At 38.7% G+C, this 72089-nt stretch overlaps 1 long non-coding RNA gene across 1 annotated transcript; it reads left to right on the top strand.

The window, feature by feature from the left end:
* Positions 1-20778: 20778 nt before the first annotated feature.
* On the top strand, positions 20779-54641 carry LOC123334566. The gene is made up of 4 exons (XR_006552590.2): positions 20779-21229; positions 23616-23698; positions 53431-53467; positions 53872-54641. It is a non-coding gene; the product is annotated as an uncharacterized LOC123334566 (long non-coding RNA).
* The last annotated feature ends 17448 nt before the right edge of the window (positions 54642-72089 follow it).

Raw genomic sequence — 72089 nt, 5'->3', positions numbered from 1 at the left:
CATGAAGAGATAACTGGAGAAGGCAATGGCACCCCACTCCAGTACTCTTGCCTGGAAAATCACATGGACGGAGGAGCCTGGTGGGCTGCAGTCCATGGGGTCGCTAGGAGTCGGACACGACTGGGCAACTTCACTTTGGAGGAGGAAATGGCAACCCACTCCAGTGTTCTTGCATTGGAGGAGGAAATGGCAACCCACTCCAGTGTTCTTGCCTGGAGAATCCCATGGACAGAGGAGCATGGTGGGCTGCTGTCTATGGGGTCGCACAGAGTCGGACACGACTGAAGCGACTTAGCAGCAGCAGCAGTAGCAGAAGAGATAATGGGAGAAAAACTAGCTCCTTTGGCATAAGCACAATTACAGAAGCACTTATAATGTGTTCCAGAATATAGAAGCAAATAGTTAAAAGAGGGCATTTTATAATTGTTAGGCTGAGTTTGGCGACTGTTATTATGTGTAATTATCAAAAGGAAGTTACATCTGATTCTGAAGCTTAACTTGCATCCCTGAGTTTTTGTATGGATGTCTTCAATAAGAAGTTTATTTTGGTCTCTGGGAGGCATATATATTGTCTTTAGAAAACACATTACTTGTCTCTAAAATTATTCCTCCCCCCCCTCAGGAAAGCCATGATTTTAAAAGGGATCTAATAACTTGGTTCAGGGTGTCAATCAATATAGCACATGAATAACCAGTGGAAAGTCACTATGCTGCCCAAAGTGAAGTTATCCAAGAATGAAATCAGGATGACAACAGCTGAATTGTATCTTTCATCAAACACATGTAAAACAGATCAGAAAGTCATAAATTCCCAGTGCTGGCATAGGTGTTCTTTCTATTGCATGTATAATCTCCAATTTAACAAAGATTAATATATTTTTGTAATTTGACACATCAAAGAGTTAAGTTTTATGTGGCTAAACTAGGTGATAGTTTTAAAATTTATAAGGAATGTCCACTTAGATAATAATGTCATTTTAATTATATTTGCCTAGATTTTCTGTTTTTAACTGGTGATATGTATTTAGCTAATAATTTTAATGGGTCAGGAATTAAATTAGGAATAAAATTTAAATTTTAAATTAGATTTAAAATATCTAATATCTGACACAGTTGTTCTTTAGGTCTGTATGGCCTCGTATGCCAGGAAGGAAGCAATGAGGTACTGTTAATTAAGTGATTCTGATTCTAGCTAGTATGTGCTTCCTTTTATTATCTTTTAATCATCTGCTGTTTCCATTCAGTTGTCTATTCCTTGGGATAACTTATGTTAGAGACTAGTTTGAATATTTAATCTGTTCTTGTTTTTATCTTAAATTTCCTTTTAAATTTTACTTCACAATATTATTAATATTTAATTTATTCATGAGATAAAATGTGTTTGTAATTTTGGCTGTCTGTAATTAATTTTTTTAGACCATTTTCTTTAATTAAAAAATTCCCTCATAGAAATAAGGCATGAAAAGCTTAAAAGGTTATATTTGTTTGTCTTCTATATCTGCAGGAAATTCACTTTGACAGGTATGCTTTCCAATATTGAAAATTTTCTTCATTTTTTAAAAAAAATTTCCAGATCTGCAGAATAGTTACCTTTCAGATTTCAATATTTTAGTACTGTTTTGGGGCAATGTATGTTCATTCATTTCAACAGCATGAATTGAAAGGCAGCTTGGTTCCAGGTGCTTTGTCAAGCTTGGAAAACTAGACTAAAATTTGCACCTCCTAATATCAACTGCTTTTAGAGAAACAAAATAGATCATCAATCATTCTGAGAGATCTAAATTAGGGACTTAAGGTATGAAATGGGTGATTAACCAAAATGGAAAGCATAGAAGTATGCTTTTGTTTTAAATGTCTATCCCTATACTGAACTTACATGTGACTTTTCCATCTGTCTATATCACTTATGTGCCAGAAAAGGCGTGGTATGATAGCAAAAATATCCCTTTATGCCAAATTCATTACAAAGACCTATTTGGATATAACTGGGGACCTGTGAAAATCTAGTTCTCTTTTCTTTACCCAAAATCTTTTCTATTTTACAGCATTTTGCCTAAAGAGCAGTATTAAAATTGGAAGAGGTATTCAAATTCCTTGGTTGGGGTAGTGGTGCATTTTCTTCCAAAGTTGAATTACAAAGAAAGTGCTCAATGATCCAGGATAGATATTAATCCTATATACCTCAACTTTGATTAGTCTATTATCTTTCAAAAATCAGTTGAGTAAAACTATTTCCTTAGGACTCTACTGCTTATGAAACATGGAACATCTGAGAAAAAGAGGCATCCAACCTTAATTATATTACAAAAGTAATTTATTGCAAATAATTAAGTTGTGTTGGTATAAATCTTTAGTAGACTTATGTAAGTAGGGATTTTTAATGTCACTTTAGTGCAAAATTAAGAATTATGTCATCTCAATACAAAATAAAAAGGTGCTTTTATATCAAAATAAAGGAGCTGAGAGTCACATGACACATGAATGTACATTGTCCTCCATGGCCGGCCTATTGATGAATTTCTTCCTCCTGTTTTTCTTCCTCTGCGGTCAGCCGTGCCATTTTTTTCCGTTCTTTGTCTCTCCCTTTCTTCTCCTTTGCTTCCTTCTCACTTCCTTGCTCCCTTTCCCTCACCTTTTTGAACATGTCATTTCGTACCCTACCTTACCTTTTCTTGCTGGGACTCCTCAGACCTCTGATGGTTCTGGTGGAAAACAGATTAGTGATTGCTGTAGACTTCACAGGGAAGAGTACATACGTGGGCTGTATGTACATAGTGACGTCAGTTTAGTTCAGTCACTCAGTCGTGTCCGACTCTTTGTGACCCCATGGACTGCAGCACTCCAAGCTTTTCTGTCCATCACCAACTCCAGGAGTTTGCTCAAACTCAGGTCCATTGGGTTGGTGATGCCCTCCAACTGTCTCATTCTTAGTGGCTTAGAGAATGACAAACGGATGATTTCCAACTTAGAGGGAAGTCTATAGTGATGAAATGGACTGGCTTCCTTGGGTGAAGAGTTATCATTCACTATGTGCATGTGATCTGAGGTCCTTTGCTTCCCTACTCTTGGGAAACTAATGCTCTCTTCCTGATGGCATGTCAGCGGTCCTAGGACTAGAAGCTCAGATTCTGGCTTTAAGTTTTAAATTATTGTTCCTTGATATATGTGGGTCCAGTTAGGACATTAATCTTTACTCCAGCTCATTTTTTGCACCAGTTACAGAGGCAGTAGGGATGCCCTGTCTGGTCCTTGTAAATTCTGAAGCACTGCCTGGACCTTTACCAGTTTTGCCCTAAGGACCTGAATCTGTTTCTTCACAACCATACCCTAGTTCTGATTCTCCTGATCGTGGTCATATTTGTATTACTCAGTAACACTGCTCCCTATTTTATTTGAACTTGGCCCTTCAGATCTCCCAGTGAGGCACTCATCATGTTCCACTGCTAGTACAGTAAGTGAGGTGGACATTGGGAGGGACATAGGCTCAGAAATCAGACAGACCAGGGTTTGCGTCTGAGCTCTGTACCTTTCTCAGTATATGACCCTGGGCTATTTTTAACTTTAGCTTCCTTGGCTGTAAAATGGGCATAATAGTTGCAATCCCATGGGAACTGTTGTGATAATTATAAGGAATACTCATGTAGATGCTTTCCCCTTGGTCTGACAATAGAGCTCAAGAGAGTGAATTCCCTTTCTCTTCTATGCATGGATGTGTGTGTGTGTACACGTGCAGCATGCATGTATGCTGCTGCTAAGTCACTTCAGTCATGTCCGACTCTATGTGACCCCGCAGATGGCAGCCCACCAGGCTCCCCCATCCATGGGATTCTCCAGGCAAGAACACTGGAGTGGGTTGCCATTTCCTTCTCCAATGCATGAAAGTGAAAAGGGAAAGTGAAGTTGCTCAGTCATGTCCAACTCTTCGCGACCCCATGGACTGCAGCCCACCAGGCTCCTCTGTCCATGGGATTTTCCAGGCAAGAGTACTGGAGTGGGGTGCCATTGCCTTCTCCGGCATGCATGTATATATGTTTGTATATATGCTGTCCTGATGCTGCTCTTATGTTCTTTTCTATTTCTTGTGCATTAGCTGCCAGTTTTCTGTCTATTCTGATTGCTTGTGTCTTAGATTTAAGAACATAGCCCATTGATTATCAAACTATCAGAAGAAATAGTTTGATTCATATTGGTATGCTTGTCTTATAAATTATCCCAGAATGGAAATATGTCCCCTTTTTCTATTTTGCAACTCTGTAGAAAAAGAAATACATGAAAAATGACCCCAATTTTCTTCCCCACAAGCAACCATTTTCAACTCTTTATCATTTCTTCTAGGATTCCCTCAATATTTCACAATGGTAATAATTTATGATTTTTTTTTGATATATCTGCATCAGTTCAGTCGCTCAGTTGTGTCTGACTCTTTGCGACCCCATGAATCGCAGCATGCCAGGCCTCCCTGTCCATCACCAACTCCCGGAGTTCACCAAGACTCACGTCCATCGAGTCAATAATGCCATCCAGCCATCTCATCCTCTGTCATCCCCTTCTTCTCCTGCCCCCAATCCCTCCCAGCATCAGAGTCTTTTCCAATGACTCAACTTTTCACATGAGGCGGCCAAAGTACTGGAGTTTCAGCTTTAGCATCATTCCTTCCAAAGAAATCCCAGGGCTGATCTCCTTCAGAATGGACTGGTTGGATCTCCTTGCAGTCCCAGGGACTCTCAAGAGTCTTCTCCAACACCACAGTTCAAAGGCATCAATTCTTCGGCACTCAGCCTTCTTCACAGTCCAACTCTCACATCCATACATGACCACAGGAAAAACCATAGCCTTGACTAGATGAACCTTTGTTGGCAAAGTAATGTCTCTGCTTTTGAATATGCTATCTAGGTTGGTCATAACTTTCCTTTCAAGGAGTAAGCGTCTTTTAATTTCATGGCTGCAGTCACCATCTGCAGTGATTTTGGAGTCCAGAAAAATAAAGTCTGACACTGTTTCCACTGTTTCCCCATCTATTCCCCATGAAGTGATGGGACCAGATGCCATGATCTTCTTTTTCTGAACGTTGAGCTTTAAGCCAACTTTTTCACTCTCCTCTTTCACTTTCATCAACAGGCTTTTGAGTTCCTCTTCACTTTCTGCCATAAGGGTGGTGTCATCTGCACATCTGAGGTTATTGATATTTCTCCTGGCAATCTTGATTCCAGCTTGTGTTTCTTCCAGTCTAGCATTTCTCATGATGTACTCTGCATAGAAGTTAAATAAGCAGGGTGACAATACACAGCCTTGACATACTCCTTTTCCTATTTGGAACCAGTCTGTTGTTCCATGTCCAGTTCTAACTGTTGCTTCCTGACCTGCATACAAGTTTCTCAAGAGGCAGATCAGGTGGTCTGGTATTCCTATCTCTTGAAGAATTTCCCACAGTTTATTGTGATCCACACAGTCAAAGGCTTTGGCATAGTCAATAAAGCAGAAATAGATGTTTTTCTGGAACTCTCTTGCTTTTTCTATGATCCAGCGGATGTTGGCAATTTGATCTCTGGTTCCTCTGCCTTTTCTAAAACCAGCTTGAACATCAGGAAATTCACGGTTCACATATTGCTGAAGCCTGGCTTGGAGAATTTTGAGCATTACTTTACTAGCGTGTGAGATGAGTGCAATTGTGCGGTAGTTTGAGCATTCTTTGGCATTGCCTTTCTTTGGGATTGGAATGAAAACTGCCCTTTTCCAGTCCTGTGGCCACTGCTGAGTTTTCCAAATTTTCTGGCATATTGAGTGCAGCACTTTCACAGCATCATCTTTCAGGATTTGGAATAGCTCAACTGGAATTCCATCACCTCCACTAGCTTTGTTCATAGTGATGCTTTCTAAGGCCCACTTGAAAGATCTTTTTTGTACAGTTCTTCTGTATATTCTTGCCACCTCTTCTTAATATCTTCTGCTTCTGTTAGGTCCATACCATTTCTGTCCTTTATTGTGCCCATCTTTGCATGAAATGTTCCCTTGGTATCTCTAATTTTCTTGAAGAGATCTCTAGTCTTTCCCATTCTGCATAGACATCATTTTTTGACTTTAATTTATAGTAGCTGAGGACTTAACTTTTTAAAACCAGCCCATGCTTCCTTTCCCAGTATTCATCACAGTTTTGGTTAAATCAATATTTGAAAGTGAAAGTGAAAGTTGCTCAGTCATGTCTGACTCTTTGTGAGCCCATGGACTGAATTCTCCAGGCCATAATACTGGAGTGCGTAGCCTTTCCCTTCTCCAGGGGATCTTCCCAACCCAGGGGTCAAACCCATGTCTCCTGAATTGCAGGTGGATTCTTTACCAGCTGAACAACCAGGGAAGCAAAAATTTGGTATTGTCATTAATTAGGACTTTGTAGATATCGTTCACCTAAGTGAATTAGTCATGTACTATGATTATGTATCCTGTCAAAAACAGTATTTTTCTCTGGAACTATTATTTCCTTAAATAAAAAAAAATGTTTAAAAATGTTTTTCGTTTGTTTAGTTTTCTATGTATCTACTGAGAGTTTTTTTTTCCAAGTACAGAGTTTTATCCGTCAGCCTCCTGATACCCCACAGTCACATGAATCAGCTGATATACCAATGGCCACTCCTCCATTTGCTTTCATTCTTCCAGATGTGTGTTAATTTTTTCATCCACTGTTTCTTCTGTCTTACTTTCTCATTCCTATGCCTGGCTGGAGCAGGCATGTCCTTCTGGCCCCTAGGGTTTGCCCCACCTCATGGAAACTTAGTGATGACGATTGAGATCCACGTACACAGTTCAATCTGTTCTACTTCCAGTGGTTGCTCTTAGATTGGGATTTCCCTGGTGGCTCAGGTGGTAAAGAATCTGCCTGAAACACAGGAAATCTGGGTTTGATCCCTGGGTCAGGAAGATCCCCTGGACAAGGACATGGCTACCCAACTCCATTATTCTTGCCTGGAAAATCCCATGGACAGAGCAGCCTGACAGTCCATGGGATTGCAAAGAGTCAGACATGACTGAGTGACTAACACACACAACTTGTGTTCTGTGACTGCCATCTCCGTGCACTCTTTATGCTATTTAGTATGGCTTAGAGTATTTAACTCTCTAGTTTCTTATTGTTGCTGTAAGAAAGAAAATGACCACAAATTTAGTGATATAAAACAACATGAATTCCTCATTTTTCAGTTCTGTAGGTCGAAAGTCTGCAATGGGCTGGCAGAACTGTGTGTCTTCTGGAGGCTCTGGGACAGAATTCGTTTCTTCGCCTTTTCTAGCTTGTACAGCCTGCCCACATTCCTTAGCTCATGGCCCCACATCACCCCCACCTCCGATTTTATAGTCAGTTCTCCTTCTCTGACCCTGCTCTTGTATTTCCTTCTTCCACCTTTTAAGAACTCTTGAGATGAATTTGGAGCCATCTGGATGATCCAGGATAACCTATTTCAAGATCCTTAATCACATCTGCAAAGTCCCTTTTGCCATGGAAGGCAACATATTCACAGGGATTATTAGGATGTAGACTCTTTGCAGGACCGTTATTTTGCCTACCACACTTTCTTTTTTTTTTTTTAATTATTATTATTTTTTTAAAATTTTATTTTATTTTTAAACCTGAAACACTGTATTAGTTTTGCCAAACATCAAAATGATTTCTATATGAGAATTCTGCAAATATTTGAACAAATGTTACGTATCTTCTAAGACTTCTTTTTTTAAGGTTAGCATACAAAAATATCTTTACTTGTTTCATATTTGACATGGCTCCCAGATTTTTCACCCTCCTTGTTGTCCCCATCTGTATTTATTCCCTTTTGTCAATGTCTTTTCTAAGTGTCTGGAACTGAACATAAAGATGAGTTGGCTCAGGAAGATTCAACGAAGGTAACACTTCCCTGCTTCTGGAAACTCTGCTTCTATTAATGCAGCTCAAGATTTCATTATTTTCTTGGGGAGCATTGTTGACTAATATTGATCTTTTCAGCAATGAAAATCCCTTAATCTTTTTCATGTAAACTACTTGTAACAGAGGTTTTTCCCATTCTGTATTTCTGCAGGATTGTTAAATTAAAAACAACAACCACCAAGATGTATTCAGGTCCTATTAGGTGCTGGAAACTGGACACTTAGGTAAGTCAAGTGTCAGCTGCCTAGATGTCCCCAGAGTCCTCCAGCTTGCTTTCAGATTTTAGATAAAAGTGGCATGAACCTTAGCTAAGGAATGGAAGGAATCGCTTCATCCTTCCCAGTACGTTCAGAGTCTTTTGGTGACATTTATGCTGTGTTTGGTCACCTCTGGCTAATCATCTGTTTTCACTAAACTCTCACCCCTCCCTCTCCCCAATCTGATATCTTATCTCTGTGGGGCTGTCAGTTTTCTACATTCTTTTGTCACATGATGGACACCTCAAGTTGCTTCCTTTGTGTTTGACTCTTTGCGACCCCATGGACTGTAGCCCCCCAGGCTCCTATGTCCTTGGAATTCTCCAGGCAAGAGTACTGGGGTGGGTTGCCATGCCCTTCTCCAGGGGATCGTCACCATCCAGGGATCGAACCTGCGTCTCTTATGTCTCCTGCATTGGCGGGTATTCTTTACCACGAGCGCCACCTGAGGAGCCCAGTTCCACTGACCCAAGCCTGTATATGTGGACTGTTACTGAAGGTTTGAGGTAACAAAGGGAGATAACATGCAGCCTAGAAAATGATCAACAATAAATATTAGATCTTTTTTTTAAATTTTATTTTATTTTTAAATTTTACATAATTGTATTAGTTTTGCCAAATATTAGATCTGAAAAGTCGCTTTGAGGTTCTTGCCTCTGGAAGCTCTCATATGACCAGTTCTTGGCAAAAAGTCAGGTTTACATCCAGCTTCTTGGCTTCTCCCTTTTCCCTCTCTTCAGGCTGTCAGGCTCCGTCCTCCTTCTCCCATGTTTCCTGCTTCAAAGCAATGTGCCTCTGTTGGAGAATTCACCTTATGTTTTGAACAAATAAATTATCAAAGTATTTGATGGAATTTGGGCTTCCCTCATAGCTCAGTTGGTAAAGAATCAGCCTGCAATGCAGGAGACCCAGTTTGATTCCTGGGTTGGGAAGATCCGCTGGAGAAGTGATAGGCTACCTGCTCCAGTATTCTTGGGCTTCCCTTGTGGCTCAGCTGGTAAAGAATCCACCTGCAATGCCGGAGACCTGGGTTCGATCCCTGGGTTGGGAGGATCTCCCCCTGGAGAAGAGAAAGGCTACCCACTCCAATATTCTGGAGACCCAGTTTGTAGTACTTTGTTACAATGGTCCCGACAAACTAAAATGGTGCATTTGTCTAAAACAAAGGCTTTATTAATCATTTCTTAATTCCCTGGTCTATTTCTAACCTAAAATGTGGTGGGAAGACACTTAATTTTGATGAGAACATGTTCTGATGGTAAGTAAACTGTTTTTAAATATAAGTTAATGCAATTTGTCAAAACTAAAATTGAAATGCCTTCTAATTAACCAAATAATTGCCCTGAAGAAGAAACTTCAAAGTAGGGGAGAATAAGCAAATATTTATTAATGGGTCTTGTGTTTCCTCTCGGAAGGTTTGTCTGCCTGTAGATGAACTGGATGCTTGTTAGAGTGGACCAGATACAGAAAGTGGAAATGAACACACTGGGGAGGTGGAGGCAGCTCCAACACCTCCCAATCCATTCAGCCGACCTATCCTAAAACACAAAAATTAGCAAGGAAAACTTCTCTTGACTGCACTTCCCCCCCTCTCAGCTTTATTACATAAATAAATGTTTAAAAAGAGCGGTCTATACACTGTGTTCCCTTCATCCTCTTCTTTTTGTTCTTTGCCCTTCTCCAATCTGTCTCCATTCCTTGCTGTTTGGCTGAAACTACTCTTGCCCAGGGCTCAGAGACTGTTTCAGCAACATCTCCCCCTCATCTTACTTCTCCTATAGAGTTGCTTGGTCCTGCTCATCATTTCCTCCTACTGAAACTCTCCTGGCTTCTACGATCCTGGGCTCTCCTGGTTTTCACCACATCTCTCTGGTTGTGCTTCTATCTTTGCCACCTATTTATCCTCTATCTGGCCTTCCCTGGTAGCTCAGCTGGTAAAGAATCTGCCTGCAATGCAGAAGACCCCAGTTTGATTCCTGGGTTGGGTGATCCCCTGGAGAAGGGATAGGCTACCCACTCCAGTATTCTTGGGCTTCCCTGGTGACTCAGACTTTAAAGAACCCGCCTGCAATGTGGGAGACCTGGATTTGATCCCTGGGTTGGGAAGATCCCCTGGAGAAGGGAACAGCTACCCATTCCAGTATTCTTGCCTGGAGAATCCCATTGACAGAGGAGCCTGGCAGGCTACAGTCCATGGGGTTGCAAAGAGTTGACATGATGAGCAACTTTCACTTTCTCCTCTATCTGCTCTATTTATGTTGCTTTACCCTGGATCTTCTTTTATTATCTTTCTGTACTCTCTCCCTACATTGTCTGATTCAGTTTCATAGCTGCAAATGCTATATTTATATGCTAATAAATCCCAAATTTATGTCTTAACTCAAATCTTTCTTCTGAGCTCCAGACTTTTATATCCAGCTACCTGCCTACTGATCCTTTCCATTTGTGCATCTCATTGTATCTTAAACATATTTTCCAAACTGAATCTTTAATGCCCATGCAATCAATTCTATAAAACCCACTGAAAGTCTAGAACTCAGCCTGCATTCTTCTTGCACTGTTCTTGTCATCCGCTTCTCTCCATCTCTGTTGCTACCGCTTGATTCCAGGCCACTATCACTTACCACTGAATGAATGTAACAGCCTTTGACCAATCTCTCCTCTGCCCCTCTGGCCTTCCTCCTCCTACAATAGTCAGAAAGCAATTTATGTATCAGAATAGGATCATTTCATTCTCCTGCTCAAAACTCTTCTGTGACTTCCTACTGGACCAAGATTAAAATCTAAACACATTCCAGTAACCTCCAGGACATGCATGACTGTGTCCCTGCCTCCCTGTGGAGCGCCGTCTTCCTTTACTCATCGCTTTCCACTGCACAGTCCTCTTGAATTTCTCCAAGAGGCTGAGATTTTTATCTATCTTGAGTCATTTTCACATCTCTCTTCTGCCTGAAATGTTAAGCTAATAGCACGGTGTGAAAATAGACAGAGTTAGGCCATATTATGGCTTTTGGCCACTTATTACAGGCTCCTTTTGTGGCAGAGAACCTGGGATGTTCTCGTTGCGCAGATACTTGGGGTTTTATGCTACTGCTGCTAAGTTGCTTCAGTCGTGTCCGACTCTGTGCGACCCCAGAGATGGCAGCCCACCATGCTCCCCCGTCCCTGGGATTCTCTAGGCAAGAACACTGGAGTGGGTTGCCATTTCCTTCTCCAAGGGGTTTTATGTGGCAGAGCATATGAGGTGGAAGTTTGTTTGTTTACTGATACCTGAGTGTGGACCAGAACTGTAGCTAGGGGGTGCACCTTTGACATTTATGAGTCCTTCTGAGGGTAATTTCATGCAGATTATTGTTTTTTGGAAAGAAAATATGGTGGAAATTCTTTCCACTTATACCATTGATTCCTTTGAGTTTTGTGTGCATTCTGAGGTGAGCTGACTTGGTAGCATATAGGTAAAAAAAAAGATGTTGGAGAAGCTGCTTTGCATGCAAAATAATAAGTAAAAATCAATTGGTATTCCTGAGATCAACATTTTCATTAAAAAAAATAAGAATGCAATTTCAAAATACATATTTTCCAATATCATCACTTTTATTTAAGGTCTTTTATTTCGAGAATATGATATGTATTCCTTTCCCGAATTTCAGACACTCACATGCCAGCTTCAAGATATTTTTGCAATATTTCTTCAGTAATTTTGTTAATATGTGTTTATTTTAAGCTTCATCATAACAATAACACCTGGGAAATTAATTTTGATGTTTTAGGTTGCATCTTTCTATTTATAATGATACAAGTGCATCATTATCAAAATGAAAAGTGTTCACCTGTGTACCATGTAGAATTAATTATGAATCTTCACAATTTAAGTACCACTTTTAGGAAAAGCTATTATGTACCATTTGTAAAGTCACCCCAACATAGTTGACACCATATCTAATTATGTTTTTATATAAGCTAGGATGAAAAGAATTTTATTTCCTGAGCGTGGACCAGTTGAAGACATTAAAGATATTATGGGAAGCATGTAGCCAGGATAAAATTAAAATTTGTCTTGTGTAATAGGAAAGATGTAAAATCCATCTATGAATAGAAAGGGATGTGGTTTACTGTGGTACATCCATCTCTCTATATTAATGTTTATGTTTTGAGCTTTACTCCATTGATGCCAGTTTGTGAAAGGGACTGGTCACTTCCCTTTGGCAGTAAGAGACTCTGAGTCCATCTTCAGTCTTTACAAATGATGAACTATTAAATATAGCACACATATGCAGATGAACCCAAATTCCCATGCACAAATCTCCATATAAAAATGAAAGTTACTTTTCAAAAGAATGATGGATGGCTGACTATTTATTATTCCTTGGTCCTCCTTTTCATGAACTACACCTATTTGTTACTCAGGCAATATGGTTAGGTTGGGACCTTGGTAATAGAACAGATCAAAATTAATTGGACTACATGGGAATTGAATGGAAGACCAACTTTGACCTCATTAGCACAATGTTGTAGTCAGCTAAGGTGGTCAAATCCAACAATCATGGGAACACTCGAAGGAAAAACTCATTTTAAGGGGAAATTGAGTGTATGGTTATCACAGTATTCAGCTCTGTAGATAGAAGATTAAAAATACAATTGTAAAAATATCAGAGAGCACATAATTAAGTTGGATTTTTAGCTCAGCATTGTTTCTGTTTCTCATTTTGTAGTCAGTGGTAAGAAGATGCTTAGGAAAGAACTACTAATTTGCCATGGTGTTATTAACAGACAGTCACATAGAATGATACAGTAGCTGTTAGAAAATGGTCACTCTATAAGCATCCTTGAAGTTATGCTAATTGTATGGTGCTCAGTGCAGTTCAGTTCAGTTGCTCAGTTGTGTCTGACTCTTTGAGACCCCATGGACTGCAGCATGCCAGGCTTCCCTGTCCATTACCAATACCCAGAGCCTATTCAAACTCATGTATATCACGTTGGTGGTGCCATCCAACCATCTCATCTCCTGTTGTCCCCCTCTCCTCCTGCCTTCAGTCTTTCCCAGCATTAGGGTCTTTTCCAATGAGTCGGTTCTTCACATCAGGTGGCCAAAGTATTGGAGTTTCAGCTTCAGCATCAGTCCTTCCAGTGAATATTCAGGACTGATTTCCTTTAGGATGGACTGGTTGGACCTCCTTGCAGTCCAAGGGACTCTCAAGAGTCTTCTCCAACACCACAGTTCAAAAGCATCAATTCTTTGGCAATCACCTTTCTTTATAGTCCAGTGCTCACATCCATACATGACTAGTGAAAAAACAATAGCTTTGGCTGGACGGACCTCAGTTGGCAAAGTAATGTCTCTGCTTTTTAATATGCTGTCTAGGTTGGTCATAACTTTTCTTCCAAGGAGCAAGCATTTTTTAATTTCATGGCTGGAGTCACCATCTGCAGTGATTTTGGATCCCTCCCAAAAAATGTCTGTCACCATTTCCACTGTTTCCCCATCTATCTGCCATGAAGTGATGGGACCAGATGCCATGATCTTAGTTTTCTGAATGTTGGGTTTTAAGCCAACTTTTTCACTCTCCTCTTTCACTTTCATCAAGAGACTCTTTAGTTATTCTTTGATTTCTGCCATAAGGGTGGTGCCATCCTCATATATGAAGTTATTGGTATTTCTCCCAGAAGTCTTGATTCTAGCTCATGCTTCATCCAGCCCAGCGTTTCTCATGATGTACTTTGCATATAAGTTAAATAGGTAGGGTGACAGTATATAGCCTTGACATATTCCTTTTCCTATTTGGATCCAGTCTGTTGTTCCATGTCCATTTCTAACTGTTGCTTCTTGACCTGCATACAGATTTCTCAGGAGGCAGGTAAGGTGGTCTGGTATTCCCATCTCTTGAAGAATTTTTCACAGTTTGTTGTGATCTACACATTTAAAGGCTTTGGCATAGTCAATAAAGAAGAAGTGGATGTTTTTCTGGAAGTCCCTTGCTTATCCTATGATCCAGTGGATGTTGGCAGTTTGATCTCTAGTTTCTCTGCCTTTTCTAAATCGAGCTTGAACATCTGGAAGTTCACAGTTCATGTACTGTTGAAGCCTGGCTTGGGGAATTTTGAGCATTACTTTACTAGTGTGTGAGATGAGTGCAATTGTGCGGTAGTTTGAGCATCCTTTGGCATTGCCTTTCTTTGGGATTGGAATGAAAACTGACCTTTTCCAGTCCTGTGGCCACTGCTGAGTTTTCCAGATTTGCTGGCGTATTGAGTGCAGCACTTTCACAGCATCATCTTTTAGGATTTGAAATAGCTCAACTGGAATTCCATCACCGCCATAGCTTTGTTCATTGTGATGCTTCCTAAGGCCCCCTTGACTTCTCAGTCCAGGATGTCTGGCTCTACGTGAGTGATCACACCATCATGATTATCTGGGTCATGAAGATCTTTTTTGTATAATTCTTCTGTGTATTCCTGCCACCTCTTCTTAATGTCTTCTTCTTCTCTTAGGTCCATACCATTTCTGTCCTTTATTGTGCCCATCTTTGTATGAAATATTCCCGTGGTATCTCTAATTTTCTTGAAGTGATCTTTAGTTTTTCCCATTCTATTGTTTTCTTCTATTTCTTTACATTGATCGCTGAGGAAGTCTTTCTTATCTCTCTTTGCTATTCTTTGGAACTCTGCATTCAAATGGTTGTATCTTCCCTTTTCTCCATTGTCTTTAGCTTCTCTTCTTTTCATAGCTATTTGTAAGGCCTCCTCAGACAACCATTTTGCCTTTTTGTATTTCTCTTTCTTAGGGATGGTCTTGATCACTGCCTCCTGTACAATGTCATGAACCTCTGTCCATAGTTCTTCAGGAACTTTGTCTATCAGATCTAATCCCTTGAATCTGCTTGTCACTTCCACTGTATAAACATAAGGAATTTGATTTAGGTCATGCCTGAATGGTCTAGTGGTTTTCTCCACTTTCTTCAATTTAAGCCTGAATTTGGCAATAAGGAGTTCATGATCTGAGCTACAGTCAGCTCCCGGTCTTGTTTTTGCTGACTGTATGGAGCTTCTCCATCTTTGGCTGCAAAGAGCATCATCAATCTGATTTTCATATTGACCATCTGGTTATGTACATGTGTAGAGTCTTCTCTTGTGTTGTTGGAAGAGGTTATTCGCTATAACCAGTGCATTCTCTTGGGAAAACTCTGTTAACCTGTGCCTGCTTTGTTTTGTACTCCAAGGCCAAATTGGCCTGTTACTCCAGATAGCTCTTGACTTCCTACTTTTGCATTCCAGTCCCCTATAATGAAGAGGACATCCTTTTTGGATGTTAGTTCTAGAAGGTCTTGTAGGTCTTCATACAACTTCAGCTTCTTCCAAAGTGGACATTCAGGGGTCCAGTGCAACTGTTGGAGACATGTAATAAGCTAATCTTTCTTGGGTGCAGTGACTGGATACTATAGCTACTATTGCTTGCCACTTAAGCAAAGAGACCATGTTCAATGAGAAGGTTAGGGCTAGGATTTCCAAAGCAATAGACTAGAGAGGCAGTGAAGGCAGTTTTTATTCAGGAACAGGGCACACATATATGATCACCTGTGGGATATTATCTCTCTGGCCACTTTTGTAGATGCAAGAAATAGCATTAGTGCAAAACAATCAAAGGACAACTCTCTATGTAGTTCTTTAAAATTTTTTATTGAAATATATTGTTGATTTACAATACTGTGTTAGTTTCAGGTATATCAGTTCAGTTTGGTTGCTCAGTCATGTCCGATTCTTTGCCACCCCATGAATCGCAGCACGCCAGGCCTCCCTGTCCATCACCAACTCCTGGAGTTCACTCAGACTCACACCCATCGAGTCAATAATGCCATCCAGCCATCTCATCCTCTGTCGTCCCCTTCTCCTCCTGCCCCCAATCCTCCCCAGCATCAGAGTCTTTTCCAACGAGTGAACTCTTCCCATGAGATGACCAAAGTACTGGAGTTTCAGCTTCAGCATCATTCCCTCCAAAGAAATCCCAGGGCTGATCTCCTTCAGAATGGACTGGTTGGATCTCCTTGCAGTCCAAGGGACTCTCAAGAGTCTTCTCCAACACCACAGTTCAAAGGCATCAATTCTTCAGCGCTCAGCTTTCTTTGCAGTCCAACTCTCACATCCATACATGACCACTGGAAAAACCATAGCCTTGACTAGACGGACCTTTGTTGGCAAAGTAATGTCTCTGCTTTTGAATATGCTATCTAGGTTGGTCATAACTTTCCTTCCAAGGAGTAAGTGTCTTTTAATTTCATGGCTGCAGTCACCATCTGCAGTGATTTTGGAGCCCCCCCAAATAAAGTCTGACACTGTTTCCACTGTTTCACCATCTATTTCCCATGAAGTGATGGGACTGGATGCCATGATCTTTTTCTGAGTGTTGAGCTTTAAGCCAACTTTTTCAGTCTCCACTTTCACTTTCCTCAAGAGGCTTTTGAGTTCCTCTTCACTTTCTGCCATAAAGGTGGTGTCATCTGCATATCTGAGGTTATTGATATTTCTCCCGGCAATCTTGATTCCAGCTTGTGCTTCTTCCAGCCCAGTGTTTCTCATGATGTACTCTGCATACATATCTATATAGTTATAATTACACATATAATATAGTTATACATATATTATACACTCAGGTATATAGCAGAGTGTATAGTATAGGTATAACTATATTATATGTATAATTATAACTATATAGATATGCATCTATATATATATATTCTTTTTAGATTATTTTCCATTATATATTATTATAATGTATTAGGTATAGTTCCCTGGGCTATACAGTAGGTCTTTGTTGGTTATTTATTTTATATAAAGCATAAAATATGTAAAATATGTAAAATATAAAAGTAGTATATGTATATTTAATCCCAAACTCCTAATTTGTCTCTTCCACACCCCCTATATATTTCTGATCACATCTGAACCATTTTTCTCTTTAAACTAAAGACAAGGAGCTTAAATTTTTTCCTTCCCCGTTTCTCTCTGTTTCTCCTATTGTTCTCATTAAAGACATTTTCTTCACACTTGTTTTCCACAAATGATTTGATTGTTGAACTCTTTATTTTGTCTTGACCTTGAGTTTCTTGTTTGGTAGCTGTGAGTTTGTTTTAATGATACTCAGCTGGTACCAGACATTCCTGTTCCTAGTCTAGACTGAACTTTTGAATAAGGTATGATTTGAAGGGCAGCTCCTACAGCCCTCCAAATATTGTGTCCTTAAAATTAAATTGTTAGAGACTAATTAACTTATCTATTCGGTTATTATTAATTGAGCAACTAACACATGTTAAGTATTGTGATAGGTACTTAAAATTAAATGGTGTGCAAAAACAGACAAAATGTATTTCATAGCACTTGCAGTAATGCAATAGTAGTTATAACAATTATCTTTTGAATTTTGCACTTCTGAACTTAGAATGAGGATTTTAAAGTAAATATCTCCTGGACTAAATACCAAGACTTTAGCTGTTAGTGGTTTAGAGGGGATTTGACTTCAAGCTTAGAGGAAGGCTGTAGAAACAGCTTTAGACTTAGTCACTTGAGAGGCAGGACACAGGATAAGAGGAAATGCCATTTTGCTTACAGCACTGATGTGAGGAGGTGCAAAGCTGGTGAGGGTGTTCTGGGAACCAAGTTCATATATTGAGAGATAAGAGAAAGCTAGAGTCTTCATTCATTTGCCTTTCTTTGCTCATTATTATTCTGGAATGCATAGGAATTAGATGTCCGGGTTTCTAAAAATTCATCTCAGTTGCTCTGGTTTAGTCATTAACCTTGTATCTGTGTTGCAGTTAATCTGCTATGGCTTTTCATGTTTTTATGTGTATTTCTCAAAATTGACAGTATGACTGTTTACATGTCATTAATGAATCCAGTAATCATGTATGGATGTGAGAGTTGGACTATAAAGAAAGCTGAGTGCTGAAGAATTGATGTTTTTGAACTGTGGTGTTGGAGAAGACTCTTTTGAGAGTCCCTTGGACTGCAAGGAGGTCCAACCAGTCCATCCTAAAGGAAATCAGTCCTGAATATTCACTGGAAGGACTGATGCTGAAGCTGAAACTCCAATACTTTGGCCACCTGATAGGAAGAACTGACTCTTTGGAAAAGACCCTGATGCTGGGAAAGATTGAAGTGGGGAGGAGAAGGGGACAACAGAAGATGAGATGGTTGGATGGCATCACCAACTTGATGGACATGAGTTGGAGTAGGCTCTGGGAGTTGGTAATAGACAGAGAAGCCTGGTGTCCTGCAGTCCATGGGGTTGCAAAGAGTCAGACATGACTAAGCAACTGAACTGAAACTGAATGAATATATTAGAAAACTATATGATGTTACCTTCCAAAGGGTATAAAATCATTATACTAAAAGGATTTGAATTAAATTTTTATTTTTTTAAAGTTATGAAAGTATGATAACACATTTACAAGAGACTCTGAAAATACAGAACTAGGTTACATATAGTCTTACTATATATTACAATTTTTTTAAGTAGATAAATTAAGATTTTTAACTGGGTTTCAATGTCAAACTCTCAAACAATAATAGAATGAATATACAAAGAAGTAGAAGGATATAAGAGACCTGAAAAGCTTTGTGAATCAATTCAACATAATTAAGATTTATACAATTTTCACACAGTGCTGGGTACAAATTCTTGGTATAGTCTGTATCCTTGATTGTATCCTTGAAGGATACAGTCAAGCTCCCATAGACTGTAAACTAGGAGACACTGGAATATACCCAGGGACATAAAGCAAGGTACAAACATTTCATGGTCTAAAGGTATTGAAATCATACAGAGTCTGTTTTCTTATCACTGTGAAATTATGTTAGAAATCAATATAAAAATATATTTGAAAATAACTTGCCTATTTTCAAGCTCAATGTGACATTTACCAAGAGAGAGCTTCGACTTAGCCACCAAAAGCCTCAGTAAAATTAGACTGAAAAAAACAGAGTGATTGCAGAGAAGAAAACATTTATATGAGAAATTAGTATCCAATGAGAAATTAATATTAAAAATGGCCAGTGTGTGCGTTCCCAGTTGCTTCAGTCGTGTCTGACTCTTTGTGACCCTATGGATTGGAGCCAGCCAGGCTTCTCTCTCCTTGGGATTCTCCAGGCAAGAATACTGGAGTGGGTTGAGGTGCCCTCTTGCAGGCGATCTTCCTAACCCAGGGCCTGAACCCATGTCTTCTGCATTGCAGGCAGATTCTTTACTGCTAAGCCACCAGGGAAGCCCCAATGTTGTTTAAGATACTTCAAACAAAATCCTATATATTTGGAAGTTAAATGTCCACTTTTAAATAATGGCTGTGTCTAAGAAGCCATAACAAGGAAAATTAGAATATATTTGTAATAGAATAAAAATGAAAAGAGAATTTACCAGAGTTTGTTGCATGCAGCTGAGGGTGCTCACGGAGAAGGCAATGGCACCCCACTCCAGTACTCTTGCCTGGAAAATCCTATGGACGGAGGAGCCTGGAAGGCTGCAGTCCATGGGGTCACTGAAGGTCGGATACGACTGAGCGACTTCACTTTCACTTTTCACTTTCACGCATTGGAGAAGGCAATGGCAACCCACTCCAGTGTTCTTGCCTGGAGAATCCCAGGGATGGGGAGCCTGGTGGGCTGCTGTCTATGGGGTCGCACAAAGTCAGACACGACTGAAGTGACTTAGCAGCAGCAGCAGCAGAGGCTGCTCAATGCAATTAAATACAATGTGGAGTCTTTAATAAAGTATGAAAGCAAATAATGGACTCTAGCATACAATTTTGTGAAATTTGAACAAAGACTGTACTTTAGTTAATCCCTGGAGAAGGGAAGGGTTGCCTACGCCAATATTCTTGCCTGGAGAGTCCCATGGACAGAGGCTCCTGGTGGGCTACAGTCCATGGGGTCTCAAAGAGTCAGACATGACTGAGCAACTAACATACTTTCACAATAAAAGGATTTGAATTAGAGTTTGAAAAGCTATCAGTTTACTCATCATTCTTGATCCCAAGAGATGTTGTATGCTTACCTCAAATATTTACTTCTTTTTATGCCAATATCTAAATAAAGCAGAGGATAGAGAACCATATGTTCTGTATGTTCATCCAAATATTTTCATATGAGAACAACAGATTGTTTGCTCACTTTTATAAAAGCACAGTTGCTTGACATTATATATTCTTTTGATTAAGATTATATAACCTTAATAATATATTATCTTATTATATGATTTTGGAGCTTAACACAATTTATACTGTGTCCTACTAATTAAAATGGTTACTTCCTCTAATCTAAGGAGCAAGTACTCTGAATCCATTCACACTGATATTATAATCATAGTAAAGCTTAATAGTAATCCTTTGCCATATTCAAATTCAAGGCCTTCATCTCCAACTCATCTCATTCCACAAAACCCCTCTGGTTTGAAATTCTGCCTCTCTCCTTTCTCCCACATCTAATCAATGACTAGGTTTTGTCAACTGAACCACAGAAATGTTTCTCGTGCTCATCAATTCATGTCCATCATCTCTGACACTGCCTTTATGTCACTCCTTATTTCTTCTCAACCAGAAAATTGCAAACCTTCCACCCACTTCCTTTGTCTTCAGTGTACTTCTGTGAGCCTGACCCGTCTAGAGTTCAGCTCTGATTGTGACTTTTTCTAGCTGAAAAGATTTCAGGCACAGTGGAGATATTGACATCAGAATCAAGTCCAAGTATTGGGCTTGCATTTTTGGCCTTCTACAATCCAGCCACAAGTTATCTTTCCAGTGTTAGCTTCCATTACAAGCTCCCCTTCCTGTGTTTCCGTACTCGGTTCCAACCTAATGTCCAGAAATTTATCCACAAGATTCCTTCTGTCTGACATCCCTCTCCTGTACTGATCTTCAAATTCCTGACCCATTCTTCATAAATGCTACCTTCCAAGCATGTTTTCCCATCCTCCAGCCAGAAGACATTTCCTCTGTCTCTCTACATGTTGTATTGGAGTTGTTAAAGTTCCTCTCTTGTGTTAGTTGTATGTATTCATGCCTGTATTAACCAGATGAAGGTACGTAAAGCTGTCTTTATTGAATTCAATTTGATAATATCTTGTTGAGAATTTTTGCATTTATGCTTATGAGAAATATTCGTCTATAGTTTTCCTTTCTTGTAATGTCTTTCTCTGGTTTTGGTATTAGGGTAATGCTGATCTTAGAATGTGTTTGGAATGTATCTGCTTCTACTTTCTGGAAAAAATTATTCGAGTAGAGAGGATACTTCCAAATACCTAAAATGGAAGCTTAAGTTGTTGGTTCTAGATATTTCTTCTCTTCTAATGGCATGGTTAATTTCTCATAATGCATGTGAAAGTTATCATAAGACAACATATTTCTGAAGTTGGCAAGTGTACTTTGTTCTTCTTTGTATTCTCCCAGGGAAGAATCTACAAATCAGCATTTTCCAAATCTCAGTCATTCCCATTTTGTCTTCATATTTTTCCATAGTCTCGTGCCACTTATTATGATAATATTTTTAGAGAGCATCACTTTTTAAATAAACATCTTGAAATGGACTCTCTTAAGTACAACTAAGCTAAAAATGAAAATCTAACCTCGTAAATAAAGGTTGTCTTGAAAAATAAATATTAAACTATTAAAATGAAAATGTTGATGGATACTGTCTAAAGTCATCTCAAGTACCAACAGTGATCTTCATGGTATGCTTTTGGAAACACTAAAACAATTGTTAGTCAAAGAGGATGCAAATGTGTTTCAAAGTTCTTTCCAGTGTTTGGAAATTTTTTCACATAAAAGGTAACATACAGTGACTTTAAAAGAATGTTTGCTTTAATGTGAAGGGAAAAAGTATTTGATTTGTAGTCAGAAGACTTGGATTTAAGTGCTCTGTTTTTCTACTTGCTGCGTAATACAGAAAGTCATGTAGATCCTCATTGGTAGAATAAATGTTATCCACGTGACTGTGTTGTTAGATTTAAATAAGCTACCACCATGCTTTAAATTTTTCTTATTTTATGGAGATATGATTCTGAATACATATGCCTGTGTCTATGTCTATCCTATATAATGTAGAATTCAAGGTTTACCAGAGATCAATTATTTTAGCAATATTTGTGCAACTTTTTCTTTTGAAATACCCATTCAGAGTCATAGAGTTCTGAACTACCAAAGAAGATTCATATTAGTGAAAAATTTTAAATCAGAATTTATGGAGAAAAGAATTTGGAGGAATTTGTTAATTTGGAAAAATATTTCTCTTTGAGATTTCCTTAAAGGTTAAAAGACTTATTCTTTTTTCTGGGTGTTTACAGTTAGAGTATGATAGTGAATTGTATCTACTATTTTGATAAGTCAAGCCAATATGGCCTTATCCATTCTTTTTTCTATTTGTCAAGTTTCTTTCACTTATTCTTTTTTTTTTAATTGTCAAAATTTTCCAGACAGTTATTTCAGAATTGCATACAAACACGATGATGAACAATTGTTTGGTGCCATTGAAAAAAAATTTCCTAAAGGATTGCTTCACCCATTAAATGAATTATTGGTTTCTGAGCCACTATACTAAGTAGTTGGAATAAGAGCCAAAGTAAGTTAACAAATTGCTAATGAACCAAATGGGAGTACATCTTAAGATAAAATTTCTCTTAAGATACAGTTTCTTGAAGCATTTTATAAGGATTAAGTTTTTTAAAAAGCTACATTTGGGAAATGATTTAGTAAAGCAATGTTAGAAGCTTTGTGGTCACTGAAGCAAAGGGCTCAATCTTTGGATTCAATGGCAATCATAGTTTTTTTGTGGACACAGTCAAGTCTGTATTTTGAAGCATAAATAATGAATAAATAAATTTAATTTTTTACACAGCCTAATTTAATAGTGCATACACTTGACATGAATAGTAGATATAATCTGTCTACATAGATAATCAAAAGTCTGAAAACTACACTTTCAGTGAACATGTACCCTTTGAGCAATACTAATAATGAAGACTGGGAGCCAGGTCCTGTGATATTTATGCAACTGCTAAACTCTCACTGAAGTCAATGGGGCTTGCTTACGTAAGGGCTGCAAGCCTTAGCCTCCAGAGATTAAAGGGGGAAAAAAAATCCTTAAACTCTTTCAACATTAATATTGCCTGTAAGGAATCCAGCCATGATCTAAGCCATGGAGCTTTTTGAACCTAGCAAGTAGAAGGGTAAACAATAAACACCAGTTATTTTAAGAACGATCTAATCAGAGTTCAATGAGAAGCAATATTATATTTGATCTCTAAAGTATTAATACTTGTATATCATGGTTAGACATTTTTATGTAGCCCATTATCCAAACAATGGCTTAAGTATGTGATATTTAATAAATCAAGGTTCCATGGCCATGGGACTGAGTGGGAGTGGAAATGAAGCACCTTCTCCCTCCATTTTTTTTTTTTTCTTCCTCAGGTGCAATTCTGTGTTAATATAAGAGAAGTGTGGCCTTCCTTCTCATAGGACTAGAAGTGAGATAATCCCTGTGTAAGAAATCAGTAAGTACGGTCTGCTTAATCTAGTCCCAGTGTGAAACTGTTGACATTTGTTCTTTTTTCTCTCATTATGTGACTGGGCCTGTTTTGTGCTGGATTAGGCACAAATCTCCTATGCAGCACATTTGGCATGTTACTAGTAGTTTAACTTCATTAATAATGTATGAAGAAAATGTAATCCACGACAAGGAAGGAAAGAAAAGTATTTTTTTTTTTTTTTTGCTTCTCTCAAATCCTTTGGAATGAGTAATTATTCAACATTTTATATTTGATGTTACATTGTACAATTGAACTCCAGTAATGATATTTAAAAAAGAAACTTTGGCAAATGAGGTCCCAAAACACACCTTTTAAAATTTTAAAGGTGATTTACCAATGGCCAGAGCTTGTTAAACATAGGAGGAAATTAAATATTTATTCAGCTTACTTCATTTTCAGGGTGATAAACACTCTTTCTGAGTCATCCCCAATAACAAGAATTTCCACCAGCAAAGTCATTATCAGACTATCAAGATAGGGGAGTGCTAAATAAGATGAGATCGTATAAACAAATAAGAACACATGCAGATTTGCATAGAATTGCAAAATGATCATTTCTGATTGAAATGTTTTTAGCTAAATGAGTTTGGCTTCTTCGAACAAAATTGTGCCCAAAGATAAGCCCCTCGCCGCTACTGCTGCTGTTGCTGCTGTTTTTTTTATGTTTTCTAAGCTGCTTTTTAAAAGATGAAAATGGAACTATATTTGGAACAATGCTTTCTGTTTTTCCATACTATTGATATTTGTGGAAAGTCACAAAATGGCCTAAGGAAGCTAAGCTCACCCCAAGCAGTGGTCACTTACAAGTACTTTTGTACTCTGTACTCCTGTCACATTTGAGCGATCAGAGCAACAGCTGGGGAGACTTTCTCAACAAAGATGAGTGTCAGATAATCCTGATGAGATTCCACATCCAACATCTTTTGTAATTATGTCACATTCAGCTGTAATGGAATAATTCAAGCTGAAAGGACAAGCTTTGATCCTTTCTTAAACCTTTCCCTGTGGACTGGCTATCTAAAAGATTTAAAGATATTTCTGTTACAAGATCTAGTGTTTCCTCAGAGAAGTCATGCTCCTGAAGCATCGTGATCCACAAGAACAATATCAAGTTTGCCAAACGCATTTCTGAGAGCATCTTTTTCTGGGTGGGAGGGGTATATTGGATGAAGATGTCAATAATACATTATTCTTTCATTTTTATCAAGACTATCAAGATTCATTGTCTTATTCTGTCATCTTAACAGGCAGACAGAAAAGTCATTTAAATACATTGTGGAAACATGTCATTGCACATTTCAAGCATATGTGCAAATTCATGCCTATGGTTATGAAATTACACTTTAAGAAATAATAACCTAGTGAAATACTATAGTACAGAATTAAAAAATAAAAGGTCATTAGAATACTAACTAGTTTAAGCTCCAAACTTATTTATAGGAACTTTTGTGCAAAATATTGATATTTTGCTTTTATTAGACTTTTGCATTATACTAATCAAACTGACAAAGTTTTCAAGTTCTAATTTAATACAAGATTTTGTTTAATAATATAGATTAGTCATGTTAAAATCACATATTTTTGCTTATACTCATCCCATTTCTAAGTTATTTAAATTTTTTTTATGTTTCCTTCTTACGCTGTAATTGTTTTTTTCCAACTTTCTCTGTTTCTTTTTCCATCTTTCTCTGTTTCTTTTTCCTTTCTAATCTCAATTTTTTTTTTTTTCTGAGACTAAATTACTGACAACAGGAAAAGAATTGATAGGGAAGAAAATATAGACTTTCATTTTGGCTTGAAGAAAATTCTTACTAAAATAAAAAACAGTGTTAGAGAATAAGCTTTTTCTTTGAATGTCATTTTTAAAGAATGACTTTATATAACTCTCAAAGCATGATGATTTGACTGCTCTTTGATTTACTGAGCAAAGAAAAGATGATCAATGCATGAACATCCCCAGGTGAAAATCAACGTATGATTTGGTAGAAATGCAAAGAGGCTAATTGGCAGGACTAAGTGGTACAAATATTAAACAAATTTTGCCTGAACTAATGAAGTAACCTTTAATTCATGTATTAAAAGTCCTCTGGAAGATTGTCTTTTCCCACAGAGCGCTTCCTCTTTGCTCCCATTAGAAATAACACATGATCCTATTGCTAAATGTAACGTGCTATGCCCTAAATAAAACATGCATGTCTTTAGTTTATACATTAATGTGTTTTTATTTTATGTATTTATATGTATATGTACACACATATGAAGAATAATTATAGATATGCTTTTATTTTGGTTAGGTCTTTAACTGTTTGATTTAAGCTTAACTTTCTCAAGTCTCATTATCATCACTTTGTCGATGAGGAAACCAAGTGGTTAGTGGACTTAGAAAGGTAGGAGACAAAACTGGGGTAGAAACTGGAACTTCTATCTGTAAGTTTGACACACTTTCTGGAGAACTACAGTTTTAGTTTTCTTTTTCTGATTTGGTGGGTGGTATTGTGATAAGAATAAGTGATATGTAGCTATTCAAGACCATACATTTTCCCCCTTACATGTTACTTTTAATTTGAAAATTCACAATGAAGTATTTTCTGAGATCTAAATTTCTTTTTAACAATGTGTGTCATCTCCTTTAAAAAATGTAGGCTGAGGAAAATGAAAATTGTGCTCTCTGTGACTCACCAAAAACATTGAAAGGAACAGACTGGGAGTTGTCATTCTTGCCTTTATGCACAACGTTTAGATTCTGACTCTATGGTCATGTACTCAAAAGATTTTTGAATATTTGCTTGAGTGCAACTCAATTTTCTCCTTTTTTTGTCATGATTGTCATAAATAGGAATGAGCTATTTATAGTAAAACAACAAACTGGTTTTTGAACAAGTGAACAATTTGAAATACCAAAAACTTGATCACTGCCAGTGTCTTTCTTGCTGGGTAAATATAACCAAGACCAGTAAATATTTTCCTAACAGATAAAAAGTTTGGTGGACTGACATCTTAAATTTCTACCTCATGTCCACCAAATATAGCCTTACAATCTTTTTTCTTAAAATATTTATCGTCCATCTCCAAATTGCTGCCTGCATTTTCATACTAAAATTGAAGACAGGTCACATCCCTAGTGAATCCACCAAGTGAGCATTCTTGCAAATTTTAAGTGTTTAATATTACTTAATTCTTTGGATGAAAAATTCAACAATACAAAACCCATATCATGTGCTTTTAGGTTTTTGTGAAAAAATATAAAGTACATGAATGAAATTTAATCTTTTATTTGTATTACTCATACTTTCTTGACATTTTCCCAATTCAGTACCCTCAATTTTTTTGTGTGTGTGTGGGAAAATCCCCAGTATTTTAGCCTTTAAAATAAATTACTGACCAGAAAACTCGAACTTTCTGCTCCTTGAATTTTGTTCAGATCTTAATGCTTTGTGTGTGAAGCATAAAACACTTACTTTCTTCATTTAATCACCGTTTGAATACAGGGATGCACTCCAGAGGAGACAGTTGTTGGTTTTAGGGCAATTTCTCCATAACTAATGATACAGCATTTTTAATTTTTAAATATGGTTAGAGAAAAATAATTTTGTATTGGAACAACTTTTTATTTAAGAGACTGTATATCTAAAGATCAGTTTCAGTCATAAGAAACAAAATAGCTTATTTCCCATATATGGAGGCTCACTCTAGAAAAACAAGTCTATTTCTTATTCTGTGAATATGCGCACAGATATACACACATATATTTCTTTTCACATTATTTTTAAACAGCATGTTAAAAAACACTTATTATCTCCAAATATAGTAAAAAGTAGAACAAATAGTACTATAATCCCCAGTGTACTCATCACAACTTCAGTAATTATCATGACAATCTCATTTCATCTACCCCATTGGATTATTTTGAAGTAAATTCAGACATACTGTCATTCCATCTGTATATCCTTTTGTATATATCTCTAAAAGTAGTCATTCTTCCTTAAATATGTAAAGCAATCCATTAACACGTAGGATGATTAACCATAATTCTTCAAATATCACATTTAAAAGACAGACTTTTCACATTTAATGAGCCATCGTTACCTTCTTGGTTATTCCTTATCTTTTCCTTTAAATTCTCAAGAGTTGATAAAATTAATTTCCTTTCTCAAAGCCACATAGTGTGAAACAGTGGTTGAGAGTATGGATTTGAAAAATTAGAGGTCAAGTCCATGATTTGCTGTTTATTGGCTGTGTGACTTGGGGCACATCAGTAAGCCTCAGTTCCCTCATCTATAAAAATGGGAATAATAATGTCAGTATCAAAGGATTTATATATATGTATACATATACATATATATATATATATAAATGCTTAGTTTAGTGCCTGGTATATAGTGAGTTCTTAGTAATTACGAACTATTTTTAAAGAAGTCAGAGTTGGAATTTGAACCCATGTCTGTCGAATCGCAAGGCCTATGAACTTTCCACCATGCTTAGTGAGCACAGCAAGAACACTGGCAGCACACCAGCCTGGACACTCTATAAAGAGCATTTAATGTGTGTTTATTAAGAGTCTACTCCTTGATAGCCCCAAACTTTCCATCACCATTGGCAGGCTAGTGACTGGAATTCTCCCGTTGTGGCGATCGCTAGCCGCAGGACACAGCTGAGCCTCAACAGGTGGCCATGAAGGTGAGTGGGGCCAGCACGGGCACACAGGAAGACGTGGCAGAACAAAGTGGGGGCAGGCGGGTCTGGGAGTGAGCCACGAGACCCGAGAAGCACTCCCTCCACCCCCACCAAGGGCGAGTTGCCACGGCCCGCATTCTACATTCATCAGCTTCTTACAGAGAGCTGTGATTCTGGGCCACTTCCATGATGTAGATGCCGTAAGAGTGAGGCTGTGTGGATTTATGCTCACAATCACAGTTCTTGTGCCTTCCAACTTTGTATTTTTTTAATGTCAAGAAATATTCCAGACTAGATTTGGTCAAACCAGAGAATACAAATCAAGTTTTGAGAGTGATTGGATGCTGACGTGTTATAGGTTCATAAAGAATTGAAATGGAACTCTGTCACAAAGCTAGAAGCTTTAGAAGATTGGGCCAGAGTATACAACTAATATTTATTAAGTACGTAAAATGGGTTAGGAACTGAGAGGCAGAAAAAAGACTATGTTTCCCTTTAGCTCTTGCTTTGGTAAGGATTGATAGCTTCAGCTGGAGAAGGAAATGGCAACCCACTCCAGTATTCCTGCCTGGGAAATCCCATGAACAGAGGAGGCTGGCAGGCTCCAGTCTGTGGGCTTGAAAGAGTTGGACATGACTTAGCGACTAAACCACCACCATCACCTACAGCTTAAGCAGGAGACTTCTGTTGAGTTTATGTTATTGTTAACGTTTAATGCTTCCATTCCTTAAATTTCTCCATGATTACACAAGCCCATTGTCCTCTATTTGCTTTAGAAATAAGTGAGAAAGCTTAATATCTCCTTTCATTAATTCAATGAACATTTTTTGAGCACCTACTATATTCCAGATACTTTTCTAGGCACTGGGACCATGGCAGTGAACAAAACATACAAAATCTCTCCCCTCACAGAACTTATATTCTAGTGGGGAGATAGAAAATAAATAAGAAAAAATATAAAGTACGCTAGCAAAAAATTCTAGGGAAACATAAAGCTGGCAAGGGGTTGGAAGTGTTGGGGGGAATTATGCAAATTTAGACAAGGCAGACAGGGAAGATGTTCCTGAGAAGGTGGTTTAGGAATAAAGATCTGAAGGAAGTGGGAGGATGACCATGCTGATATCTGGATATGAGTGTTTCTAGGTGAAGGGGACAGCAATTGAAGAGACCCTCAGGCAGATTGTGACTGGCTTGTTGGAAGAATGATGGGGAGGCCATTGTGCCCTGAGAGAATTAGGAAGGGCAGCAAAGGAGAATGTGTACGTACAGATTGTGTAGGGACTTGCTGGCCAGAGTGAGGATGTTGGCTGTTAGGCTGAGTGAGTTGAGAAGTGATTGTAGGGTCTGAACGGTGAGAGGAATGATCCCACTGGGGCAGCAATACAATCAATCCTGCTGATGCGTACAAAACAGAGGATTAATTAGGACAATGCCTGACACACAGCAAAGATCATTAAGTATAAACTGTTATTGTTAATTTTATAACTCATGGTCTTTACTGTTTGTGTTTGTCAAATGAATTGAGAGGGAGACTCACTGAATGAGAAATAATCACTCATTTTACTGAAATGAATACATAGAAATGATTAAGCCTGCTATATAGTTTTCTTTTATTTATGAAGTGATGATCTACAGAGAGTCAGCTTGAGAGGAAAATTCTTTGTGGCTGTGGTCTATCTCCTGAGAAACTTTAGGATTAAAATTTTTATTTTGGATGCTTAAGTTTCTGAGCTTTGGATTAGCTATAAGTAGTTAAAAAAAACCCCAACATAAACTGTGTCTAGGGAGACCAGAGTCCAGTATACCTTTAGGATATTAAAAAAAAATCTATCATTTAAAATGTATTCCTTGACAAATTAAGCAATATGTAAATGTACTCATGCTAGTTATTCACAATGAATGATGTAGCTTTAAATTAAAATATTAGAATATGGTTTTCTCTATTATTCTGCTCTGTAGAAATACTTTTTTGCTGTATGTTCTAATGGCAAATATTAGAGAACATTTCTTTTAGTGGGTGTTATTTTTTAAGAATTCTAGATATTTGGCAAAACTAATACAGTTATGTAAAGTTTAAAAATAAAATAAAATAAAAAAAAAGAATTCTAGATTGGATGGTGATGATAAATTTTGAATATATAGAACATTCCAGAGAAATTATTATTTATTATTGAGTTAAAGTTTATAGTGCAACAATAAGAAAAGAAGATATTTTGGTGAACAGTTTAATGAACCCGTGTTTTCTATAAATTTTATTTAATAATTTTATCAAACTTTTAAATTTCTCTCTCTTTCAACATGAACAGACTTATAAAAGTTTTGGAACTCATTTCCTAAGAATATATCTGTATATTTGTATTTGATATATACCTATATATCAGATTGGATTTCCCAGGTGACTCAGTGGTAAAGAATCCTCCTGCCAATGCAGGAGACCAAGAGGTGTGGGTTCAATTTCTGGGTCAGGAAGATCTCCTGGAGGAGGAAATGGCAACCTGCTCCAGTATTCTTGCCTGGAAAATCCTATGGACAGAGGAGCCTGGTGGGCTGTCCATAGGGTGGCAAAGAGTTGGACACAACTGAGGGACTAAGCACGACAATGTATCACATTTTTTACCTTTTTTGTAACAAATTTATATTAAGAAAAGGTGGATATTAATCATTAGAAGCAATAGTTTTCTAAGAGAATATTCCCCACAGATCTTTACTATATTATCTATTTTGTTTGGCATGTGAAACTGTCTGTGAAATTCAAGGATTTTATTTAGGAACTTCTTGTCAACCTTTTCTTTCTTGATATTTCCTGCACCTACTTAACTTCCAACTGTCAGTTGCTTTTCAGTACAGCCCCAATTTAATAAACTTCCATTTCCTAGACTTCACTTGAAGGTAGATGTTACATGTAGATGTAGAAAGAATCAGAACTTTAAAACTATAAATGAGGCGAACACTTAAAAAACACACTATTTGTTAGTGTCTGTCAGTATTTGTTCATGAATACATGTTTTACTCCTTCAAAAACTGGTATTTTTTCCTGTTGGAAAGAAAAATGTACTTTGCAAATATAAAACCATTTACAGCCACTGATAAAAAATTAGCTTCTTATTCTTTCTAACTTGCAACAATTTAAAGAAAACAAATAACAGATATATTCTTGGGGAAAAAAAGTAATGGAATGAGAAGGGAAAGTATAATTTAAAAGATTCAATTAAAAGTATCAAATATAAATTCTTTATGAATGATTTAAAATTATGGAATTTACTGCTGAACCTTGACAGAGAAGCTCAAAACACAGTAGAGATCAACCCAATTGTATCAGTGCTTCTTGACTTCTGGAGTGCATAGGAATTTCCTGAATAAATTGATAAAAATATAGCTCCTTGGCACACCACCAGGGACTCTGATTTACTTGGTTTCCAACAGGGCCTGTGCAGGAAACACATTTAAGAAGCACCCCAGATGATTTGAAAGAGGTCCTGGGATCACAATGTTATGTTCTCCTATTTCAACTGGTCTTGTTTCAGCTCACCTGGATTTTGTCCTTAGAGTTGTAATTTAAAATTTGTTCTCTTCCCATAGCAACAATTATAAATTGATTTCCTTCATTCTTAGCACATAGCTTTACTTTTCAATTTTAGTAAAAGAAAATACCAAGCAATGCACATTTTTGCAAGAAAAAATATAATGCAAACTATTGAAAGACATCAGAATGCCTATGGGGATGGGGGACTCTTTCATATTTAAAAATGATTATGTACCATACTAAAAACTAAAGATAGCAAAGAATTTAACTGTTCATTGTTCAGTTATCTATCTGCAAAGCAATTAGCAAAATAATATTTGAGAGAAAAAAACCCATGTTCTAATAGCTATGAAATGGATTCAGAAAGGCACTAGTTAGCGTGGTGTGGCAATAATCTAAATATGAACTGCTGAAATACCTGAATAGGGTGGTGGCAAGGGAAAGGAATGGCAGAGCAAAGTCAGTAGACTATTGTGTTTGGATGGATGTTTGTGGCAAGGAAATTAAAAAAACAAAAACAGTTTAAAAGTTAAGGGAGGGTTCTATTTCTGGTAATAGATTGGCTAAGATCACTTGAAGCAATTGCTCAACTAAAAAAATGCTGGATAAATTTTAAAGAAATTCTTAAAGCATAAACAAGTTGGCAAGTCTTAAGGAATTTTCAGATCAAAATGTACAATTTTTCTCTCCTGCCATGACCTCCAATCCATTGATCCTAGCAACATTTCAATGTCCTTCATTCCCACGATATCACCATTCTCCTCTTTAATCACTTGAATTCCACAGGCAATTGTTATGACTCACTCGTATATTCCTTGACAATTTTGCCCTTCTTGGGCTTCATGGTAGCTGGCTTGATGAAACTGTAGCTAAATCCAAGTTTCTGCTTCTCTCCACTTGTACTTGTTTCACTGAACATGGCTGTTGCAAAACATAAGACACACAACCATATTGAATGGTATCACTTTACATTTAATGTTACTAAACAAACGTTCTTTCCCAGGTGGTCTGTTCACCCACATGCCTAAGTGACTCTTTCACACCTTTCTTTTCAAAATTCTAACACTTCTTCCCCAATGTTCAATCCTAGCAGATGACCTTCTCTTTTTAATGAGACATTTAGAACAATCAGAAGAGAATTTCCAGAGATCTTCAACATCATGTCTGCTCATCAGCATTATATTCCCATATATTGCCTTTCCACCTGAATGAAATATCTGTGCTCTTGTTGAAAGCCCATCCCTCCACATGTGCAGGAGGTGCTATCCCATCTCACTTACTCAGTGCTCCAGCAATGTCTCCTCTCTGCTGCTTTCAGCGTCAAATATGCATGCCACTGCATTATTCCCTTCATCATACAACAATACTGTTATTTCTCCCATCTAAAACAACAACAACAAACTTTTATTGATCCAGTTCCCCTCCCATTTACCATGTTTTTTTTCACACCCTTTGCAAAAAAGCTCATTGAAGGAGTTGTGTATACTCCTTGTCTTCAATTCCATTTCTCTCATTCTCTCTTTGCTGACTTTACTTATTTTTTTTAAAGATTTTTTTATGTGGACTATTTTTAAAAGTCTTTATTGAATTTGTTACAATATTTTTTCTGGTTTTTTTTTTTTTTTTTTGCCCCAAGTCATGTGGGATCTTAACTCCTTGACCAGGGATCAACTCACAGCCCCTGCATTAGAAGGCCAAGTCCTAACCACTGGATGCCAGGGATGTCCCTCTTAACCCACTTTAATTAACTAGTCTTCCATGCCACTCCACCAAGGTAAGCAATGACCTTCAGTTTGCTAAATGAAAAAATCTGTTATCAGTCTTCATCTTCCTTGACCTATTAGTAATATTTATATGTTGGTATTCCCATCTCTTTAATATATATCGGCCTTTGGCTTCCAGGATTTCACATTCTCCTGGTTTCCCCTCTGCTTTGCTTCTCCCTCCTTCTCTATCTTCTTCAGTGACTCCTCCTCTTCTTTCTTACAATTTAGATTTGGAGAGAGTACCCTAGAACTCCATCTTTAGTTCTTTTCTCTCTTTACAGTCACTCCCTTGATGAACTATTTTAAGACTTCCAAATACCAGCTGTATGTTAATGACCCCCATATTATATCTTCAACTTGATCTCTCTTCAATTGGCTACCCAGCATTTCCGCTTTAGATATCTAACAGATATTTCAAAATCAGTGTGTTCAAAATATTCTGAAACCCCTCATGTATGCTGTGCCGTGTTTAGTCACTCAGTCGTGTCTGACTCTTTGTAACCCTGTGGGCTATAGCCTGCCAGGCTCCTCCATCCATGGGATTCTCCAGGCAAGAATACTGGAGTGGGTTGCCATGCCCTCCTCCAGGGGATCCTCCCAGCCCAGAGATCAAACCCAGGTCTCTTGCATTGCAGGTGGATTCTTTACCATCTGAGCCACCAGGGAAGCCCAAGAATACTGGAGTGGGCAGCCTATCCCTTCTCCAAGGGATCTTCCTGACCCAAGAGTCAAACGAGGGTCTCCTGCATCACAGGTGGATTCTTTACCAGCTGAGCTACCAGGGAAGCCCAGTACTGTCAAACAAACAATAAAACAAAGTTGCCTCGGTTGATGACAACTCCGTTTATCAGTTGCTCAGGCCCCAATCTTGGTGCAATTTTTAACTCTTCTCTAACTCTCATATTCCACATCTAACACTTCATTAAATTATGTTGGCTATACTTCTAAAATACATCCAAAATCTACTTTCTTTTCATCACTACTATAGCTAATATCCTGATGCAAGAGAGTATCATCCCTTGATTGGGTTAATACCTCAGAAACCTGATTGAGCTTCCTGTTTTTTACAGTGTCCTACCTTACAGTGTTTTTAACAACAGAAAAAAAAAAAATCCTTTAAACCACATATCAAATTATATCTCATCTTGGCATCTCTTCTAGGCTACCAAGTTTTACCCAGATGCTCCAAGATTTCTGAGGGACTTGAAGAAGATTTGGAATCTTTGTGAACCCCATTAGTTATGAGTTAATTACTTTGGTCTCTTTTGTGTGTAGCCCCTAAGAGTGTAGATTTTGAGGACAGCCAGGCCTGAGTATGAGTCCTATGTCTGTTCTCACTGGACAGATGAACTTCAGCAAGTTTTTTTAACTTCTCCATATTTTCCTTAGCTGATTCATTCAGAGGACTGTGTGGTTGAGTGTGGAATTTGGAGCCAGACTATAGGGCTATAAGCAAACTTTTAACTTCTCTGAGCTATAAAGATAGGAATAAGACCATTATCTACCCCATGGGATTGTGTTAAGGATTCACTGAGTTAGTTTATAGAAAGAGCTTAGAACACTGTCTGGCACATACTAAGGGTTGAAGAGCTAGCTAGTAATTGGCTATTAATATGAATTCACCCACTGAAAGAGTATTTATATGTCAATTACACTGTTCTAGGCATAATATTTCCTACATCATGAGGGATATTATAGATAAATACCCATAAATGAGATAACACTTGTTAAGTTTTAACACCATAACTAATGCATTGCAGGACCTTAATAAATGTTAGCTACTATAATAATCACTGCAGATGGTGACTGCAGCCATGAAATTAAAAGACACTTACTCCTTGAAAGAAAAGTTATGCCCAACCTGCTGCTACGTCGCTTCAGTCGTGTCCGACTCTGTGCGACCCCATGGACGGCAGCCTTCCAGGCTCCTCTGTTCATGGGATTCTGCAGGCAAGAACACTGGAGTGGGTTGCCATTGCCTTCTCCCATGACCAACCTAGACAGCATATTAAAAAGCAGAGACATTACTTTGTCAACAAAGGTCCATCTAGTCAAGGCTATGGTTTTTCCAGTAGTCATGTATGGATATGAGAGTTGGACTATAAAGAAAGTTGAGTGTCGAAGAATTAATGCTTTTGAACTGTGGTGTTGGAGAAGACTCTTGAGCGTCCCTTAGACTTCAAGGAGATCCAACCAATCCATCTTAAAGGAGATCAATCCTGAATGTTCACTGGAAGGACTAATGTTGAAGCTGAAACGTCAATATTTTGGCCACCTGATGCAAAGAACTGACTCATTGGAAAAAACCCTGATGCTAAGAAAGATTGAAGGCAGGAGACAGGGATGACAGAGGAAGAGATGGTTGGATGGCATCATCGATTTGATGGACATGAGTTTGAGTAAGCTCTGGGAGTTGGTGACGGACAGGGAAGCCTGGTGTGCTGCAGTCCATAGGGCTGCAAAGAGTCGGACATGACTGAGCAACTGAACTGAACTGGACTGACAGTATTAATCACAAATACTGATAATTTTTTAGGAGCTTAGTCATAAAAAAGGTGGCATAGTCCAAGCTGTTTGATAGTAATCAGGTGATAGTTGGTGGGGAACTGCAAATGGCACAGTGGAGAGTATATTCAAAGAGCATCTAGTTCTACTTCTCTGAGGCTTCCATCCTTCCACTCTGAGGGGGCAGTATTCAACCTGGATGGCAGCTTGGTTTCCCTGAACCATCTGATCTGTTCTAGAGTTGAATTGTGCCCCCAGTCTCATGGATGACTTATGTAGTCATCAGTTTATTTATTTATTTATTTTTTTACTATTTCTGAAAAATTTCCACCCAAAGATTTATACTTTCCTTATCCTGTTTTCTTGTCAGCTATCTTCACTCAGGGGGGAGTCTAGCAAGGCAAGAAAGCTGCAGACTTCTCAAGTTCCCCAAAAGATCATCCTCACAGTAGTGAAAAATGTAAAATTCACTGAATATTTTGTAGAAGGCAAAAGAGGGACTTAGTCCATGACATATTCTAGCACAAACCATTGTAAAGCTTCATAGTGGTGAACCTTGCTCCCCCAAGTCCCTCAGAGCTCTGTTGCCATCCAGGGTCTCCTCTCTCACTCTTTACTGCCACCTCCATCCAGATCACCTCTCCACTTCAGGGTCCCCCAATAGTTTGGAAAACAATTGCATGTCTTCTGGCTTATACTCTCAAACTCATGTGTAGACATTCATCGAAGTGCTCAATTGATTGATGGTCTTCCAGTAACATATTTCATCCAGTCTAGAGGGGATTAGGGGATTCAAGGTTATAGATAGTAAAGTATTTCCTTATTATATTTGATTATTATGCCTGGCAACATCCATTCCTTTATTTATTTGTTTATTGAACAGGTACTTATGAATGCAGCCTTTAGTCTAAGCAATTTCAGGTTTGGGTTTTAGGAATACAATGGGAATCCCTAACCTCATGGCTAAAAGATGATAGGTAATACACACCTATTTCTCACGTTTGTGTAGTGTTGAAAAGATTTTAAAGTAGAGTACTCAAAATACAGTTCTTAAGAGACACACCATTAAAGAGCCTTCTCAGAGTCAGACTTAGATTTTCAGCAAACTGTTATCACACTCCAATCCTCTCACTGAACTCAAAGATCAGAGTGAGAACTCGCAGGGTATGGTGATAGAGAGAAGTGGGTGGAAGGTGTGTCTCTGAATAACATCCAGGACCAACACCTCTTTGGGGTCACTTTTCTCATGAAAATAGCCATAATAGAAAAAGCTAACTGAAATGATGAATGGATGAAGAGGGTGAGTCATGGTTACCAAGAATAAAAGTGCTGAGTTGTTGATGAGGTACAGAAATAATTAGTAACACATTTAAAATTGCTGACATTTCCTAACCATTTTCAGCTGGTCCTTTGGTGTGCATTGTGGGGAACTTGGTAATTGGAACTCATTTCATATTAAGTAGGATCTAAAGTATTCTTTTGCTGGGTCTAATCCTTTCTCTTGTTTTTGGACACTTTTTTGATGGATAAAAAGAGGAAGGGAAAGGAGAGAGTTGTGCAAGGGGAAACCCTTCCTCAGTGCAGAAAAGAGAGAAGACAAAAATAGATAACTTTCAATGATATATATTCATCTGTAGTGCAGACCAAACTTCTTGCTTAAAAATTATAAAGTTGGTCATGTTTCTAAGACAGCTTGCTTCCATATCCAGGCCAAAAAAAAAAAAAAAAAAAAGCAACATAGAGAAACCCAAAGGTGGTGACAATCTAAAGGATCTATTTGTTTGATCTTCAAGTGGAAACCTATATAAAAATAAGGAACAATGTCACAAAATCTGCTAGAACAAAAGCTGTTCATCTCTAACCAACAAGCTATTTTACACACATATTCTCTTGATTATGTTCTAGATCCTCAGTCTTAAATATGATTCAATACATATATGAACAATGAGTTAATGAGTTGAAATGAAAGATCTACAACCAATAATTTGTCATGCTCATTTAATTGGTCTGAGAGAGTGTGGACCCAGAAATATCATTCCATGAATCTGTGACACCGTCTTAATGAACTGAGAAGATAAAGTGACTCCAGCCTTTAAATAAAAATGTTCAAAGTTTCCTTTTTTTTAGTCTATTAGAGGATAAAATATTGATTTCTCTTCAGTGGTTGGATACTCTACTAGAGACAAAAAGGGGGGAAAAAAGGCCAATTGAAAAAAAAGTCTTTCTTAGTTTTACTTAAGCTTATTCTCTTTTGGCTGTTGTCTATAGTCCTCTGCATTCCTAAGTCACACTGGTTATTTATACTCAAGAAATCAAAGCCATTGTTTTCAGTGACTTTATATCTTTTGCAAAAGTTTGGTTGACATAGGTTTTTGCACACAAAATCAGAGGTTTAGCTGATATTTGTTTTACAGATACTCTAGGCACTGTATGAGAACTCTGAGATGGGTCCTTAAAACTCATTTGTTGACCCAAGGGAGATCTTGAATAGGTAAGGAAATACTATTTCCATGTTGACCCACTGACTTCTGGGTTTGTAACTTGGGCCTCTGTAGTGAATATTTGTTGATTTTTGGCATCTCCTATCCAATTACCCCACCTCTAGTAACATATTTTTGATGTTCATTTAGGGATCAATGTTCGCCCCATTTTGAGTTTATCCACTTAGAACTTACTCCATTCTAGGTGTGTGGTTTGCAAGTTCAGACTTAACTCAGAGTTTTGCCTTTCCCAGGCCACAGTGCTTAGCATGAGCACATGACCCAGTCTGAGACAGTAAGATACCAAAAGAATTTTGCAGATGATTGTGGAAATTTCTTCTTGCAGGACTTAAATCTGAAAGGATAAAGTCAACAAGATAAAGGCAGAGCTGAGTAATGTAGGAAAATTTCATCCTGATGACATTGCCTGAGCTTTGAATCCAGACATATTCCAAACCAGTCCTGTCCCTAGACTTCTCAGTTACAGGAACCAATATGTGTCCTTTTTGTTTAAGCCACATTTAGGCTGGGTTTTATGTCATGTGTCACTAGAGCAAAAAAGTTCTCAATTGGTACAGTTTTTTTTTAACCTCCACTACAAACTTGAGTGAATCTGTGTTTGGTTGCTGGGCTTGTACACACAGATCCAGTGCTTTCAGCTTACCCAGGTAGGTTGTACTCACAGAGATGTGTTCCAATGTTGTTTCTTTGCTCAGATGATGTATTTTTCGCATCAGTCCCTGGGTTGAGAAGATTCCCTGGAGGAGGGCATGGCAACCCATTCCAGTATTCTTGCCTGGAGAATCTCAGGGACAGAGGAGCCTGGTAGGCTACAGTCTGTAAGGTTGTAAAGAGTTGGACATGACTGAGGTGACTTAGCATGCATGCATATTTTTTATGTAAAGAATTTTCTACATAAAGTTTTATAATAGTGTCATATGTTGAGTTGTGTGCACCCTACCAAATCCATATGCTGATGTCCTGAATCCCAGTACCTCAGTGTGATCTTATTTGAAGAAGTGTCTTTCGAGAGGTAATGTGTTAATATGAAGTCATTAGGATAGCCCCTAATCCAGTACGAGTGGTAGCATTATAAAAAGGGAGACATTATAAAAATTTGGAGATAGACACAAAGACATGGAGAAGGCCATGGGAAGAGATAGAGAAAAGATAACCATTAACAAGCCAGGGAGAGAGGCTTGAGACAGATCCTTCCCTCACAGGCCTTATGGAACCAACCTGCTGACACCTTGACTTCAGACTTCCAGCTTCCAAAACTGTGAGACCATGATTCTGTTGTTTAAACCACCCACTTTTTGTTACGTTTTTATGGCAACCTTATGAAGCACAAACTGGAATCAAGATTGCCGGGAGAAATACCAATAATCTCAGATATGCAGATGACACCACCCTTATGGCAGAAAGTGAAGAAAAACTAAAGAGCCTCTTGATGAAAGTGAAAGAGGAGAGTGAAGAACTTGGCTTAAAGCTCAACATTCAGAAAACTAAGATTATGGCATCTGGTCCCATCACTTCATGGGAAATAGATGGGGAAACAGTGGAAACAGTGGCTGACTTTATTTTTTTGGGCTCCAAAATCACTGCAGATGGTGATTGCAGCCATGAAATTAAAAGATGTTAGCTCCTTGGAAGGAAAGTCATGACCAATCTAGATAGCATATTAAAAAGCAGAGACGTTACTTTGTCAACAAAGGTTCATCTAGTCAAAGCTATAGTTTTTCCAGTGGTCATGTATGGGTGTGAGAGTTGGACTATAAAGAAAGCTAAGTGCCGAAGAATTGATGCTTTTGAACTGTGATGTTGGAGAAGACTCTTGAGAGTCCCTTGGACTACAAGGAGATCCACCCAGTCCATCCTAAAGAAAATCACTCCTGGGTGTTCATTGGAAGGACTGATGTTGAAACTGAAACTCAAATACTTTGGCCACCTGATGCGAAGAGCTGACTCATTTGAAAAGACCCTGATGCTGGGAAAGATTGAGGGCAGGAGGAGAAGGGGACAACAGAGGATGAGACGGTTGGATGGCATCACCGACTTGATGGACATGGGTTTGGGTGGACTCTGGGAGTTAGTGATGGACAGGGAGGCCTGGTGTGCTGCGGTTCATGGGATCACAAAGGGTCAGACACAACTGAGTGACTGAACTGAACTGACCGAACTGAATGAACTAATCCAAAGTGTGAATAGAGCTTGCTTTGAAACTTGAGTGACATAAGTTTAAAAAGTGTAATTTTATTTGTTCTAGTCTGGCATAACTTTTAACCACAAGTTGTTGCTATTTGTAGAGCTAGAAATGGATTAAAGAAGCACTTAGGAAAATCAAGGGTGGCAGAGTTATCAACTGAATTACAGTGAGAGATGAAAGGTATTTAATATTCAAAGTTGATTTTAGGGATGATTGCTTTTGGGAAGAAAATGAATGGTCCATAGTTTTAGCACCCGTGACAATTTCTATGTTTCTGTATTTTGATGCTGCTGCTGCTGCTAAGTCGTTTCAGTCGTGTCCGACTCTGTGCGACCCCATAGATGGCAGCCCACCAGGCTCCCCCGTCCCTGGGATTCTCCAGGCAAGAACACTGGAGTGGGTTGCTGTTTCCTTCTCCAATGCATGAAAGTGAAAAGTGAAAGTGAAGTCACTCAGTCGTGTCTGACTCTAGCGACCCCATGGACTGCAGCCTACCAGGCTTCTCCATTGATGGGATTTTCCAGGCAAGAGTACTGGAGTCGGGTGCCATTGCCTTCTCTGATACTTTGATGAGAGACTTAGAAAATTATTGTGATGTGATATGATATGGCATTTCATGCTCCCTTAAAAAATTTTCACATTTATCATTTGCAAATTCTTCAATTAAAAAAGTTTCAGAATAATCCCAGTATTTGCAAATTTTCATTGCTGCCTTCCTTTAAAGTTTGTCATGAAATAGTCAGTTAAAATTAATAAACTTTCATTAATTGCAGTTGTCCTAAAAGCAATTAATTTCTTCTATGGAACTACATAGATAAACTACTAAAATCCAAGTTAAATTTTTAATGTAAACAAAACTTTTAAAATTCTGAATTCCCAACCAAAGGTCTAAAGTCAGAGATTGGCTAATTTTATGAAAGAAAACAAAATTGTAATAAAGGAGTATCCTTGTTTTTCATACATATGTTAGGTAAATACAGACTATCCCAGACTTACAATAGTTCAACTTACAATTTTTTTTTTAACTTTACCATGGTGTGAAAGCAATACACATCCAGTAGAAATTGAACTTTGAATTTTGATCTTTTTCTGGTCTAGTGATATGCATATGATGCTTTCGTGGTACTGGGCAGGGCAGTTGAAGCTCTCAGTCAGCCATATGATCAAGAGGGTAAACAATCAATACATTTACATCCATTCTGTCTGCATACAACTATTCTGTTTTTTCATCTTCAGTAGAGTATTCAATAACTTGGGCTTCCCTGGTGGCTCAGATGGTAAAGAATCTGCCTGCAATGTAGGAGACCTGGGTTCGATCCCTGGGATGGGAAGATTCCCTGGAGGAGGGACTGACTCTCTCCTCCAGTATTCTTGCCTGGAAAATCCCACAGACAGAGGAGTCTGGTGAGCTACAGTCAATGGAGTTGCAAAGAGTCAGACATGACTGAGCAACTAACACTTTCATTCAATAAATTACATGAAATACTCAACACTTGATTATAAAATGTTTTTTGTTTGATTATTTTACTCAATTATAAGCTAAAGTAAGCATTCTGAGCACATTTAAGGTAGGCTCAGTGGTGATGTTTGGTAAGTTAAGTGTTTTAAATGCATTTTCCACTTAAAATATTTTCAGTTTATGATGTTTATGAGGACACAACCCTATGGTAAATCAAAGAAGATCATATATATCTCCACACAAATGCACAGGTAGACACGCACACACACATGCATGGAACATTATATAAGATCTCTTTTAAAATGAGCGTATTTGAAAGGTCAAAGGAAAAGGGATGTTTCATCTCAGATTACATATGGTACCTTCAAACTAAGTGGGTAATTTTTAAGTAGGCTAGTCCATGGAAACCATGCACAGATATAAACTCTTCCTTCCAAGTGATTACATATAATGACTTCATCAATTCTGCATTGTTTTCTTAAACTCCTGCACATTTTACAGTGTCTGTCTTGGTGTTGGATGAGGGAGCAAAGAGAATACTGTTTTAGAGAAATGTTACATTTCTCCTAGTTCATGACAGAGGGTGATAGAGATAAAGAATATATACATGTCCTTTTGCTCCCCCTTTTCAAATAGCAAAATCCGACCTATGAGCAAAAATTGATTTTTTAAACTAAAAGAAGTTATTGTTTGCCATTTCCATATGAACTGCAGGATATTACCACAGTTTCAATTGATATTACACACAATTGATATTACATTTATAGGAGTGTTTCATCTAAAATCTTTGTGGAAATTCTTAGGAAAAAGAACTTAGGCCAATAGACAATGAAATGCTTTTCATTTTTTCACATCTGCAAATTTCGAGAGAAAAGTTTTCAACATGATGTGATTTAGTTTTCTCTATCACTTTTTCTATTCCATGGCTTGAGGCTTGTCATTTTCAAACATTTTGCATTGTTTTCAAAGATCCGTATTAGAAGAAGTCTAACTAGAGAAGGCAGAATTGTCCAGGTGAGAAGCATAACCATATCATTAACCAATTTTTTAAATTTTATTTTTAAACTGTTATGTACCTTATTCCCTGCATGATATTGGCCTGATCACTTAGTATTTTAAATATGTCTTTTTATTAATAAAAGAAAAAATAACAATGTCCTCCCCCACTTCTCATACTTTTGTTTTACTCCAGGGACCGTGCAACTTTATAAAGCATATGTTTTTGCTGTTGTTCAGCCATTAAGTTGTGTCTGACTCTTTTGTGACCCCATGGACTATAGCCTACCAGGCTCCTCTGTCCATGGAATTTTCCAGGCAAGAATACTGGAGCGGGTTGCCATTTCCTTCTCCAGGGGATCTTCTTGAACCAGGGATCAAACCTGTGTCACCTGCGTTGGCAGGCGGATTTCTTACCAACGAGCCACCAGGGAAGTCCTCATAAAACATATCAGTTAAGTTCAGTTGAGTTCAGTCGCTCAGTCATGTCTGACTCTTTGTGACCCCATGAATTGCAGCACACCAGGCCTCCCTGTCCATCACCAACTCCTGGAGTTCACTCAGACTCACGTCCATTGAGTTGGTGATGCCATCCAGCCATCTCATCCTCTGTCGTCTCCTTCTCCTCCTGCCCCCAATCCCTCCCAGCATCAGAGTCTTTTCCAATGAGTCAACTCTTTGCATGAGGTGGCCAAAGTACTGGAGTTTCAGCTTTAGCATCAGTCCTTTCAAAGAACACCCAGGACTGATCTCCTTTAGAATGGACTGGTTGGATCTCCTTGCAGTCCAAGGGACTCTCAAGAGTCTTCTCCAACACCACAGTTCAAAAGCATCAATTCTTTGGCACTCAGCTTTCTTCACAGTCCAACTCTCACATCCATACATGACCACAGGAAAAACGATAGCCTTGACTACACGGACCTTTGTTGGCAAAGTAATGTCTCTGCTTTTGAATATGCTATCTAGGTTGGTCATAACTTTCCTTCCAAAGAGTAAGCATCTTTTAATTTCATGGCTGCAAACATATAGCCTGTATTAAATACACACAACAAGAACAAGAACAAGTCTACTTTATTCTTGCTCTAGAAATTTCTAAGTCTGTCTAAAGAAAAGTTTCTATACAGAACACTAGATATCCACCAAAGTTTTTTCCATCTGAATACTATTTCTTTTTGGTATACTGTGTGTGTTTTGTGGATGTGTGCACCCGCTGTGAACTTGGGTTATGGAAGCAGACATCAAAAGGTCAAACAATTGCCATATTTTTTCATTCTATTAACATATTCTAATAATCACTTTTTTCGAAGATACTCTATTGCTCTTAGTTTTATTGATCTTGATTTTTCCCACTACTTTTCTTCCCAATTAAAGATAGGTGGAATTCTGATTCTATTTTATATCTTCTCTTCATTTTTGAGATTTTTACTGCCAGAAAAGACATTTATCTTATCCAGCTGCAAACTTAAATAAGCTCTCCATTTCTCTAGGTCACTGATGGCAAATGTTAAACAAATTTACATTTGGGATTTTCTATTCATTTCCTACCCGGTTGACACTGAGCCAGTGATAACCACTTGTTAGCTGTGCAGCTGTGGATCACTTGGGTGACCCAGACTGTTTCCAGTTCGTTGATGACTCTATCATGCAGGGCCACATCAAAAGCCTTGCTAAAGTCATAAGAGATGCTGTCTGCCAGTACCCCTCCATGTTCTAAGAGCTCCTTCCTTTGAAGTGAAAAATGCTTACACTGTGGCCGATCTAGGTGCTAAATACAATTTTTATTTAGCATAAGTTTCTGTAAAATGGAACTTGAGAATCTTGTAAAAGTAAAGGTGGGGTGCATTTTCTCTTTCTGGTCACTTGGGACTTATTCTGCAGCATTGTCTCATATGGAAACCTGTTTTCTCTCTTTCTCTCTTTTTAACTTTTTATTTTATATTGGCATATAGCTGATGAACAATATTGTGTAGGTCTCTGGTGTCCGACAAAGTGAGTCAGGTATACATAAACATATGTGCATTTTTTCAAATTCTTTTCCCTTCTAGATTATTACAGAATTTTGAGCAGAGTCTTTGTGCTATACAGTGGGTCTTTGTTGGCTATACATTTTAAATAGCAACATATACATGTCTATCCCCAAATCTATAACTATCCTTGCCCCCTCTGCCTCTATGGTAATCAAAAGTTCATTCTCTAAGTGAAACGAGTCCATTTCTGTTTCATAAATAAGTTCATTTCTATCATTATTTTTAAGATTCCAAAATAAGAGACATCACACAATATTTGTTTTTCTCTGTCTGACTTACTTCACTCAGTATGACAATCTCTAGGTCCATCCATGTTGCTGTAAATGGCATTATTTTGTTCTCTTTTTATGGCTGAGTAATATACCACTATATGGAGAAGGCGATGGCACCCCACTCCAGTACTGTTGCTTGGAAAATCCCATGGATGGAGGAACCTGGTAGGCTGTAGTCCATGGGGTCACTAAGAGTCGAACACGACTGAGCGACTTCACTTTCACTTTTCACTTTCATGCATTGGAGAAGGAAATGGCAACCCACTCCAGTGTTCTTGCCTGGAGAATCCCAGGGACGGTGGAGCCTGATGGGCTGCCGTCTATGGGGTCGCACAGAGTCAGACATGACTGAAGCGACTTAGCAGTAGCAGATACCACTATATGTACGTACCATATCTTCTTTATCCATTCATCTATCAGTGGACATTTAGGCTGCTTCCATGTCTTGGCTTTTGTAAACAGTGCTGCAGTGAACGCTGGGGCTCTGTATCTTTTCAGACCATGTTTCCTTCAGCTCAGTTTCTTTTCAAGCTCTCAGGAACCTGTAGATTCTATTTTTTATATTTTTAAATTATTAAAATGATTAAACTGTGACTTATAGATCACTAAACTGATTAAAATGAACCATTAACTTTCGCCCTAGCAGAATGACAACTTCCATCAGTCAATGCATGGATGCTGACTGATTGCCAGGATACTGGGTCCTATTGTTATTTAGCATCCAAAGCTTGTTACATGTTCTCAGGCAAGATCCTTTACTTCTGTCTCAACTTCTTTACCTACAAAATGGTGATAACATCTGTTTTAACTAATGTGAAGGGATTTTCCACTATCCAATGAAATAAAAAAAAAATATAATATAAATATATGTATATAATAAATATACCAAATTGAACTGATTATCAATAAATTAAATTTTTATTGATATGAATTAAATTATGAACAAATGAAAAGAATTATTTTGCTAATTCCAGATAAAAACTACTTTCCTCCAAACCCTCTAAATTTCTTTTGTGAATTCAAAATTGTCTTGGAGAACCAAAGAACTGATATTTTGATGTTCTCAGTTCAGTTCAGTCACTCAGTCATGTCCAACTCTTTGTGACCCCATGAATTGCAGCATGCCAGGCTTCCCTGTCGATCACCAACTCCCAGAACTTGCTCAAATTCATGTCCATTGAGTCAGTGATGCCATCCAACCATCTCATCCTCTGTCGTCCCCTTCTCCTCCTGCCCTCAATCTTTTCCAGCAACAGGGTCTTTTCCAGTGAGTCACTTCTTCTCATCAGGTGGCCAGAGTATTGGGGTTTCAGCTTCAGCATCAAGCTTCATCATTCATCCTTCCAATGAATATTCAGGACTGATTTCCTTTAGGATGGACAGGTTGGATGTCCTTGAAGTCCAAGGGACTCTCAAGAGTCTTCTCCAACACAGCAGTTCAAAAGCATCAATTCTTTGGCGCTTAGCTTTCTTTATAGTCCAACTCTCACATCCATATAAGACTACTGGAAAAACCATAGCTTTGACTAGATGAACCTTTGTCAGCAAAGTAATGTCTCTGCTTTTTAATATGCTGTCTAGGTTGGTCATAATTTTTCTTCCAAGGAGCAAACGTCTTTTAATTTCATGGCTGCAATCACCATCTGCAGTCATTTTGGAGCCCAAGAAAATAAAGTCTTTCACTGTTTCCATTATTTCCCCATATATTTGCCATGAAGTGATGGGACTGGATGCCATGATCTTAGTTTTCTGAATATTGAGTTTTAAGCCAGAGTTTTCACTTTCTTTCACCAAGAAGCTCTTCATTTCCTCTTCACTTTCTGCCATAAGGGTGGTATCATCTGCATATCTGAGGTTATTGATATTTATCTTGGCAATCTTGATTCCAGCTTGTGTTTCATTCAGTCCAGCATTTCTCATGATGTACTTTGGATATAAGTTAAATAAGTAGGGTGACAATATACAGCCTTAATGTACTCCTTTCCCAATTTGGAACCAGTCTGTTGTTCCATGTCCGGTTCTAACTGCTGCTTCTTGACTTGCATACAGATTTCTCAGGAGGAGGTAAGGTGGTCTGTCATCTCTTGAAGAATTTTCCACATTCTTGAATTCTTGATGAATTCTCCCATTTCTTTAAGAATTAAGACAAAGGACAATAAAATCAAATTGTACTTCTATTAAGAAGATGTATGTAAAATTAAATGTTTTTGTATAAACTAAAAAAATAAATAAGTCACAGGTATATAAGGTATAGCCCAAGGATTATGGGGCTTCCCTGGTGGCTCAGATGATAAAGAAACTGCCTGTGATGTAGGAGACCCAGGTTCAATCCTAGGTTTTCCCAGGTGGTGCTAGTGGTAAAGAATGAGTAGACTTAAGAGATGCAGTTTCAATCCCTGGATTGGGAAGATCCCCCGGAAGGGGTCATGGCAACCCACTTCAGTATTCTTGCCTAGAGAATCCCATGGACAGAGGAGCCTGACAGGCTATAATCCATAGGGTCATAAAGGGTTGGACACAGCATGCAAGGAGTATAGTCAGTCTTTTATAATAACTTAGTATGTGTGTGTGTACTTAGTCACTCAGTCATGTCCAACTCTTTGTGACCCTTTGGACTGTAGCCAGCCAGGCTCCTTTGTTCATGGGAATTCACCAGGCAAGAATACTAGAGTGGGTTGCCATGCCCTCTTCCAGAGGCTCTTCCCAACCCAGGGGTCAAACCCAGGTCTCCCGCATTGCAGGTAGATTCTTTACCATTATAAAACTATTGAATTGCTATACTGTACACCTTAAATTTGGAGAAGGCAATGGCACCCCACTCCAGTACTCTTGCCTAGAAAATCCCATGGGCAGAGGAGCCTGGTAGGCTGCAGTCCATGGGGTCGCTAAGAGTCAGACACGACTGAGAGACTTCACTTTTACTTTTCACTTTCATGCATTGGAGAAGGAAATGGCAACCCACTCCAGTGTTCTTGCCTAGAGAATCCCAGGGACGGGGGAGTCTGGTGGGCTGCCATCTATGGGGTCACACAGAGTTGGACACGACTGAAGTGACTTAGCAGCAGCAGCAGCACACCTTAAATTAATGCAATAAGTCAACTTTACTTCAATTAAAGAAGAAATGAAATGTATATGTATTATTAAATTGTGGTCTGAAAAGTTTTAACTTGTGTTGTTATCTAGTCAAAGCAATGTGTGTACCCATCAATGTGTGTGTACATCCAGAGAACACATTTCCTTTAGGTAATTACAAAGCACAAATTAACGTTATTGTTCAGGTCTCATTTATTTCCCAACATCACCTTGGAAGAAGTTACTTTTAGAATAGGAGGAGGGCACTTGAGGGACGGTAGAATTATATTTTTATTTTCTTATGACCTTTCCTACTATTTATATTGCAAGTTGCCTAAACTACTAGTGATAGGAATTTTTTTGGAGAAGTGAAAGTGTGGGGATTGGACAAGCTAGTGGGACTTCTACAATTTCACCCTTTAAGTGTGCTACCTACTTTAAAAATGAAAAATCAGACTTTCCTATAACTCTCAGAACTCTTTATATGCTGAAGAAACATGCTTGGTATCAGCCTAGAATTTGTTTTTCTATATTTATATGAGTCTTACATTTTGCTTGAAGGTTGGCTTCTTCTTTGAAAATTTATTGCATTTTTTTCATCCAGTACAATTTTTCTGAAACTGCCACCATCTCTATTCATGGATCTGGAAGTGAAAATGTTGTAAGACCTACAATGGTCACCATCAAATTTATTTTATATGGGGAAGTTGAAACAGAAACTTAAGATTCATAATTACTTCTGAAATAATTTCTTCCTTTGAGTACTGTTAGTTTTTTCTAAATGCTTATTTATAAATGCCATCATACTATCAGATAGCCAGTACTCATAAATGATATAAATAACTTTAAAGGCACTATTAAATTGTTTATTTTCTATTTCAGAGGAATAATTCATAACTGATTATTCCAACAAGGAACTAAGTGAACAGAGTAACATTTACAGTAACATGAAATGCTGTGATGCTGCCTCCCACGGGCTTAGCAGCCAACAATGTTAATTATGGTTCACCTTAGAATTTTTTGGGTAGAGTTTCATAATTTAGTGTAATACATGGCAGAATAGAAATGAGATAAATAAGCACTTTCCTGGTTCATGAAATTTATTTCTCATCTCATCTTGTAGCACTGGTAAAGAATGTGCTTACAATCATTATAAACATCAAATAATCTGAAGCAATGGTAAAGATTTAAAGATTTCCTGAGCGTCCAAAAACGTAATAGTTGAGCATCTGTAATAGTCATAGCTCTGGGTGATATAATAATGTATGTAAACAGATTAAAATGTCTTTGCACCTGAGCCTTTATAATTTAAAGTTGGGTGATGAAGGAGACAGGTAGATGACAAAAAAACAGAGCGCTGATAATGAATCTATTTTCTTCATAGATATGTCATGATGATTTCTTTTTTTTGAGTGGAGAACATTGCGAGCAAACTGTAAGATAGGTCAGTGCCAGACACAACCTCTATCCTATCACCGAGTTCCCACCATCACTAAGCAGAGAAATGATACTAGGATTATGGTCATTATTTTAAAGCATTTTTTTTCCCCCTAATTACTGACTGAGTAATTAGAGGGAAAATTGTTTCCCTTGGTTTCCTTCCAGATGCTGAGGCTGGTCACTAAGCAGGGTCCTGAGAGATGGACAGGGATCCAAAGGCCATCACACTGCCCCCAGCTTCACCTTTGCCTCTTGTTTGCAGTGCTCAGATTGCCATCAATGAAAACTGAGATTGACATTTGGAGAGCCTAAACATGGCACCTCTATGTGACCTGGCTTCCTCCACAGCAAGGCAGTCACAGGGTCGTTAAATTTCTTGCATCATTGCCCATGGCTCCAAGTCCAAGTTTTCCAAGTAACAAGGAGGAAATCTGGGTCTCCTTTTCTGAACTAGTCTTGGAAGTCATGTGGTGTCACTTCCACTACATTTGTTTGGTTGTAACTCACTAGCCCAACCAGATTCAAGGGGAGGGGACATAGACTCCACTTTCAGAGAGTCACATTGTATATGAGTAAGTGGGATAGAAAATATTGTCATGACCATTTTCGGAGAATACAGCCTATAGCAGAGCTTATGTTGGAGAAGGCAATGGCACCCCACTCCAGTACTCTTGCCTGGGAAATCCCATGGATAGAGGAGCCTGGTGGGTTGCGTTCCATGGGGTCGCGAAGAGTCAGACACGACTGAGCGGCTTCACTTTCACTTTTCACTTTCATGCATTGGAAATGGCAACCCACTCCAGTGTTCTTGCCTGGAGAATCCCAGGGATGGTGGAGCCTGATGGGCTGCCTTCTATGGGTTTGCACAGTCTGACACAACTGAAGCGACTTAGCAGCAGCAGCAGCAGCAGAGCTTATGTAACTTTTCCTTTTATAGCCAGTCACTTCTGAGGTAATCTTTTTAAATGTCCCTAAATTTAATTATTAACATATACTGGTGAATCCCAAATTTACATCTCCAGTCCTGACTTCTGCCCTGAGTTCTACATATGAATATTCAATTCTCTACTCGAACAGTAGCAACCCTTGCTCTCTCCACACCCAAGTCCTGATAATTAAAAATGTTCCTTAGGGGCAAAATTATTCCCAGGTGAAAGCCATTGGTCTAAAGTTATTTTGATTGATTGGTAAAAGGTTCTATTTACTAATATTAAAAAGTTTAAATGGTAGCTTGCTTGCTTTGCTTAAAGTTCGTTTCTTTGGTTGTTTCAAATCCATAAACACACTTTAATGGAGAATTGATTTCAGAGTCCTGCTGGTAACTACAGTTTTTAAAAATGACTGTTGCTGGTATGATTTTCCTGGCTGCTATGAATGAAGCCACTGGATAAGAGAAAGAACTGCGCACTGTTATAATTAGTGTGTCTGTTTTAAACTGCATATCATTTTACAGAGTTTTGACCCATGGGCTTTGAAAACAAAAGAAAGACTAGGATTAAGAATTCAGCAATGAGTTGTAGAATACTTTTGTCAAGGTAAATTAATCTTTCTTTCATGTTAATCCTTTTGCTTCACTCCATTCTCATTGAGCTTTCATAGAAAATTTCCTACATGTTTGTGTTATCCATACTATCTTTCTTTAATTGTAAAATTCACAAGGTAAAGAAAATCAGTTTTCATGCTATTTTTCAAAACACCAGGCACCATGCTTCAGAATTATTTTTGTTGCTTCTGCTGATGATAATGATGGCACTATATAACCACATGCCAGGCATAAATAGTGAAATGGCAATTATATCTGCATACAATAGAATGGCTCTCCGGCTGTTTTTAGCTTCACTGGAGTCCTCTGCAATCAGATAAAACTGTGTGCAGAGTGGCCCTGAGAAGCTCCTTGCTTCTGGAGCAATTCTGGAAAGAATCGATGTATTTATTTTAAACGTTAGAGTCAGAAGAAAGTCTTCTCTCATTATTCACTAGAAAAGTGCTTCCTGCTTCCATATTAAAGGAGAAATAGAACTGTTTTAATTTAGTGATTTTTTTCATGGTTTTCTAGGGGTAGAGTTTCCATTTCTTTCTGAAGCTAAAATTAACAAAGCAAATTTCTACTGTGTACATTACTTACAAATGTGAATTATATGTATAATATAGCATACTATATATGAAACTGATATATATATATATATTTTTTTTTTTCCTTATTAGCTGGATGTGACTTTAGTCATGTTACTTAATATTTTTTACATAGTGATGTTAATGGGATTTACCCTAAATAATTTGTTTTGAATATAGTATGAATATAATATATAGGTACTTATATTATTAGTGGGCTTCCTTGGTGACTCAGAAGGTAAAGAGTCTACCTGCAATGCAGGAGACCTGGGTTTGATCCCTGGGTTTGACGATCCTCTGGAAAAGCGAACAACTACCCACTCCAGTATTCTCGCCTGGAGAATTCCATGGACAGAGGAGTCTGGAGGGCTACAGGCCATGGGGTTGGAAAGAGTCAGACATGACTGAGCTAGAATATTGTACACAACAATGCTGTGTACAATATTCCTAGCTGTTCTTAGGCTAGGTACAATAAACCTAGCTATTGTTAGGCAACCATGGGAGAGAATAAGAAGGAGGGCATGGAGGGAAGGCTCCCCTAGATGGGTGGTGAGGGAATGCCTCTTTGGGAAAGTGGCATCAGAGTTGTGACTGGAGGGCTGGTGGGACTTAGACTGTTCCAGGCTTCCCTATGTAAAGGAAGCATACAGGTGAGATACAGCTGCCTGCCTAAATGTAGATAGCATGCTTGCCAGTGTCTTGCTTCTCCATATCCCTTTTGCCAACACACAAGGCAAAGGAGTTTCAAAATCACGCTGACGCTTTTTCACTGATTGACTTAATTACGGACCAACCGCAAGTGGAGAAGACCTCGAGACCACTGACTTTTACTTAGGTCTTGAATTAGTTTGAGTTAGGGTTCAAAGATGTCGTTTGGGACGTGAAAATGAAATCAGGGATGTGTAATAACAAAACCAGTAATTTAGAACTAGGCTAAGCCTGACAAAATTCTCTCCTTGCTGGCAGCTGCAGCTGTCTGGGTCTCTAGAGGTGCATTGTACTAACTGAAGTGTGACTTTTTAATTTTAAACCAAGAAAAACAAAACAACTCCACTGTCTTTGGTTTTTTTTTAAAGTTAATTTTTTAAAAATGAAAATAAAAATAATGTGTGCATGAAATGTACAGAAAGTTATGAGAACTAAAACCTACCCTCTCTTTTTCAGGCCCCTACTTCTGTTCCCAGTAATCTCTTCAAAGAAGGTAACCATCGAGGCTTCATATGTATTCTTTTGTAGAAAAATATAGTTGCATCTATCAGCACAGATACTATATCTATGCGTGTGTGTGTGTGTGTGTGTGTGTGTGTATATATATATATATATATGTATTATTTAAAGTTTTTACAAATATGGTTGAACTGTAGTATAAAAGTTGGTATATATGTTACTTTTTCAGGGAGGCCTGGCATGCTGCGATTCATGGGGTCACAAAGAGTCAGACACAACTGAGTGACTGATCTGATCTGATCTGATAGAAATGAACTTTTTAAATGGCTACATAATGTCATTTTTACATGGCTAATAATGTTTCATGATGATTTCACAATATATTTACATGTTTTAATTGAAGCTTTTTTTTCTTTCTTTTTTTTTGGCCACATGGAGAGGCTTGCAGGATCTCATTCCTTGATGGGGGATTGAACCTGTGTCATGGAAGAAAAAGCGCTGAGTCCCAACTGTTAGACCACCAGGGAACTCCCTTTCACAATATGCTTGACCATAATAATATGCTTGACCATTAATAAGCCTTTGAGTTATTTTCCTGCTTAGTCTTACTATACATAAGCCTGAAAAGAACATCTTAATCAATGGGAACTTAATTTTTTCAGTAGAGTCAGCTCCTAATAATGGAAATGTTTAGAAAAAAGATATTTATTTATTGCTGATTTTGAACATTATTACTAAATTGCACTAAAAAATTTACACCTATTAAAATTCCTATCAAAAGGGTCAGAACTCACTGTGGCATTAACAATGGATATTACAACCCTTAAAAAGTGTGTCAGTCTGATAGATGAAAACTTATATGCGTTTTACATTTCTTAAGTTGTGAATCAGATTGAGAATCTTTTTGCACATTGACCATTTTGTTTCTATATCTGAAGATCTGCCTATTTATGTTAATTGATCATTTTTCTATTAGTTCCCCCCCCCCCCACCTCCTTTGGACTTTTCCTTGCCAACTTGTACAAACATTATGTAAATTAGAAAATTAACTCTTTATCAAAATAGTTAAAACTCTTTTTCTTTCCCTTTACCATTAATCTTTTAGCTCTATTTATATTTTTTGGCATTTTCCTTTACAGTTTCTTAGTTTTGTGTCATGTTGAGGAAGGCCTTTCACATTACAAAATTAAAGAAGTATTTCCCCATGCTTTTTCTTAATTCTTTTATGGTTTCATTTTGTAATTCAAAATCTTTGATCCATCTGGAATTTATTTTGACACAAGGAGTAATTTTCTTTTCAAAATGATGAGGCAGTTGTCACCACACTATTTATTGAATAATATGTAAGTGACTCATTATTATTTTAGTGAAGTGTGTTGGCTCAGATTTTGGAATCAGAGAAGAACTAAATCCAAACCTTGGTGTGGTTATTCTTACTTGGTCTTTAATGTATGATTAATACTTCAGGGTCACAATGTCTTGTGTGAAATCATTGTCATTGCCAAATTGTTTCCCTAGAGATTTCAGAACATTGAAGATCCACCTGCATCCCCAGGGTTGAACCTACTAACTGGTAGGCTTGCACGCCTGCTAAGTCGCTTCAGTCGTGTCCGACTCTGCATGACGCTATAAACTGTAGCCCATCAAGCTCCTCTGTCCATGGGATTCTCTAGGCAAGAACACTGGAGTGAGTTGCCATTCCCTCCTGCCAGAGGATCTTCCCAACCCAGGGATTGAACTCCTTTCTCTTACATCCCCTACATTGGCAGGCAGGTTCTTTACCGCTAGCGCCACCTGGGAGGCTTACATAGTGCCAAGTCATGGTGTGGACGGGGAGGCCTGCCGTGCTGAATTTCACGCGGTCGCAAAGAGTGGGACATGACTGAGCGACTAAACTGAACTGAAGTCATGGTGGTTGTCATCTCTTCTTTCTAGCATCCATCAAGTTACCCTATTTTATCAGGTCTCTGGTTGTTGATGTACTTAGATTTCTTTCAAACCTGAATGGTCTTCATTCTCAGATAATCTCAGCTCTCCACTCTTTCAGTGACTTTTGAATGCCTCTCCCAGAGCAGGACAGCTTTCTCGGTTCTCCTGAGCCTATCTCCTGGTCCCAGTGGGACCACCGGGAACTTTGCACAACTATCTCAGACCCTTTGACTTGGAATTTCCCTGGTGGCTCAGAGGTTAAAACGTCTGCTTGGAATGCTGGAGACCTGGGTTCGATCCCTGGGTCGGGAAGATCCCCTGGAGAAGGAAATGGCAACCCACTTCACTACTCTTTCCTGGAGAATCCCATGGAGGGAGGAGCCAGGTAGGCTACAGTCCATGGGGTCACAAAGAGTCGGACATGACTGAGCAACTTCACAGGGTCTTTATTCTGGTGTCCTCTGTGCAAAGCCCAGGGAGGGGATAGGGCAGAGGGGGTTCTGGAATTCTCTTTGAGGCTTTCGGGCTCCCTGTCTCCACCCACAGAGGCCTTCCCTGCTCAGCTCACTGACCATATCTGCAGGCTCCAGGCCTCCACTTGTTATCAGCCCTCCTCTAGTTCAGACTCCCAGAGCAGCTCAAACACCATTGTTCCATGTTCTATCTCCCTCCTAGTGGCAAACTTCATCTAGTCCAGGGTTGGTGGGTAGGAAAAACTAGTTCTGACTGGAAAATACCTATCATTCCAGATCTTTTTGTCTTAGGCCTGGATTTCAGTCATTAAAGCTCCAAAGCCAAGGATCGCGCTCTTTTGTTCTCTTCTCCAAAGTGTCAACCCTACCCTAAGACCGAGGATATCTCAAAGAATTTGAATAGGGAAGGGACACAGATTAAGAAAGCATTACTGAGGAGAGAGCACATTAGTTAATATATTACAATATGATTCCTCTGTGTTATTAATTGTATTTAACACCATAGAGAAAGCCAACTATGAAGACTTAGAAACAGAAGATTAAGCACAACAATTTTTTTTTGCAATTTTAGGGGTTTCATAATCACCTATATAGAAAATGCCAACATAGGAAGTTTGCTGAGTTTGATGGACATTAGCTAAATGAAGGTTCTATATTCTCTGCTAAGTGTGCTTCATTATTAGCTGTTCCTGTCTTGTCTTGCCTCCCAAAGATTTACATTTTTATAACTAACACCTTGTCCACAGAAAATCTCTCAGTCCTAATAGAAAAGCCCCTAGATATTCATTTGCATGATATATTCTCCCTTTGCCAAGAAATTGTCTATAAAAATGTTCACATCTGGGTCTAAATAAACAACCCTCTCCATAATTTTATAAGACTCTGGAACTCTCCCAATGTTCAAAATAGCATGGTCTCTTATTGTTAGGGGAAGCACGCTGACTGAAATCGCCCACCCTGGCCAGGCTCCCTAGTAACCATTTGCATGAGTTGTTTTATGACAAGAGGTCCTGGTAAGGAACATGGAACTAATAAGCCACCACCAACCAGAAGAGTTTGGGAAAGGTCAAAAGGGGACACCACGTGTCAGACCACCTCCCAGAATCCCTCTCGCTAGCATCCATCTTGGCTGAGCAATGCGTGCACCACCAGGAAGGACTTTTGAGTCAGAATGATTGGCCAGAGACAGCCCAGAAACTAATCCCATCACCATAAAACCCTAGACTGTGAGCCATGTAGCAGAGCAGTTCTCCCGGGTTCCCTTACCCTTCTGCTTTCTGTTCAGATGGCAGAGACTTTTTTCCAGTTAAGTCTCTTGCCTTGTCAGCACGTGTCTCCTTGGACAATTCTTTTCTGAGTGTTAGACAAGAGCCCACTCTTGGGCCCCTGGAGGGAGGCCCCCTTTCCTACAATATTATCATCTAAAATTTTTGTTAAGAAAATGCAATTTGCAGTGGGTCTGATTTATTCTTAATTACTCAGATTTATTTTCTCTTTTGTATTTTGAATAGTCTAGATTCTGGCAGTAATGAATTTCATATGAGGTAACATTTTGTTGCTTATCAAAATAATTTGCAAGAACAAACTAAGGCTTTAAAATTGAATACAAAACATTTAAAATCACTCTATAGGGCATCAAGGATTTTCACTTAGAATTATTCTGAACTATGAAATGCAGTTTCATAGTTTTTGACTGCTTGAAAATATCTTGGTCACTAAAAGTAAGGTTTGTTTTAGGTTTCCCAAAGCCAAGAAAATTTTAGCACAAAATTCCACCGACAATTTTGGCAGTAGGTCTATATAATTCTTGGGGTTAAATGTGGATTACTAATTACAGTTATAGCTACTAAATTGTTTCCAGTGGGTTTATTTCATATTCAAAGGTGCCCCAGAGGAGGAATCTTTTATCTATAAAGCTGTCATAGATAAGCAGCATAGTCAAAACACTCTCTCCGATGAAAATTTATTTTTAACTTGAAAGAACATATCATGCTGACCACCCACTCACTGATTGTGCATTTTACTGGCACATGGAATCATTGCTGCAAAATTAACTAAATCACTTTTGCTAGGAATTCAAGGTAAGCTAAGTCCATTTGGGATCTTGTCCAAGAAAATCTATTTAGTGTAAACACTAGAGAAGAACATTTGAAAACTTTTCACCTATATGTGGAGTCTTGGTAGACAGGGAGCCTAAGGACAGCATCATGGCAAGTTCCCAGTAAGGTAATTCAATTTGTTAAATTAAATAATTAAATTTATTCCTCTCGTGCTTTGGGGTAGTAAGGAGGAGGTGGGGACATAGAAAAAAAAGAACACAGTAAAAATTGGTGCTTATTTTAGAGTCTGGTTGATTATGCTTTAACGGCAGGTCATACATTAATCCAAGGAAGTTTTGCAATTGAGGAAAACTGTTAAAGAGAGAAGACTCATTTTTCATTACAAATTCATTCATGTTGTGAAAGAAAAGGACATTGTATGAAGTTTGGATTTGGAGAAACCAGGATCAGAATTATGTTACCAGTTACCTATAATCAGATTGTGGCCTTTTTGTACAACAATGATATTGATACTGGCACTCAAATTGACAGTGCTTGAGAATTAACTAAAATTTCTCGTATGGCAGGGAGCACACACATGTGCATACACACATACACTATGGAAAGTTTCCGTGAAACTTTAAATTTGGTTCTTGGTGTCTCGTTTATTCTTAACAAGTGGAGTAAATAGGTAAAAATAACATCATTTAAGGAGGCAAAGAAATATTTAGAAAAGGAACTGAAAAATGATGTTTTAGCTATTTGTGCCTAGACAGGAAAACATTTAAGCTTAAAAAAATTCATGGTCAAATGAGAATTGCTTAATTTCTGTAGTTCAGTTAAGGAATTCAGGAAACAAAAAGGCAAAATGTATAGTGTTAGTATTTTGGTGGAATTTCTGAGTAACAAATGTGTATATTCTGTTTGCAAAAATAGAAAACCTAATGGTAACAATTTTTAAAAAAATTTTCTGTAATATTTTTAGCTTGTTCTTAAAAATTAATATTGTTAAATTTATAGAGTCAAGAAAATGACAAACTCATCATAACAGATTTACAGTGAAAAATAGTGATTGCCTTACTATTTAAAATCCCAAGAAAATTTTTCTGCTTTCAGCTGCAATTTTGACAAAGAAAGTGACTACAGAAATTATAGTCCATCAGTCAGTTAGTCCTTTGTTACTCCTAAAAAAAAAATGCTTCTTGGCTGATTCATGTACAAATTCTGATACAAAAAGTATATCAATTAGTAGGCTTAACTATCTTTTTTGTAGAACTTGGAAACTGTGATGAGAAAAGTCCACTACTGCGGATTCAGATCAGATCACATCAGTCACTCAGTCGTGTCCGACTCTTTGCGACCCCATGAGTTGCAGCATGCCAGGCCTCCCTGTCCATCACCAACTCCCAGAGTTCACTCAGACTCACGTCCATCAATGCTATCCAGCCATCTCATCCTCTGTTGTCCCCTTCTCCTCCTGCCCCCAATCCCTCCCAGCATCAGAGTCTTTTCCAATGAGTCAGCTCTTCGCATGAGGTGGCCAAAGTATTGGAGTTTCAGCTTTAGTGTCAGTCCTTCCAATGAACACCCAGTGCTGATCTCCTTTAGGACGGACTGGTTGAATCTCCTTGCAGTCCAAGGGACTCTCAAGAGTCTTTTCCAACACCATAGTTCAAAAGCATCAATTCTTCGGCACTCAGCCTTCTTCACAGTCCAACTCTCACATCCATACATGACCACAGGAAAAACCATAGCCTTGACTAGACAGACCTTTGTTGGCAAAGTAATGTCTCTGCTTTTGAATATGCTATCTAGGTTGGTCATAACTTTCCTTCCAAGGAGTCAGCATCTTTTAATTTCATGGCTGCAGTCACCATCTGTGGACTCAGCAATGTCCAATTCTTTTGTGACCCCATGGACTGTAGCCTGACACCTCCTCTGTGCATGGAATTCTCCAGGAAAGAATACTGGAGTGGGTTGCCCTTCCCTTCTCTAGGGGATCTCCCTGATCCAGGGGTTGGACCTGGATCTCCTGCATTGCAGGCAGATTCTTTACTGTCTGAGCCATCATGATGAGAAAAAATTTCCCCCAAATAATCTTCTTGTAAACCATAAAATAATAGAAGTTTGATTTATTTTGTATAATATATTTTTGGAGTGAATTAGTATATAGAATGTAACTTACCTATCTGTGGAAGGGCAGGGAAGAGAATTCATAAAAAAGTTTATTGGAAACCAAGCTGAGGAGACTTGGCAATACATTTGGGCCAAATTCACCTTCCATGTAATTCACTATGAGAATTCAAGTTACATAGGGCAGCAATTATACACAGAGGAACAGATAAGTGTACTCCTAACTTGACATTTTTATCATTTCTCCCACCACACACAGTCTTTTAAGTAGTTATTTGCAGGTTTACCAGTGAGAACTATATGTATTTGAATATGTTCAATGAAATATTTAGTTATGATAGTAAGTAAATAAAGTTGTTGAGATCTGCCTTGCTTGCATATCTCCCTTCTCTGATTTTCACAACCATTCCACAGGCTTCTGTTCATTTAAAGTTAACTTCACTTTCTAAAAGTGTGTTTGCTATTTAAAATGCAGAAAACCTTTAACAGAGAAAAAGTTTAGGGAAACAAATAGGAAGAGTATAAGGAGTGAATGAAGTAGTGAACTCTACCAACTGGGTTGGATAAGTGCTGCACAGGATACCAGGTATTATCAGCCCTCCAGGATCCCACAGTCAGATGAGATACAGCAATGCAAATGATACATTTTTATGGTATGTGAAAAGATAGAAGTATTAATAAAGTGCTACGGAAACAAGGAATGGCAGCTGCACGGGCACAGGAGGGCCGAGGGGGGCTACTGCACATTCAAGGTCAGGAGGGGCGCCCATGAGGACATACCCCACATCCAAGGTAAGGAGCAGCAGCTGCGTTTTGCTGGAGCAGCAGCTGTGCTTTGCTGGAGCAGCTAGGAAGAGATACCCCACGTCCAAGGTAAGAGAAACCCAAGTAAGATGGTAGGTGTTGCAAGAGGGCATCAGAGGGCAGACACAGTGAAACCATAATCACAGAAAACTAGCCAATCTAATCACACTAGGACCACAGCCTTACCTAACTCAGTGAAACTAAGCCATGCCCATGGGGCCACCCAAGATGGACGGGTATGGTGGACAGGTCTGACAGAATGCAGTCCGCTGGAGAAGGGAATGGAAAACCACTTCAGTATTCTTGCCTTGAGAACCCCATGAACAGTATGAAAAGGCAAAATGATAGGATACTGAAAGAGGAACGCTCCAGGTCGGTAAGTGCCCAATATGCTATTGGAGATCAGTGGAGAAATAACTCCAGAAAGAATGAAGGGATGGAGCCAAAGCAAAAACAATACCCAGTTGTGGATGTGACTGGTGATAGAAGCAAGGTCTGATGCTGTAAAGAGCAATATTGCATAGGAACCTGGAATGTTAGGTCCATGAATCAAGGCAAATTGGAAGTCGTCAAACAAGAGATGGCGAGAGTGAATGTCGACATTCTAGGAATCAACGAACTCAAATGGACTGGAATGGGTGAATTTAACTCAGATAACCATTATGTCTACTAAAGTGGGCAGGAATCCCTTAGGAGAAATGGAGTGGCCATCATGGTCAACAAAAGAGTCTGAAATGTACTTGGATGCAATCTCAAAAACGACAGAATGATCTCTGTTCGTTTCCAAGGCAAACCATTCAATATAATGGTAATCCAAGCCTATGCCTCAACCAGTAACACTGAAGAAGCTGAAGTTGAACGGTTCTATGAAGACCTCCAAGACCTTTTAGAACTGACACACAAAAAGATGTCCTTTTCATTATAGGGGACTGGAATGCAAAAGTAGGAAGTCAAGAAACACCTGGAGTAGCAGGCAAATTTGGCCTTAGAATAAAGAATGAAACAGGGCAAATGCTAATAGAGTTTTGCCAAGGGAACGCACTGGTTATAGCAAACACCCTCTTCCAACAACACAAGAGAAGACTCTACACATGGACATCACCAGATGGTCAACACCGAAATCAGGTTGATTATATTCTTTGCAGCTAAAGATGGAGAAGCTCTATACAGTCAGCAAAAATGACTGGGAGCTGACTGTGGCTCAGATCATGAACTCCTTATTGCCAAATTCAGACTTAAATTGAAGAAAGTAGGGAAAACCACTAGACCATTCAGGTATGACCTAAATCAAATCCTTTATGATTATACAGTGGAAGTGAGAAATAGATTTAAGGGACTAGATCTGAATGATAGAGAGCCTGATACACTATGGACAGAGGTTCGTGACATTGTACAGGAGACAGGGATCAAGACCATCCCCAAGAAAAAGAAATGCAAAAAAGCAAAATGGCTGTCTGAGGAGGCCATACAGATAGCTGTGAAAAGAAGAGAAGCAAAAAGCAAAGGAGAAAAGGAAAGATATAAGCATCTGAATGCAGAGTTCCAAAGAATGGCAAGGAGAGATAAGAAAGCCTTCCTCAGTGATCAATACAAAGAAATAGAGGAAAACAACAGAATGGGAAAGACTAGATCTCTTAAAAAAAAAATTAGAGATACCAAGGGAACATTTCATGCAAAGATGGGCTCGATAAAGGACAGAAATGGTAGGGACCTAACAGAAGCAGAAGATATTAAGAGGAGGTGGCAAGAATACACAGAAGAATGTACAAAAAAGATCTTCATGACCCAGATAATCACGATGGTGTGATCACTCACCTAGAGCCAGATATCCTAGAATGTAAAGGCAAGTGGGCCTTAGAAAGCATCACTACAAACAAAGCTAGTGGAGGTGATGGAATTCCAGTTGAGCTATTTCAGATCCAGAAAGATGATGCTGTGAAAGTGCTGCACTCAATATACCAGCATATTTGGAAAACTCAGCAGTGGCCACAGGACTGGAAAAGGTCAGTTTTCATTCCAATCCCAAAGAAAGGCAATGCCAAAGAATGCTCAAACTACAGCCCAATTGCACTCATCTCGCACGCTAGTAAAGTAATGCTCAAAATTCTCCAAGCCAGGCTTCAGCAATATGTGAACCATGAACTTCCAGATATTCAAGCTGGTTTTAGAAAAGGTAGAGGAACAAGAGATCAAATTGCCAACCTTTGCTGGATCATGGAAAAAGCAAAAAACATCTTTTTCTGCTTTATTGACTATGCCAAAGCCATTGACTGTGTGGATCACAATAAACTGTGGAAAATTCTGAAAGAGATGGGAATACCAGACCACCTGACCTGCCTCTTGAGAAACCCATATGCAGGTCAGGAAGTAATAGTTAGAACTGCACATGGAACAACAGACTGGTTCCAAATAGGAAAAGGAGTACGTCAAGGCTGTATATTGTCACCCTGCTTATTTAACTTATATGCAAAGTACATCATGAGAAACACTGGACTGGATGAAGCACAAGCTGGAATCAAGATTGCAGGGAGAAATATCAAAAACCTCAGATATGCAGATGACACCACCCTTATGGCAGAAAGCAAAGAAGAACTAAAGAGCCTGTTGATGAAAGTGAAAGAGGAGAGTGAAGAAGTTGGCTTAAAGCTCAACATACAGAAAACGAAGATCATGGCATCTGGTCCCATCACTTCATGGGAAATAGATGGGGAAACAGTGGAAACAGTGTCAGACTTTATTTTTTGGGGCTCCAAAATCACTGCAGAATGTGATTGTAGCCATGAAATTAAAAGACGCTTACTGCTTGGAAGGAAAGTTATGACCAACCTAGATAGCATATTCAAAAGCAGAGACATTACTTTGCCAACAAAGGTCCATCTAGTCAAGGCTCTGGTTTTTCCAGTGGTCATGTATGGATGTGAAAGTTGGACTGTGAAGAAAGCTGAGCACCAAAGAATTGATGCTTTTGAACTGTGGTGTTGGAGAAGACTCTTGAGAGTCCCTTGGACTGCAAGGAGATCCAACCAGTCCATTCTGAGGGAGATCAGTCCTGGGTGTTCATTGGAAGGACTGATGCCTAAGCTGAAACTGCAATACAATGGCCACCTCATGTGAAGAGTTGACTCATTGGAAAAGACCCTGATGCTGGGAGGGATTGTGGGCAGGAGGAGAAGGGGACGACAGAGGATGAGATGGCTGGATGGCATCACCAACTCGATGGATATAAGTTTGAGTGAACTGCAGAAGTTGGTGATGGACAGGGAGGCCTGGTGTGCTGCGGTTCATGGGGTCACAAAGAGTCGGAAACGAGTGAGCGACTGAACAGAAACATGAAATAGGGAGTGAGAGTTCTGAATTGGTCGTGCTTGGGTTTGGGTTCAGAGGGGAGAAAGTCAGAGCAGGGGATGCTTCAGCTAATTTTGAAGAATGAGTAGAATTTTCTGGAAAGAATGTTTGGGGAAGAGCATTCTGGGCAGAGGGAAGTATATGAGCAAATGGATAATGGCAGGGAAGTTTGCCATGTGTGGAAGGGATTCCCGAGGGTGTGAACATATAGAGCGTCAAGTGTGAAGTGATGGAGAGAGGCCTGGTGCACTGAGTGCTGGAGGTGGGGCAGACAGGGGCCTGAAAGGCTGGTAGAGGCCTCATGAGGAACTTCCATGCTCAATGTTTTTTTTATTTTTACTCTATCCTCTCTTTTTTTTTAAACCGATTTTGGGTCATGGATCCCTTAGAACAATGGTTTGTAAACTTTATTACATATGAGAATCACATAATTAAAAAATAATTTTAATTATTTTTTAAATTAGGGGATTAAAAAATAATCCAGAAGCCCAGCCACACCTCATGAAATATCTGGGAATGAGACTCAGGCTCCAGGCCTCTATATTATTAAAAAAAAATAAAACACACCAGATGGCTTCTGTGTAAAACAGTGTTTATCAAATTTGTGATCCCAGGATCAGTAGCATTGATATCAGTTGAGAACTTGTTAGAAATGTAAATTCTCAGGCTCAAATCCAGACTACCAAATTCATGGTGGGTCCCAGCAATAAGTTTTAACAGGCTCTCCAGGTGATTTTGGTGAATGCTAAAAGTTGAGAATCACTGCTACGGGAATCTGATAAAAGCTGTTAATGTGCTTCCCAGAAAAATGTACTACTTGTTTAATTTCAAATATAATATTAGACAATGTATGGAAACCCTCTCTAGTCCTGTTCCAATTTCTTTCTTGAAAGTCTGGAATCCAGGTTAAGAATTCCTTCTCTAGACAGCAAGAGATGCTAACTATTTTTAAGTAAAAGTGAGACGTAATGGATGTTGGTAGTAGAATGATGGCTATTTTAGTATAAAGAATGGAGTGAAATGGGGAGAGTCTGGCATCAACCAGCTCACCTGGGAACTTATAGGATTATAAAATAAAATAGGACGTGGTGACACATAAGTTGTGTGGGTTGGTGGAGAGAGATTGGCAAATAATTCCAAGTTTCTAACTTGAGCTTGGAGTGAATGAAGTCTTTATCTGGGAAAGAGATAATAAAAAGAGAAGGGTTGGAGGCAAATAATGATGATTATTGGACGCAAATGAGGAAATGTACTAAAAATAGGCCTGAAATTTAGTTGGGGGTATAGACTGTGGATTATTATATTGGCCTATAAACAAGTAGGTATAGATTGAGATTTCTTAACCTCTCACTATTGACATTTTGGACCGGCTAATTCTTTGTTTCAGAAGGCTGTCCTGTGAACTGTAGGATGTTTAGGAGCAGTCCTGTCCTCTACCCAATGGGTGACAGTAACCAGCACCTCCTGCAGTTCTAACAACCCTAAAATGTCTCCAGGCCTTTCTTCATATCTCCTGGCAGCAGTCAAAGATCTGTTAAGAACCACTCGTGCAGATGAAACCTGGACAGTGGGTGAGAGTGTTATTGACTGAGAGGATGTATGGATGTGAGGAGAGTTGGACCATAAAGAAAGCTGAGTGCTGAAGAATTGATGCTTTTGAGCTGTGGTGTTGGAGAAGGATCTTGAGAGTCCTTTGGATTGCAAAGAGAGCAAACTAGTCAATCCTAAAGGAAATCAGTCCTGAATATTCATTGGAAGGACTGATGCTGAAGCTGAAACTCCAACACTTTGGCCACATGATGCGAAGAACTGCCTCATTGGAAAAGACCCTGATGCTGGGAAGGATTGAAGGCAGGAAGACAAGGGGATGACAGAGGATGAGAGATGGTTGGATGGCATCACTGACCTGATGGACCTGAGTTTGAGCAAGCCCTGGGAGTTGGTGATGGACAGGGAAGCCTGGGTGTGCTACAGACCATGGGGTTGCAAAGAGTCAGACATGACTAAGCGACTGAACTGAACTGAGGGGAGGGGCTGGTGATAGAAGAGAACCCAGCAAGAGTTGAAAACAAGTTCACAAGTTTGGAAGAAAGTGGCATCAAAGGAGCCAAGAAAGGGCCGAGTTCCCGGAAGAAGGTGGTGGGATGCCAGATACTACCCAGGAGGAAGAGGATTGAGAAGAGGTATTTGTGTTTGGTGATTTGTGTGTTGTTGTAAAATAGATTCAACAGAGACTTACTGAATCCCTCAAAGTGATGCTTGCCTGTGGAACAGTAAATGAGAAAAAGTAGAGAATATCAGTTTAGATCACTGAGAGGTTGGTTAGGAAAAGACAGAGGAGAAAGAGGGAGAAAGAATAGAGAGATGGCTGATTTTAGGGGAGAGAGGTTTGTAAACATGCTGAACTGAGAGGAAAATATCAGTAATTTCAAGTAAACATAGGGTTTTAGGCAGACCCAGAGTCTCTTCTTCACAAAGAGCTCAAAATATGAATAACATTAATTATGAAGGAGAGTGTGATAATATAAATTATAGCAACAACACACTGAATAATTACAAGTACAGATGTCCCTTTAAAAATAATTTATTAATTGCAACAAGACAAGATTGGTAAATAGGAGGATGTATTTCATCTATCATACAATAATGTCTCGTTTATGTGATTTTGGCTCTGGCCTGGGTAACCTTAATAATAGTGATGATTTTCTTTTTTAGGCTACTTTCTTCATCCTTTTCTTTAGATTCTCCATAACCAACATGCGGAGAAGGCAATGGCAACCCCACTCCAGTACTCTTGCCTGGAAAATCCTATGGACGGAGGAGCCTGGTGGGCTGCAGTCCATGGGGTTGCTAAGAGTCGGGCACTACTGAGCGACTTCACTTTCACTTTTCACTTTCATGCATTGGAGAAGGAAATGGCAACCCAATCCAGTGCTCTTGCCTGGAGAATCCCAGGGACCGGGGAGCCTGGTGGGCTGCCGCCTATGGGGTCGCACAGAGTCGGACACGACTGAAGTGACTTAGCAGCAGCCAACGTGAGGGCAAAAGACTCATACCCTGGAGTGAACAAGTCTTATTTTGTTTGCCTTGGGTCTGGGACCACTTTTACAGTAACATCTCTTCAAGGAAAAATCAAGAGAGAAAAAAGCTTTATTGTATTAGTTTGTCAGTAACTTTCTTGTACAAACATTGTCTGTATATGAAGAAATCATTGTCCTAAGCATTTTAACGTGTGTGTGTGTGTGTGTGTGTGTGTGTGCGTGCATGTATGCACGTGTATTGCTTCAGTTTCTGGATTCCCACCATGGCTGTACACCTTAGCCAATGGCCTGGGCATTCTTATTTATTCTTTCCAGATTTCAAGTCCATCATCTGCACAATGAGCAAGTGGGATTCGATAAGCTCTGAGGTTGTTTCTGGCTTTAAAATTCTATAATTACATGATTTCCGTTCTGCATTATCTTTGTTTGGTAAGAGCTTGCCTTAATCTGATCCATTCCTGAGTAAAATCTCTCAGATTGACTTGAAGCTCCAATTTTTACCCTAGTTCTCACATCTTTTTGTTTATTAGGGCATAAGTAATGAGTTCTGAACACTTAAGAACTTTTCCCGAGTTCACAGAGGTAGCTCTTCAGGGGTATAGGCAGAGTGAGAAGGAAAATTAAGGTTTCCCAGTTCTCCACTGCTGTATTTACATCCAGGAGAACAAGTCACTCATGAAAAATGTAGATTCTTCACATAGCTGTCCTTTCCTCAAGAGATCTGAATGCATTTCCCAAATGTATTGAATGAATCCTTTCCTTCTGAATTCTATTTGTAAACAACTGGATTGGTAGGTTTTAAGCACATTAATAGAGGGATATGTGAGTTTGTTTCTACCGCTAGATACCCTAACTGTGATAAAAGGAATCAACCATTTGTAAGAGTGACTCGAGTCCCCAGAGATTGCATTTACAGTTAGTAATATGGTTTGTGTTAACACTCTTAATTTTTAGACATCCACTGTTTGTGTTTATTTAGCTCCCAGTTTTGAATGTTAGAAACTATAATAATAAACTCATCTTAAATTCCCTCACTCTTGTGACTGATACTCAGTAGGTGGGAAGGATTATCACAGGGGAGTGACTGGCTAGACAATGGATTGTCCTAAATAACAAAGTTTTTCTTGGGATTAAGAGTGGGCAAAGTTTCACTTCTGTCTTGGAACTTTTATTTAATTTTTTTTCTTTCTTTTCAACCTAAGATATAAATTCCATTCCTACATCAAGCTAAACATATAGCAATGAAGGCTCTCACTTTTTTTTTTTTTAAGGTAGTGGTTGTCGTTCTTTGCAGGACAGCCTATCCACTGAAATTAAGCAAAATGTTTTTAATTATACGAATTTGTCCCTCACAACACACTGACTCAAGTATTATAATTATGCAAACTGAGTCCAATGTGTTAGTAGGCTAATGTTCACATGACAGATTAGAAATCAGATTGCTTTGACTTATTAGACATTGAGAACAAACTAGTGTTTACCAGTGGGGAGAGGGATACAGGGAGGGTCATCAGGGGGGAGGGAGGGGAAGTGTTATTATGGAATTATATGAAATCATGTGGGTGAAACTTTTGAAAATGGTAAAGTACTATCCAATTTGAAGGGAATCCCTGGTGGCTCAGTGGTAAAGAATCCACCTGCAATACAGGAGATTGCCACAATGTAGGAAACAAGGGTTCAATATCTGGGTTGGGAAGATCCCCCGGAGAAGGAAATGGCAATCCACTCCAGTATTCTTGCCTGGGAAATTCCAAGGACAGAGGAGCCTGCCAGGCTACAGTCCATAGGGTTGCAATACAGACTTAGAGAATAAACCACCACCACCATCCAATTTAAAACATCCTTTTGGGCTTCCCTCATGGTTTAGTGATTAAGAATCCACCTTGCAAGGCAAAGGATATTGGTTGGATCCCTCGTCCGAGAAGATCTCATGACCGGGAAGATCCCACATGCCGTGGAACAACTAAGCCTTTGCACCACAACTACTGAGCCCACATACTGCAACTACTGAAGCCCACGTGCCCTAGAGTCTGGGCTCAGCAACGAGAAGGCAACGAGAAGCCTAAACACAACGACGGGTCACCCCTGCTCGCCGCAATTAGAAAAAGCAAGCATGCAGCAACAAAGACCCAGCACAGCCAAAAATTAAAATAAATAAATCTTAAAAAACTAAAGAATCTTTTATTCAATAATTAAAAAAAAAAAGAAATAGGATTGCTTTTAAATAGGAAAAAAAGAAAGCTCTGAAAGTGTTTTCCACTCCATCCTTTGAGAAGGGGAAAGTGGGAGGAAGAAAGGAGAGAAGAATTGAGGAAAGGTACCTAGAAGTGAAGATGGATTAAAGAGATGTTTGCACCCACTGAGAGATAATGATTTAAAGGTGCCCAAGAAGAACGAGGGATGTGTTTGTACATATCAAACACTGTAAGTGAGACCAAGATTTGAGTGGATACTACTCTTGACCTAGCTTTTATTGCCTTTGTTCAGTTCTATGGTTGTTACCTATCAACACTGGCTTAAGTCATAATTTTTGGAGAATTACTTATCAACATTATGTTTTGTGTCAAGGTTTTCTGTGAAATCTGGGATATTCTAATATCTGGAGGATGCACCAGTATATCAAGGGAATAGCAAACCACTTCAGTATTCTTGCTTTGAGAACCCCATGAACAGTATGAAAAGGCGAAAAGATAGGACACTGAAAGATGAACTCCCCAGGTCGGTAGGTTCCCAAGATGCCATTGGAGATCAGTGGAGAAATAACTCCAGAAAGAATGAAGAGACGGAGCCAAAGAAAAAACAGCACCCAGCTGTGGATGTGACTAGTGATGGAAGTAAAGTCCAATGCTGTAAAGAGCGATATTGCATAGGAACCTAGACTGTTAGGTCCATGAATCAAGGCAAATTGGGAGTGGTCAAACAGGAGATGGCAAGAGTGAACGTCAACATTTTAGGAATCAGTAAACTAAAATGGACTGGAATGGGTGATTTAACTCAGATGACCATTATATCTACAACTGTGGGCAGGAATCCCTTAGAAGAAATGGAGTAGCCATCATAGTTAACAAAAGAGTCTGAAAAGCAGTGCCTGGATGCAATCTCAGAAACGACAGAATGATTTCTGTTCGTTTCCAAGGCAAGCCATTCAATATCACAGTAATCCAAGTCTATGTCCTGATGAGTAATGCTGAAGAAGTAGAAGTTAAACGGTTCTATGAAGACCTACTAGACCTTCTAGACCTAACAACCAAAATGGATGTCCTTTTCATTATAGGGGACTGGAATGCAAAAGTAGGAAGTCAAGAGCTCTCTGGAGTAACAGACAAATTTGACCTTGAAGTACAAAACTTAGCAGGTCAAAGTCTAACAGAGTTTTGCCAAGAGAACACATGGGTCAGAGCAAACACCCTCTTCCAACAACACAAGAGAAGACGCTACACATGGACATTACCAGATGGTCAATACTGTAATCAGATTGATTATATTCTTTGCAGTCAAAGATGGAGAAGCTCTATACAGTCAGCAAAAACAAGACCTGGAACTGACTGTGCCTCAGATCATGAACTCCTTACTGCCAAATTCAGACTTAAATTGAAGAAAGTAGGGAAAACCACTAGACCATTCAGGTATGACCTAAATCAAATCCCTTATGATTATACAGTGGAAGTGGCAAACAGATTCAAGGGATTAGATCTGATAGACAGAGCGCCTGATGAACTATGGACGGAGGTTCGTAACATTGTACAGGAGGCAGTGATCAAGACCATACCAAAGAAAAAGAAATGCAAAAAGGCAAAGTGGTTGTCTGAGGAGGCCTTACAAATAGCTGTGAAAAGAAGAGAAGCAAAATGCAAAGGAGAAAAGGAAAGATATAAACATCTGAATGCAGAGTTCCAAAGAATAGCAAGGAGAGAGAAGAAAGCCTTCCTCAGCAATCAGTGCAAAGAAATAGAGGAAAATAATAGAATGGGAAAGACTAGAGATGTCTTTAAGAGAATTAGAGACACTAAGGGAACATTTCTTGTAAAAGTGGGCACAATAAAGGACAGAAATCATATGGACCTAACAGAAGCAGAAGATATTAAGAAGAGGTGGCAGGAATACACAGAAGAACTATACAAAAAAGATCTTCATGACCCAGATAATCACAATGGTGTAATCACTGATGTAGAGCCAGACATCCTGGATTGCGAAGTCAAGTGGGCCTCAGAAAGCATCACTACGAACAAAGCTAGTGGAGGTGACGGAATTCCAGTTGAGCTATTCCAAATCCTGAAAGATGATGCTGTGAAAGTGCTGCACTCAGTATGCCAGCAAATTTGGAAAACTCAGCAGTGGCCACAGGACTGGAAAAGGTCAGTTTTCATTCCAATCCCAAAGAAAGGCAATGCCAAAGAATGCTCAAACTACCGCACAATTCACGCATATCACAAGCTAGCAAAGTAATACCAAGAATTTTTCAAGCAAGGCTTCAAAAGTACATGAACTGTGAACTTCCAGATGTTCAAGCTGGATTTAAAAAAGGCAGAGAAACCAGAGATCAAACTGTCAACATCCACTGGATCATAGGAAAAGCAAGAGAGTTCCAGAAAAACATCAACTCTGCTTTATTGACTATGCCAAAGTTTTTGGCTGTGTGGATCACAACAAACTGGGAAATTCCTCAAGAGATGGGAATACCAGATCAGATCATCTGACCTACCTCCTGAGAAATCTGTATGCATGTCAAGAAGCAACAGTTAGAACTGGACATGGAACAACAGACTGGTTCCAAATCTGGAAAGCAACACGTCAAGGCTATATGTTGTCACCCTGCTTATTTAACTTATGTGAAGAGTACATCATGAGAAATTCTGGACTGGATAAAGCCCAAACTGGAATTAAGATTGCCA

This window comes from Bubalus bubalis, chromosome 7 (assembly GCF_019923935.1).
Source record: "Bubalus bubalis isolate 160015118507 breed Murrah chromosome 7, NDDB_SH_1, whole genome shotgun sequence".
NCBI lineage: Eukaryota > Metazoa > Chordata > Mammalia > Artiodactyla > Bovidae > Bubalus > Bubalus bubalis.
The sequence above is the reverse complement of the archived record's forward strand: the minus strand, read 5'-3'. Positions and strand labels throughout refer to the sequence as shown.